At 45.0% G+C, this 72,089-nt stretch overlaps 1 protein-coding gene and 1 non-coding gene across 3 annotated transcripts; both read right to left on the bottom strand.

Annotated features, from left to right (window-relative positions):
* Window positions 1-19,531: 19,531 nt before the first annotated feature.
* Window positions 19,532-53,806, bottom strand: LOC144496964 (E3 ubiquitin-protein ligase RING2-A-like). 2 transcript variants are annotated; one of them, XM_078217620.1, is made up of 7 exons: window positions 53,638-53,806; window positions 42,802-42,950; window positions 33,888-34,048; window positions 32,168-32,383; window positions 29,644-29,934; window positions 23,676-23,847; window positions 19,532-21,303 (listed from the first exon to the last, which is right to left on the bottom strand). In XM_078217620.1, the coding sequence occupies exons 2-7, from the start codon at window positions 42,877-42,879 to the stop codon at window positions 21,202-21,204; spliced, it is 1,020 nt and encodes a 339-aa protein (XP_078073746.1). In that variant the 5' UTR covers window positions 42,880-42,950; window positions 53,638-53,806; the 3' UTR covers window positions 19,532-21,201. The 2 variants fall into 2 exon arrangements, with proteins under 2 accessions (XP_078073746.1, XP_078073745.1); XM_078217619.1 differs by having other exon boundaries at window positions 42,751-42,950; window positions 53,638-53,790.
* A 5,990-nt stretch (window positions 53,807-59,796) lies between these two features.
* Window positions 59,797-59,868, bottom strand: trnat-cgu (transfer RNA threonine (anticodon CGU)). The gene has a single exon. It is a non-coding gene; the product is annotated as a tRNA-Thr (tRNA).
* Window positions 59,869-72,089: the final 12,221 nt, after the last annotated feature.

Here is a 72,089-nt window from a genome sequence, read left to right as displayed (position 1 = left end):
TTGCATTTGTGGCCGGATTCTCCAGTATTAATTCTACCCTCCAATTTCATATCATTTGCATTCTTTGCAAATTGTACTTCTGAGTTAAAATCATTTATGTAATGTACTCTGACATGTTTTATGAAGGATTAATAGGATACTAGTTTAGTTATGATTATAGTGGCCTGGTAGTGTAGAATTTGAGTAATGCTGGAAAAAGACACATGCTGTTGGTTCCTTTTGTTTTGCACAGATCAGGTCAATTCGTGAGAATACCAAATTGAAAAAGGAACAATTTATCCTGCATGAGAAGAGAATACTTTCTTCAAATTCAAACGAGGATGGTTGACCCTGATTGGTTAAGGCATTGTCATGGTGAATGAACCAGGGAATGGCTGTCACCTATTTTTTTTTAGATTAAACAGGCGCAGTATGTGTTCTTGTTCTTTCTGTCTGCAAATGAAAGGGTCCTGTTTTTTATTACATGTAATTTTATGTCCTTGCATAGTGCCCTGATGGGTGGAAGAGGAAAAGCTTCATCAACATGTGCATTTTTCAGCAATACTTTAGTTATACATTTCATTTTGCTTTTCTCTTGGTGTACATTTTCACTTCGAACATTGGCCTCCTCATCTGGCTTGCACATCTGTCTACACCTGGTAGATGAGCTTAAACAAAGGAGGGCTGATATTGTGTCTCTTGAGGATGATGCGCACCGGATAAAACCAAGATTGTGGGTTAGTCAGCTTTGTTCCAGTCAAAACAGCTGCACAATTTGGCCTGATGAATCGAGAAATTTTGGGAGACCTATGTTAGCTGAAGGCTCTCTCCTGTATGCATGTAATAAAGATTTCCTTCTTTCAGCCTACCCCAGACTCTGAGTGTCTTTTGTCCACAACAGACTCCAAAATCCAGCAACCACAACAACCTCCAACACAATCAAACATATGTTGGAAATCTTGCTATTACTAGAAGGTGAATGTTTGAACTGCAGAATAGAATCATAGAATATCACTGCACAGAAGGAGGCCAGCTGGCCAATTGGACAAGTATTACACTTTGATAAAGTTATCCCACTGCCCTACTCCTCTGAGTAAGGGTCAAGAAAATATAATTCCAAACTTCCATGTCTAGGAGCAAAAGCAACAGAAACATCGAGTCTGCTTCAGCATTCAATGGGATAATGGCTGATCTTCAGCATTAACTTCCCTTTGCTGCCCACTCCCCATATCCCATTGACTCCCTGAGAGGTATAACAACGATGGACTTCATTCTTAAATATATTCAACAACAGAGCATCCACAAGACTCCACAAACACTGAAACAATTGTTGATTCGGTTGGACGCAACCTTGAAGTACCTGGAGAACAGGAGGATTATATTAGACATTGGGGTGGATGCAATGCAGGTTAACCAGAAAGGCACAGTGGCGTTGGGGGAGGGGTGGGAGGGGAATGAGGGAGGTAACATTAATTTCCTGGAGCATACTGAGGGGTGATTTGACCAAACTGTGTATAATGTAAAGTGATTCAGGAGTGTTCACATTCCACTTGCTGGAGGTTGGGATGGGCTGTTGGGGGTGGGGTGATAATATGAATCAAATATGGGGCAAATAATTTTAAAATTTGCTTGGTATTACATAGAATCCCTACAGTGCAGGAGGCCATTTGGCCCATTGAGTCTGCACCGACCACAATCCCACCCAGGCCTATTCCCATAACCCCACATATTTACTCTGCTAATCCCCTTGTCAGTAGGGTCAATTTAGCATGGCCAATCAACCTAACCTGCACATCTTTGGACTGTCTTAAGAAACAAGAGCACCCAGAGGAAACCCACACAAACACGGGGAGAATGTGCAAACTCTACACAGACAGTGACCCGAGGCCAGAATTGAACCTAGTTCCCTTGTACTGTGAGGCAGCAGTGCTAACCACTGTGCCACCATGCCACACCATTACAGTTCTTGAATGCTGCGGAAAAGAGAGACATTTTATGGAAGTTTTCCATCTTGCACTCATCTGGACAAATGCAAGAATGCCAAATTTCAAATGATCACAACAGTTTGTACGACAGGAGGACAGAGTACTGATTGATTTTCAAATCGAATCTGATTGGCCACGGCGTTTCCATGGAGAAAAGAAAGGTGAGTTGGAGGCTTCCCTCGTTCCCAACTAAAAAAATGATTTTTCATTGGCTACATGTGGGCCGGGATTCTCGCAAAAAAAACTAAGCGCCCAACGTGCCGGTAAACGGGAATATTTCCTGCCGGTTTTTTGGGCATACTTACCAGAGTCAATCTCCGACACTCTTAGCATTGCAGATTGCCTCAGCGTGATTCCCTCTGGTAGGTGGGACATTGCGCATACACTGAACTGTCAGAGCGGAGATTGGTGCATGCACAATGTTCTCCCCCACCCCGCCATTGCCAGCCTCCTGGTCACTGGCCAGCCCTGCAACCCTCCCCCTCTCAATTGCTAGCCTCTTGGACCTCCCTGGGCCAGCCCTTATGTCCCCCAACCCCCCCAGCCAGATGCAATCTCCCTGATCCCACGCCCCCGGCCAACCCTGACCCCCACAGGACAGCCCCAACCCCACCCCGATGACCAACCCCGACATCCCCCCAGACAACCACGACCATCCCCCTCCCAACCTGATGGCCAGCCCCAATCACCTCCTCCCTCCCTCTGCCAGTGATCTCGATTGCAGAGAGGGCAGCAGTTCCCCCTGGTCGCCCCAAACAGGCCCTGCCCCAGCATGCCCCGCCTCCTCTGGCCTGCCCACTTGGCACTGCCTGATGCCTGATGAGCAGTGCAAAGGTGCCCAGTAGGCAGTGCCAGCTTACCCCTTGGGTGGTGCCAGTGTGCCAGGCTGGCACTGCCAAGTTGGCATTGTCCAAGGGGCATGCCCCTTATTCCTGAACACTCCTGAGGGCCTCAATGGCCTCTTCCCTCCAGCAGGGTCAGGGCACCTATTCCTCATTAGTGAGGAGCAGTCGTAAATGCCACTGGAGGGAAACATGCCCAGCAGGGGCGAGGGGTTGGGGGTGGAGATGCTATTGGGCCTGGAGAATACCATCCTGGGCCCTCTAATCATATTGAAATTCAAATTTCAAATATCACTTTAGGGACACTAAAAAATTGGACATGCAAGTCTGTTGTTCACCAGTTTATTTAGTCTGCGATCTCATTTCTATATTCGGAGCCCCATCACATATTATAGGATCCCTACAGTGCAGGAGGAGGCCCCGTTCAGCCCATTGAGCCTGCACTAACAACAATCCCACACAGGCTCCAGCCCCATCATCCCATGCATTTACCGTGCTAATCCTCCTGAAACTAAGGGGCAATTTAGCATGGTCAATCTACCTAACCCACATATCCTTGAACACTAAAGGGTAATTTTGCATGGGCAATCACCTAATCTGTGCATCTTTGGAGTGGGGGAGGAAACCGGAGCACCCAGAGGAAATTCACACAGACACGGGGAGAACGTGCAAAGTCCACACAGACAGTCCCCCAAGTCAGGAATCGAACTCGGATCGGTGGCGCTGTGAGGCAGCAGTGCTAATACTGTGCCACCGTGCCACCCCATTTGGTAATTTTAGAAATACACTTACATAAGAACTTCACACTTTTTATGGATTCACAAACTTTAATATCAAAATTAAGATTCCACTTTTCTCTATGTATGACAGTGAAGGTCAGTGAAGCATTTGCAACCTAAGTTTTATTTTTATTGCAACAGCCCTTTGTAAAATGCCAGATTTCTAGTTATTCTTGAAACAAGGCCAGAGTTCTCTCACCTTACCCTGTGGCTGGGATTCTCTGGTCCCACTGCAGTGAATGGAATTTTGGCTGAGTGCCAAATTCTCCATTCTCGCTGGCAGCCGTAGTGAGGCATCCGAGATTGGAGAATTCCAGCCAAAGTCTCTAACAGAATCAGAAACATTTGACTCTAGGAAAATGTAAAGCTGGCCATTTGTGAAAACATAGGGTTTAAAGTGAAAGGTACTAATAAATTTACAGAATAGATGTGCATTTAGCAAATTAGCTTTGGTGTCAAGAGTGCGGGATGGTGTATTTTGGTAGGAAGAATAAGAATGCCAAACCTTGCAAACTAAAATCAGTAAGGGGTGCGCAAGGAGATAGGAGACAACACATGTGTGAAATGAAGACTGTGCGAGTAGGTTCACGTGAGAATTCAATGAATGGATAAAATGAAGTGCGGTATACACATAGGAATTATTCTAAGTGAATTAAGAAAGTAATTAACTTGAGTAACTAAATCACAAAAGTAACAATGGCATAATAGGTGTTATGTTGCAGTTGTGAAATGTGGGGGATTTTGGACACCAAGGTGATCCAGGACAAACACATCTGCAGAATTTGTTAACATCTAAAGGATTTATGGATCAGATTTGTTAATCTGGAAGCCAATGTGCAGACACTGAGCAACATAAGCGAGTGGGAGAAATGCCTGGGCGCTTTGTTCCAAAAGAAAGTCACACCTCATCAGTTTTGGTCAGTGGTGAGAGACAGGGGGATGTGACCATGAGTGATGCAGATAAAAGGACCGAGCATACAAGTAAAATTCAAAGTAAAGTTTATTTATTAGTCATAAATAAGGCTTACATTAATACTGCAATGAAGTGACTGTGAAATTCCCCTAGTCGCCACACTCTGGCACCTGTTTGGGTCAATGCACCTAACCAGCATGTCTTTCAGACTGTGGGAGGAAAGCAGAGCACACAGAGAAAACCCACGCAGATACAAGGAGAACATGCAAACTCCACACATACATTGACCTAAGCTGGGAATCGAATCAGGGTCCTTGGCACTATGAGGCAGCAATGTTAACCACTGTGCCACCATGCTGTCAACACGTAGTGGAGGAGTCTCATTCTTTGCACTTGTCACATAGGTTTAGAGGTGCTCACAAACTATGTGAACAAAAGTGAGATCTGTAAATGGGTGAGCAAGTTGGCCGTGGCACTATTACAGGAAGCAACTCAAACAGAGGGAGCAAAAAGAAATGCGGTGGTAGTCGGGAACAGTACAATGAAAAGGAATGACATTGTTATCATTTTCCCAGGTATTGCCTGCCTGTTGTCAGGATTGGGGATATCTGCTCAGGGCTGGAGAGGATCGTGAAGTGGGAGGAAGATGATCTAATTGTCATGAACCACCTGGGTACCAATGATAAAAACAGGAAAAGGCAAAAGGATCTGCCCAGCCAGTATGAGGAGTTAGGTACCAGACTTAAAAAAACAGATTACCTCTGGATTATTACCTGAGCCATGTGCAAATGGGCATAGGGTAAATAAGATTAGAGAGGTGAATGCATAGCTCAAAGACTGGCATGGGAGAAGTATGTTTCAGTTTATGGGGTACTGGTATCAGGATTGGAGAAAGTGGGTGCTGCACAGTTCGACAGTCTACACCTGAACTGTATTGGGATACGTGTTCTTGAGAATGCATAAAGAGGGAAATGGAAAATGTATTAAGCTAAATAGTGAGGGGCGGGGGGAATGTGATATATAAAAGAGTAGAGACAAAGTAAGAGAGGATTGCATCAATGTGGGAATTGCTAAAACAGACCATGAGAGGAAGGGACAGTGTCCTAGTCTAAGAGTAAACCAACAGATAAGGCTAAATGTTACAAAAATAATAAAAGGGCAAAAATTAAGGCTCTGCATCTGAATGAATGTAGCATTTGACATAAAACAGATGAATTGATAGATCATATTTATTTAGCTCCATTTGTGCAGCCATCTCGGTTGCAAGGTGGCATAGATTGGGACCTGAATATTGAAGCTTGTGTGATTTTTAGGAAGGATAAGGAGTTAGATAATGCAGAGGGGTGGCACTGTGAATTAAAAACAACATTAGCACAAAGAGAGGGATGACTAATGTTCAGGAAACCAGGGTATAGAAATGGTTTAGGTATTGATGAGGAGACAGGAGAGCACACCTGTGTGAAACAAAGGCTGAGTGAGTAGTTAGTAGGTTCACATGAGAATTCAGTGCATGGGTGAAATGAGGCGTGGTATACACATAGGAATTATTCTAAGTCAATTAAGAAAATTTAAAAAAATTAACTTAAGTTAACTAAATCACATAATAAAGGTAAAAGGATGCTTGTGGGAGTGGTGTACAGTCTTGTAACAGTAGCCACATGGTAGGACTGGGGTATCAAAGAAGTAATGGTGGTAGCTTATCAGAAAGATACAGTGATTATCATGGTGGGTTTTAACCTATATATACAGTAGAACAATCAGATGGAATAAGATCAGCATAGATTAATAACTCCTGATCTATTATCTGTCACGACACAGCTTTATACTGTAAAAACATTTTGTGGCACATCTATTTTCTCCAATTGAGCTACCCGCAAGCAAAATCCTTTTATCTCTGAAACCTCCTAAAAACACGTCAGCCCACCATTTCATTCAATTTTCATTACTTTAAAATGTTTACAATGAAAGCCTTATCACCATTTGCATGCAATATTTTTTATTGAAAATGTATACAATTTAAAATTTTCAATTGTTTTCCTTTTTTTTAAGTCGGCATAAATTAAGGAAATACTGTGAGCAGCATCTTACTGGCACCATCAGTGTGACACCTGGGTCTGCCTCTGTACCCAGGAGGAGCTGATGGAAACATGTCTCTCTCACTGACAGATGCTCCTTCCTTTTGTTGTTTTTACATCAGCCAGTGTTGAGAATGCCAGCTCGCACATGGGGGTTGTGGGAAACTGTAAGAGCACCTTTATAGCATAATCTGAAATAGATGGATATTCCTGTCCTGAAAGCAACCAAAGTGTGTCCAGAGGCATCTCTGCAAACCTCACTTCCAGTGTACGATCCATCCAGAACTCGGTGAGTTCCTCTTCTTCTTTTAATGACAACTTATTTGATGATTCAAGGGAAAGTAAACAAGGGCTACCATGGTGGCACAGTGGCTCGCACTGCTGCCTCACATCAGGGACCCAGGTTCAATTCCGGCCTCGGGTCACTGTCTGTGTGGAGTCTGCAAGTTCTCCCTGTGTCTGCGTGGGTTTCCTCCGAGTGCTCCGGTTTCCTCCCGCAGTCCAAACATGTGCAGGTTAGGTTGATTGGCCATGCTAAAATTGACCCTAGTGACAAGGGGATTAGCAGGGTAAATGTGTGGGGTTATGCGAAAAAGGGTGGGATTGTGGTCAGTACAGACTCGATGGGCCCAATGGCCTCCTTCTGTACTATGGGGATTCTATGATGGATCATGTACCCAGTCAAAGTCCTCCATGCTTGTGTAGAGGAAGTAACATTTGAATTTCTTGTAGTGTTTTAAGATTTGTGGAGATGAGGTTGAATATCATTTTGCCAGTTAATCCATCTAGTCTACACCATCTTGGGACACAAAAGAGAAATTTAGCATGGCAAATCCACCTAATCTGCACATTTGAAAAAAATGCCATAAAGCTGTTTGTCCAACAACGGTTGACTTCTCCAGAATCCAGCCTCTGATTGGATGAGCTGGAGACAGCATGAAACGAATTCTTCACATTTCCAGAGCAGCAGAGTCAAAAGATCTACAGGTTAGATGAATTGTCGGAGCAAAATTACCTCTTAGTCTCCCAGGATGTGTAGGCTAAGGGGATTAGCAGGGTGAATATGTGCGGGTTACGTCGATAGGGCCCAGGTGGGATGCTCTGTTGGAGGGTTGTAGCAGACTTGATGGGAAAAATGGCCTCCTTCTTCTGCACTGTAGGATTCTATGAGCGATGGGGAGAGTGGGCGGGAAGGCAGCCATCATCAGGTGGGAGTGAGAGCATGGCAAGGGGGAAATGGGAGAGGGTTGTTATGACAGGCATGAAGGACCATCAGTAGATCTCCCCATGGACTTTGTGGAGTATGAACCCCCTTACTGAGTGAGTGGAGGCTTACCCAACCCCGTTGCGTCAACCTGGACCATTGTTATAGGTCCACAGGTGATGGGCCTTGGCAGAATTATTACATTGGTGATAAGGAGTTAAAAACATATTTTTTCTTTCTCCAGAACACACCCCTCCCATAAACCCCCATAAATCAATAATAAGCAACTATTTCTGGTGAGGAAAAGCATTTATGCCTCTTTTCAGGAAACCTGAACCCTATGATACAAGTGGCGAATGCTAAGTCCAACATACAGTGTATGCATTACTTCTTCCATGCTAATAACATTGAAAACAGACAGAAAACAAAAAGTAATTTTGTTGATGGCATCTGGGGCTCTGACATTGAGTGAGATAAAAATTCTGACCTACCCAGCTGCCCATGACTCAAAAACTTTTAATGAGCTAGTGGACTTGGTGAAAAATTGTTATGACCCAAAGCCCTTTGTTATAGTCCAGAGACATTGCTTCAACATGGCTGAGAGAACCCCTGGGGAAACCGTCACAGAGATTTTGGCCAGTTTTTTGAAGGGGTAACCAAGAAGGTAGATGTGGGCAGTGCAGTTGATGTCGTCTACGTGGACTTTAGTAAGGCCTTTGACAAGGTGGTAGGTTATTGCATAAAGTTAAATCTCACGGAATCCAGGGTGAGGTAGCTAAATAATACAAAATTGGCTTGATGACAGAAGCCAGAGGGTGGTTGTTGAGGGTTGTTTTTCAAACTGGAGACCTGTGACCAGCGGTGTGCCTCAGGGATCGGTTCTGGGTCCACTGTTATTTGTCTCTCATCATATTATATAATCATATTAATGATTTGGATGAGAATATAGGAGGCAAGATTAGTAAGTTTTCAGATGACACCAAGATTGGTGGCATAGTGGACAGTGGACAGTGAAAAAGGTTATCTCAGATTGCAATGGGATCTTGATCAATTAGGCCAGTGGGCTGATGAATGGCAGATGGAGTTTAATTTAAATAAATGCGAGGTGATGCATTTTGGTAGATTGAACCAGGGCAGGACTTACTCAGTTAATGGTAGGGCATTGGGGAGAGTTACAAAACAAAGAGTCCTAGGGGTACAGGTTCATAGCTCCTTGAAAGTGGAGTCACAGGTGGACAGAGTGGTGAAGAAGGCATTCAGCATGCTTGGTTTCATTGGTCAGAACATTGAATACAGGAATTGGGACGGCTTATTGAAGTTGTACAAGACATTGGTAAGGCCACACTTGGAATACTGCGTACAGTTCTGGTCACCCTATTATAGAAAGGATATTATTAAACTAGAAAGAGTGCAGAAAAGATTTATTAGGATGCTACCGGGACTTGATGGCTTGAGTTATAAGGAGAGGCTGGACAGACTGGGACTTTTTTCTCTGGAGCGTAGAAGGCTGAGGGGTGATCTTATAGAGGTCTGTAAAATAATGAGAGGCACAGATCAGCTAGATAGTCAATATATTTTCCCAAAGGTAGGGGAGTCTAAAATTAGAGGGCATAGATTTAAGGTGAGAGGGGAGAGATACAAAAGGGTCCATAGGGGCAATTTTTTCAAGCAGAGGATGGTGAGTGTCTGGAACAAGCTGCCAGAGGTAGTAGTAGAGACGGGTACAATTTTGTCTTTTAAAAAGCATTTAGACAGTTACACGGGTAAGATGGGTATCGAGGGATATGGGCCAAATGCGAGCAATTGAGACTAGCTTAGGGGTTTAAAAAAAAAGGGCGGCATGGACAAGGTAGGCCGAAGGGCCTGTTTCCATGCTGTAAACCTCTATGACTCTATGTTACAACAATAAGCAGAATTTGGATTGCCTTTAAACAAAATGTTGAGAGACAGATTAGTATGCAGGGTGAATAACCTAACTACCCGAAATAAGCTGTTGACAAAACTCAACCTGGATTGAAGAAAAGCCATTAATTTAGTTTTATCACTGGAAAATGCAGAAAAGGGGGCTCTGAAGCTGCAATGGGCATCAGGCAGCAATGTCCTCCAGATAGGGGGAGGAGCCTCGTGTTATCAGTCCTCAGTGGAAAGTACTTGTTTAAACAAGATGTTCGAGAGCCCTTTATGATACTGTCGATCTAACATCTCTGTCTAGTCTATCAAGGCTCTTTCATAATCTTGAAGACCACATTAAGTGACACCCCTCTACGTTCTCTTTTCTAGAGAAAAGTATCCAAATCTGTTTAAGATTTCCTGCTAATTAAAATCACTCAATTCGGTGGCCACAACTTGTAAACCTTTTTCCAGTTTCTCTATCTTATATCTTATAACATGGAAATCAAAATTGCTCACAGTGCTCAAAGTGCGGTCTAACCAAGGTTTGATACAAGCTTAAGATAACTTCCCTGCTTTTAATTCTATCCCTCTAAAAATAAACACATAAGACAGCTTTATGAACCTCCATCACTTCTAGTGATTTGTACATCTGTATCTATAAAATCGTTGTTGTCTTCAATCCGGTTTACCCCTCGTTTCCAAAGAGCACTTGGCCTTCTATTTATTCTCTTCCCAAATTTCTTGCTTCAAATATCTCCATATCGAAATTAATCTGCCAATTACATATTGATTCTGCATGTCTTGCTGTATTTTGTCCCTTTTTCCCTCAATATTAAATATCCTCCCCCAATTGGAAACCGTTGACAGGTTCTTATACCAATTTCTCAATTATTTATGTAAAAACTGAACAGCGGTCCTCACCATCATCCCCTCGAAATGTTCTTTTGCTGTCTTTGACTCGTATTTTTAACTTAAATAAGGGAAACTATGTGAGCATGAAAGTTACACTAGCTGAAATGAACTGGAGTACTAGGCTAGGGGATAGATCAATAGAGAAGCAGTGGCAGAGATTTAAGGGAATATTTCAGAATACTCAGAATAAGCATATTCCTGTTGTAAAGAAAAATTCTAAACTGAGGAACCACCATTCATGGTTAATTAAAGAAGTTAAGAAAAGCATCAAACTTCAGGAAAACAATCATACAAGTGTGGAAATGTGAGGGGAAGGTCAGGTCATTAGTGAAAATATAAAGAACAGCAGTGAGTGACTAAAAGGTTAATCGGGTGAATGAAATTAGAGTATGAAAGGAAGTTAACTGGAAATGTGAAAACATGTATTTAAAAAGGAAATTAGTAAGTGGAGTATTGGCTCTCAGGAGGGTGAGAATGTGGAGTTAATAATAGATAATAGGTGGCTGAATGAACAAATATTTTGCTTCTGTTTTCACTAAGAGGATGCTAAAACATTCCGCTAATAGCTGTAAATGAGGAGGAGAGGAGAAAGCAACTTGGTGGAATTACAATCACTAGGGAATCAACACTGAGCAAATTGATGGAGCTGTGGGCTGACAAGTCTCTGGTTCCTGATGGACTTCATCCCAGGGTCTTGCAAAAGATGGCTAATGAGATAATAGATACGTTAATTCATTAGATTCTGGAAAAGTTCTATCGGACTGAAAAGCAGTAATTACAACCCCTCTATTCAAGAAGGGGGGAGGCAGAAAACTGCAAATTGTAGGCCAGTCGGCTTGACATCTGTCATGGGGAAGGTGTTAGAATCAATCATTAGCGATGATATAGCTGAGCACTTCGACAAACTCAACATAGTTGGGAAAAATCAATATGGCTATATGAAAGGAAAACCATGTTTAACCAATTTACTCGAGTTCTTTGAAAGAGTAACATGTGCTGTGGATAAAGTGGAGCCTCTCGATGGACTGTACTTGGATTTCCAGAAAGCATTTGACAAGGTGCCACATCAAAGCTCACTGTGAAAAATAAAAGCTCATGGTGTAGGGATGATGTAGGGGGGCTAATTAGGCTAATAAAAACATATAAAAACACTAACACAATACTGACTTTAGAGTGAATGATCTTGGACTATGGGAACATAAGCCAGGGTTGTTGCCATAGAAGACAGCTCTATATGATTAACAAGTATTTCTCATTTAAAACAGGTATTTTGAATTTATAAGATGGATGTGTTTTGCTTTTAGAGACATTTTGTGAAACTTCAGTCAATGACCAAATACAGCAGACCCTGGTGGAAGAGGTAAGAAACAATAGATTCACTGTAGAGCAGTTATGTTATCAGCAGTGGTTGGGAACAAGATGGCTACCAATGCCAGCTTTATGAACAGTCATACAACTTCAAGTTGATAACGCAGGTGGTGAGTAGACATAATTAATGCACAGGGTCAGACGAGAGTCACGTGGGTTCAATTCGGTGGGAATCATTCCCCCATTTCACTGCCCAGCGTCCCATGTTGCTGGGCAACAGAAGGGAGGTAACGTCTGTAATTAATAACAAATGAAATCCTATGAGGTCAGAATGTTTATTGTTATTGGCTGGAGTTAATGACAGAATGATTGACTGATTTGTATTAAATTTTACAGGACAATGCCCACCGGAAAGGTGGGCAATATGATTTTGGGAATGTGTAATTGCCTTCACGGGGGCCTTGTTCTTCAGAGTGACATTGGGCTGCCGCATTCTATACCTTGAGTGCAGGGTTTCTTCGTATCATTCTCCCATTCGATCGTTTGGTTAAATAAAGTCACATCTTAAAAATCAGTACACTGCATTCCATGAGTCTCTGTAATAGCTTAACATCAGCAATACATGGCCTCGAGAGGAAAACTCCTTTCTATAGAGGGTAACATGTTAACATCCATTGAAGATTGGCTGGCTGGCCGGAAACAGAGCATGTATAAATGGATCTTTGTCTGATTGGCAGAATGTGATGAGTGGAGTCCCGCTGGGACTTCAACTTTTTACAATTTACATCAATGGCTTAGATAAGGGGAGCATAGACTCAGTAGCTAAACCTGTGGATGATACAAAGTTAGGTAGGTAAATATGTTGTGAAGATGACATAAGGAGTTTGCAGATGGATCATAGATAAGTTGATTGGGCAAAAAACTGGCAGATGACGTATAATGTGGGAAAATGTGAAATTGTTCACTTTGGCAGGAAGAATAAAGAAGCAGAGAATTACTTAAATGGAGAATGACTGCAGAATTCCGAGTTGCAAAGGGATCTCGATGTTCTGGCGCATGAGTCACAAAATGTTAGCAAGTAGTCACAAAGGCTAATGGAATGCTATCCTTTATTATGAGCGATTGAACATAAAATAAGGATGTTATGATGAGACCACATCTTGAAAACTGTGTGCAGTTTTGATCTCCTTATTTAAGGACGGATGTCAATGTTTCGGAGATAGTTCAGTGGTTTGCGAGATTGATACCCAAAATGAGTGGGTTGTCTTATGTGGAAAGGTTGGACAGAGCTTGTTTCCACCGGAGTTTGGAAGAGTGAGGGGGGACTTGATTGAAGTATATACGATCCTCCTGAATGATCTCTACAAGGTGGATGTGGAAATGTTTCCTCTTGTGGGTGAGTCCAGAACTAGGGTTGCCCTTTAAGGACAAATGAGTCTTTTTTCCCTCTGAGTGTTATACAATTTTGGAACTCTCTGCCTCAGGAGGTGAGGGCAGGGTCACTGAATATTTTTAAGGCTGAGGTAGATAGATTCTTGTTAGGCAAGGGGATCAAAGGTTATCGGGGGTTAATGGGAATGCAGAACTCAACACAAACTGGTCAGCCACGATCTTTTTGAATGTCAGAGCAGACTCGAGCTGCCGAATGGCCTACTCCTATTTCGTAATTTATTAGTTGATCATGCAAGTTTGAGAGGACCTGATTCATGCACAAAAGAATGTCGTTTTCCTTTGCTGTCACCCGACACGACAGAAGGTTAGACTCCAAAAGAGCGGCACGGTGGCAGAGTGGTTACCACTACTACCTCTCAGCGCCAGGGACCTGGATTCGAATCCCAGCTTCCTCCCACAGTCCAAAGATTTGTGGGTTAGGTGGATTGGCTATGCTAAATTGCCCCTTAGTGTCATGGGGACTAGCTTGGGTGAATGCATGGGGTTATGGAGATATGGCCTGGGTGGGATTGTGGTTGGCGCAGATGGGCTGAATGGCCTTCTTCTGCACTGTAGGATTCTATGATTCTATGAAAATGGTACAAGAAGTCTATATTCAATGATGCAGCAGGCTCAAGGGGCTGAATGGCCAACTTGTGACCCTTGGTGCGCAACCAAGGGAAGAGAATGCTACGCTACGCTACGCTGAACAAGAACACAGCAAGAGAGAGTGCCCCAATCATCTGGGGAGTCCAGAGCTGGTGTTCGTAAGGATGTGTTAAAGTTACTTCCTTGCTCAGTGCCATTTTATTGTACTATTCGTGATTCAACTCAATGTAAACTTATGACTGCTCATACAGAATGCCTCATATCCAGAGTGGTCAGTGGCTCATAGGTACTAGAGGTCCTATACATTGACTCAAACTTACAACCACCCGACTGACTCCAGCCTCTGACTACCCCGCCTCCCCCCCCACCTCCCCAAAGCACACAACCTCACTCAATCACCCATGCATCCTTTCACTCATCCACACTCAAAGACTGAAACCCTTTAAAAACTCATCTAAATATGGCAGCTGTTGTCATTTTCCCCTTACCCCTATTCTCCTCCACCCACCAGTCTTCCCTGTTTAAACACTTTGCTGATCTGTTTCTGCTTCTGGCAGGATCTCTCAGAGATGCACTGCCCTCTTTTTAGGTCAAACCAAACCAAGTAAACAAACTCAGATTAAATCAGGACAAAGTAAAAGGGGCAGCTCCCCAAAAAGGAGGGGGAACAGCCCGAACAGAAATCAAAGTACAAAGGAAACTTAAAAACATCAAATTAAAATGTGATTATTGGGGTCAATGATGCACCCCAACCCCTGCGGTGCCCAGCGGGCGCGGAAAGCGTCAACCTCGCCCGTGGACACCGCATGCTCCCTCTCCAGGGACACCTGGCCGCGAACGTAGCCGCGGTAGAGGGGAAGACAGTCAGGATGGACGGCCCCCTCGATCGCCCGCAGCCTGGACCGGTAAATGGCGCGTTTCGCCAGGCCCAGGAGCAGGTTCACGAGGAGGTCGCCATCCTGACCCTCCCCTCTCCGCACCGGGTGTCCGTAGATCAGGAGCGTGGGACTGAAGTGCAGACAAAACATCAACAAAAGGTTCTTCAGGAAAACATAAAGGGAGTGCAGCCTAAGACACACAACAAAGACGTGGTCCACGGACTCCACAAGGCCGCAGAAAGGGCAGTCTTCGGAGCCCGTGAACCAGTGAACCCTACGGTTGTGCGGAACTGCTCCATGCATCACCCTCCACCCCAGGTCCCCGACGTAATTGCCTCAAAGGAGCAATGAGGAGAAAGGTCACTGTCTAAGACCTTTCAGCCATAGTGCACTGAGGGGAGGGGAATTGTATAGGGTCCCTCAGGCTCTGACTCGCCTTGAATTGATGAATATTACATACACCACAATTGTATTGAAGCACCTCAGAATGCAACAATTTAAATATTTCTGTATTGGGCATTTTTGAAAGGTTTGTAATATTCTTTCAGATATTTTATGAAGTAAGTATATTTTTGCAACTAAAAAAAGATGAGATCAGGAAACTGGGTAGCATGGTCGAGTCAGAGAAAATATGGCAGGCAATGCATCCAAGCATTGACTGTCCAGAAGGTCTAAGATGCCAACCTCACTTCATAGAGTCCCTACAGTGCAGGGGGTCATTCAACACATCGAGTCTGCACCAACTCTCTGACAGAGTATCTTACTCAGGCCCCCTCCCCTAGGCCTATCCCAGAACACCACATCTTTGTGAGGAAATTGAAGAACCCAGGGAAATCCATGCAGACACTGGAGAACGTGCAAACTCCACAGTCACCCAAGGTGGGAATTGAATTGGGGTCCCTGGTGCTGTGAGGCAGCAGTGCTAACCACTGTGCATCATGCCGCACCACCTCTTTGCTATCTGGACAGAATGTAGACGCCCACCAGGACTTTGAAGCCGACTAGCTTAGAAGAAAGAAACAAATGAAATAATATTTATACAGTACCTTTCAGGAAATCCGATGGAGGGATGGAGAGAGGAATGGATGAAATGCATCTCTGACTCCCTTTTACCGTCAGTTCTAACCTATGAGATATTTTAACGAAGGAATATTACATACAAACAACATTCAGCATGATGTGGGGATCCAGTCAAAAGTGCTACAACGGTTGTTTTAAACATGGCCACACAACCCTTTGCTTTGACCCGTAACTCTCACTGCATCCAGCAGTGGGAGCTGTTGCATTAATTGCTTCATGGTCGCAGCAGCAACATGTTGACTCGCTCATTCCCTGCACAAAGTCAGAAAAGTAAATCTCAGCCCCAGATTGACAGGTATATTCAAAGCACTGTTAATAACCAAGGAGGTATTCCTTTGGAAAGTTTGTCAATGGAGGGACATTCTCTTCTCCATTAACACTCAAACTATGAAAGAATGAGAGGTCTCCAACTTGTGAAGATTGAACAGTGAGGGGCTGAGCTATGTTTGTATCAGTGATGAAGTGTAGCAGTGAAATCTCTGCATTCTCTTCCCCTTTTGCTTTGATTTTCTATTCCTTTACCTTTTCTATTTCGGCATCTTCTACAATAAACACCAATACAAAATACTTGTTCAGTTTCTGCTATTTACTTGTTTTGACAATATAGAATTATATAATCTTTATAGTGCAAAAGGAGGCCATTTGGCTCACTGAGTCTACACCAACTCAACAGAGCATCTTACACAGGACCTATCCGTTACCCCATGTAATTCCCTCTAACCTACACATTTTGGGGCACTAAGGGACAATTTAGCATGATCAATCCGACTAACTTGCACATCTTTGGAGTGTGGGAGGAAATCAGAGCACCCGGAGGAAACCCACACAGACACGAGGAGAATATGCAAACTCCATGCAGTCACCCAAGGTCGGAATTTAACCCAGCTCCCTGGCGCTGTGAAGTTGCGGTGGTAACCACTGCGCTACCATGCAAATCCCCAGTTTCATGCTCTTATGGGACCCATGTTTACTTGAGCTACTCTCTTCCTTTTTATATAGTAAGAAGTCTCACAACACCAGGTTAAAGTCCAACAGGTTTATTTGGCAGCACAAACTTTCAGAGTCTCGCTCCTTTTTCAGATGAGTGAGGAGTTGTGTTCACAAACAGGGCATATACAGACACAAACTCAATTTACAAGATAATGGTTGGAATGCGAGTCTTTACAGGTAATCAAGTCTTAAAGGTACAGACAATGTGAGTGGAGAGAGGGTTAAGCACAGGTTAAAGAGGTGTGTATTGTCTCCAGCCAGGACAGTCAGTGAGATTTTGCAAGCCCAGGCAAGTCGTGGGGGTTACAGATAGTGTGACATGAACCCAAGATCCTAGTTGAGGCTGTTCTCGTGTGCGGAACTTGGCTATCAGTTTCTGCTCAGCTATTCTGCATTGAGGCCGTCCTCACATGAGGACCGCCTCAACCAGGATCTTGGGTTCATGTCACACTATCTGTAACCCCCCCACGACTTGCCTGAGCTTGCAAAATCTCACTAGCTGTCCTGGCTGGAGACAATACACACCTCTTTAACCTGTGCTTAACCCTCTCCACTCACATTGTCCGTAGCTTTAAGACTTGATTACCTGTAAAGACTCGCATTCCAACCATTATCTTGTAAATTGAGTTTGTGTCTGTATATGTCCTGTTTATGAACACAAGTCCTCACTCACCTGAAGGAGCGAGAGTTTGCACTGCCAAATAAACCTGTTGGATTTTAACCTGGTGTTGTGACTTTTTACTGTGCTTACCCCAGTCCAACAACGGCATCTCCACATCATGGCTACCTTTTTATATACTCACAGAAGCAAAGACTATTTTATAATTCTTGCTTGTTTCCCCTCATTCATATATCTCTCTCTATGTTGTTGGTTTAGTCAGCCTTTGCTCGTTCCAAAAAAATGTTCCCAATCTTCTGCCCAACCACTACTATTCACAGCATTGCACACCTTGGCCAAGAATCTCCCAAAAACATTCGAAATCCCCAATGTGTGTGAAAATGGGAGTAACTCCGACTGGTTTTTTAAGTGGGATCTTCAGATTGTATCTTCCACACTCTGAGCACTGCAGAGCATCCTCGCAAGATTCCCTCTTAAAATCAGGGGGCAAAGCCTATTCCCACCAAAGAGGCTGGCAGCATAGCACTGTGGGCCACTGCGCATGCGTCAATTGTCAGCGCCGAGATCGGCGCATGCAGTGGCCCCGCACTGCCTGCCTCCTGATCGCTCGCCAGCCCCGCAAACTCCCATCGCTGGCCTACCGATTACTCCACCCCCCCCCCCCCCCCCCCGATCGCAGGCCTCCCCGGTCCAGCCCCAATGCCCCTTCGCCCTCCACACAGCCCCAACCACCTCCCCCCCGCCCTTCCCAGATAGCAAGTCCCGATTGCTGTCCATGCTCCCTCTGCCACCGATCCCAAATGCAGATCAGCAGCAGGACCACCCACCCCCACCAATTTCCCCTGCAATAGGCCCTGTCCCTTCAATAGAGCATCCCCAGCCCTGTCAGATGCCCTGCTGGCACCACCAGTTGGCAGGTATCTGCCTCTTGGGCCATGCCAGGGGAGGGGCAGGCACTGTCCAGGAGGCAGTACCGACCTCCTGGGGTGGCCTCAATGGTCTGTTCCCTCCAGCGGGGTTGGCCGCCTGTTCCCAGTTAGTGGGGAGCAGTTGTAAACCCCAGTGGAGTGAACCACTCCTGGTGAGGAGTGAAGACGACAGTAGCTAACACTGCCTCAACGCCATGACCTGGGTTCAATTCCCAGCTTGGGTCACTGTCTGTGCAGTGTACACTTTCTCCCCATGTTTGCGTGGATTCCTCCCACATTCCAAAAGACGTGCTGGTTAGGTGAATTGGCTATGCTAAATTCCCCCTCAGTGTACCCGATCAGGCGCAGGAGTGTGGCGATTAGGGGATTCGCACAGTAACTTCATTGCAGTGTTAATTGTGACACACAAACTTTAAAAGACCCCAGTGAGCCTGGAGACTTCAGTCCAGGCCCGCTAATCATATTGAAATGTTAATTTAAGTATTGAAATCAACTCCGCGTCGATTTCTGGCATGGAGCTGATAACGTTCAAACTCTTGGAGCCGGAGACGTGCAGAGGTCGTGGCACCCAGTAGGAACCCCGCGAAGCAGCCTCAGCTGATTTCTCCCAGCAGCAGGCTCGGAGAATTGCCCCCCCCCCCTCCCACCCCACCCCCCCCCCATCTGTCAATTTGCTACCATCCTTAACTTCCCTAGCCTCATATCCTTAAGAGATTTTATTTTGCAATGGACTATACGTTTGTTGAGTTACAAAATGTCTTCCACTGTTTATCTACTTTTAACCTATTTTCCCAGTCCACTGTTGTTTCAAGTTGCCAGTGCAAAGTCCTCACTCGCTAACGTCCTGCATTATGCCTCTTATTCAGTCAATTAATGCCTGATAATTGTGTGTACTTAGTATACTTCTGAAAAGTATGTGGCAATATGCAACTTCTCTCAAACTGTCAGCCTTAAAAATCATAGTGCTGCTTCATTTCATCCAAAAACAATCCACTCCAACCCACTGCACATCGCACCTGTATTTCAAATAAGGATAGCAACTTGTGTTGTGAAGCAGGGTGATATCACAGCAATGCACAAAACAAAGACAACCTCTCAGTCCAGATCAATTGTAGCAAGTTTATTCAGTAACAAAGCCAGACTCAATCTTTGTGCTCTCTGGCCTATCAAATCTGTGCCGAGAACACAGCGATGAGTCTGTGATTGGTCACAGTGGCCTTGGGTTAGGGAAAAGGCAGAATTGGCATGGGATCCTGCTCTTGACCGCTATCCCCTGCTGAGTCTGAACAAGAATGGAGGAGTTTGGGTCAACTGTGATGCTGGTGCAGTCAAATAGTCTGCCAATACCGATGGTCACAGCACGCACACATACACACACAGATAGACGGACACAGACAGACAGACACGCACAGACAGACAGATAGACAGACACACAGTTAAACAATTGGGGTGAGACATTGGAAGATACTGTAAAGAGGCATTGTCTTCAGAGGGGGAAGGAGAAGAAAGAAAAGAAATGCAGCATAATGAACATTCTAAGTGTATGTTTTTTCGCTATTAACAACTCACCCGACAAACTTTATCCTCTGGATATTAAAACATTTCTCCCATCACATATTATGAAACTTGTGCAACACAGTTAGCTGGATCCAACAGTCACACCTCCCCCCACTAACCAACAGAATGGCAGAAAGTTCACGACCAAGCTTTTCCATTCCAGTGTAATGGGTAAATACGAAATGGGTACAATGTCTTAAATGAATCCGAGGCCAAACCAAGGGATTTCACAAAAACCGTCGCAATTCAGTCCCAAATCGCAAAACATGTCACCAAACGTCTGCTCTCCAACACACTCCCCCCTCCAAGTACAGCAACAACCTAGAGACAAGCGTGTAATGGGAGTCCAACGTTTAAGCCGAGTGGCACAGGAACTTTATTCAAACTCTCAAAGTGCAGGTGTTCGTCTCACTGATCAGGTGCTCGAAAAACTGGGGCAAAAACGTTTAAGACAATGCTGAGAAGAAGCTGATAAGTTAAACTTGGGGTCATGAATGCGTTTTTTTTTAAATTTACATAAATGAAAACCCAAGGAGTATAAAACCCTTGCAGATCAGGGACAGGCAGAGCTGGGGATTTACATAGGAAAACACGCTGAAGGTTATATGGGTAAGCCTGTTACAAAGACACAAAGGAAGAAAATGCAGGAAAAGAAATGAAAAAGTGTTAAGACTAGAAAGGAAAAAGAAATGAGCAGCAAATTCCAGCATGAAAATTATTTTTGGGATTGTAAATGTTAGTTGGTTAAAATAATCTGGTTCCTTGTTCCCCCCATTAACCCTCTCATCAGATGCTGCAAGTGTATGCACATTGTCAGTACTGTGCAGCCTCCATATTTAGCTTCAGTTACTCGATCATGCTAACCATATGTGTGTGAAGTATGAGCAGCTCTCTAACTGAGGGAACGAGCATGAGACACACGAGGCTCTGTCAACACCCACTCATTAACACTCGCAGCCAGCACTAGAGGACACAGGAGCAATGGTATGTAACAGTTCAAATTTATTCTATTCCCCCAACCCAGCTGAAAGAATGTCCTCTCATTGGCCTCACGACAAGATCCAAACAATTTCCAGCCAGTCCTTCTCTCACAGGATTCAGCACAGTCCCTTCCACACTCTCCAAAGCCAAAAAGCTGTGGCAGTCTTATCATGGCGAATAGATGGAAGGAGTAAGCAAGCAGATAGCAATTTCTGTTCGGTCCTTTTCCCTCCTTCACTATTTCTGTTCCTTGGTGGGGGCGTAGTACAGCTCAAGAGGCTTGCTGACTTTCCAATATTTCTCATTCACCAGTTCCAGAGTCAGTGACCCATTCAATGTCTGCACAAAAATTCAAAGGTAGAATTAAACAGAAACGTCTTACCATTGAACCCAACAGTGCAGAAATGTCCCTCAAGACAGATCATTTTACCCAGGCCCTATCCCCATAACCCCACATATTTAGCCAGTTAATTACCCTGACCTACACTTCGAGACAATAAGGGGCAATTTACAATGGCCAATCAACCTAACCTGTACATTTTTGGACTGTGGGAGGAAACCAGAGCATCCGGAGGAAATCCACGCAGACACAGGGAGAATGCACAAACTCCACACAGTCACCAGAGGTCGAAATTGAACCTAGGTCCCTGGCCCAGAGAAACTCTCCCCGGGAACAACATGGGATTTTGTTTAAACAGACTGCCGATGGCGGCAGTGAATCAAAACAGCTCAGGAAGGCCCCAGATTCATTCTCTGCTGCATTAGCCATGTCGGTACAATCTATCTCAGGCAGGGAGCTGGGGTAAGGGAATGGGGTCATTGTGCCAATTCCCGACCCACAGCTATGGGCCTTTCAGCACATTGCTGGCCTTTGGCCAAGATCAGGATATGCCTTAGTTCTGAAACTGCAACAACTTGCTTTACCATAGCATCTTAAATGCAAAAAATGTCATCCACTATGACTGTGACACCAAATTCCCTTTCAAATCAATTTTCAAGTTTGCTGATGACACCACCATAGTGGGCTGGATCCCAAACAATGATGAGGTGGAGTACAGGAAAGGGATAGAGACTCTGGTGAGCTGGTGCGACAACAATAATCTCTCCCTCAATGTCAACAAAATGAAGGAGATAGTCATCGACTTCAGGAAGCGTAGTGGAGGACATTCCCCTGTCTGCAACAACAGGGACGAAGTGGAAACGGTCGAGAAGTTCAGATTTCTAGGTGTCCAGATCACCAACAACCTGTCCTGATCCCTTCATGCCGACGCTATAGTTGAGAAAGCCCAGCAACGCCTCTACTTTGTCAGGAGGCTAAGGAAAGGTGGCACGTCCTCTACAACTCTACCCAACTTTTACAGATGCACAATAGAAAGCATTCTTTCTGGTTGGATCACAGCTTGGGATGGCTCCTGCTTTGTCCAAGACTGCAAGAAAGTACAAAGGGTCGTGAACAAAACCCAGTCTATCACGCAAACCAGCCTGCCACTCATTGACTTGGTCTACACTTCGGAAAGCAGCCCGCATAATCAAAGACCCCATACACCCTGGGCATACTCTCTTCCACTGTCTTCCGTCAGGAAAAGGATACAAAAGTCTGAGGTCATGTACCAACCGACTCAAGAACAGCTTCTTCCCTGCTGCCGTCAGACTTTTGACTGAATCTACCTCGTATTAAGTTGATCTTTCTCAACATCCTAGCTATGGTTGTACACTACATTCTGCACCCTCTCCTTTCCTTCTGTATGGACGGGATGCTTTGTCTGTATAGCGAACAAGGAACAATGTTTTTCACTGTATGCTAATACACGTGACAATAATAAATCAAATCAAAAAATCAAATCATCCCAGGGCACTTTAAGGGAGCATGAATAATTATTGAAACCAAACCGTAAAAAGGAGACATTGGGGCAGGAGACAAAAAGCAGGCATAATTGAGTATCTTAGAACAGGAGAAAGGGGCAGAGAAGCAGAAAGGTTTAGGGCAAGAATTCAAATTCAAAACCCAAAGGCCGAGACCACTACTGGTGGAGCAATGAAAATTAGGGACTCAGAGACCTGACTGGGAGGAAGGCACTGAGCTCACAGCACACAATTGAAGAATGACCACTTGGGTAAAGTAACAGAAAAGTTATCAAAATCTTTTGAAGGGAGAAGGGAGCAGAGAGAGAGGCGCAGCTGTCAACACATGTTATAACCCTGTCACTATTGAGGATGCTTCCTCTTACCACACATATACATGTGCGGCTCCATGTCAAATATGCTGCTATTCCCAGGATGGGCTGTTGGTGCTGACAACCGTGTGAATGCAGTAACCTCACTCCCACTGGAGGGGCAGAATATATTTCATCTTAGCAGATCCCGCTTTCACTTTATTTTTGGGAAACTTTCGAGAAAAGAAAGGCTGAGGCCACAAGTCCAGGGCATCCTCAAAGAAGAGAGAGAGAGAGAGAAGGGAAGATAAACAAACTATAGGTGACATGGTGAAGCAAAGACCTGAGGAGCAGCAATTTCTAAGGTGAGAGAACGGACAAGTTGGAGCCAGACACAGCATGATGCAATTCTATTTCTATACAGCAGGGATACAGGGAGGAAAGACACATAGATGGAGAGAGTGGAAACTAAGAGGAACAGAGACATCAGAGTAAGATGAAAGAGTCTTGCAATCGAGCTGCATACAACACGTCAAAACATAGACTGTGTACACCTACCGTAAACTGGCCCCCAGAGGTGGTGATGTAGATTGTGTACTGCTTCTCACTGACTTCCTCCAGACTAACGGGATTGTTCCCAATACTCTTCTGCTGCTCCTCCAAGGCAATCCTTAATGCCAGATACTTGGACAAATGGTCCACAGTGGCATTTGCTGTGGTCTTCACATATCTGAGCCGTCAGCACGCAAATGGTTTCAGAATTAGAAAGGAAGAGGGAAGCGGGGAAAAAGATAAACACACAAGTAAATTTCATAAGCCATTTTCTTCAAAGGTAGAAATTGAGTAAACTCATCACTCATCTAATACATGGCATAGGAACATGGGAATTAGGAGCAGAAGTAGGCAAGTTCAGCCCTTTGAACCTGCTCAGGCATTTGATCAGATCATGGCTGATCTCTCCCTGGTCTCCAATCCCCCCCCCCCCCCCCCCCCCCCCCCCCCGCCTTAGAAATATGTCTCCCTCCCTTCTACAAAGAATAATATAGCGCAGGAACAGGCCCTTCGAACCCTCCAAGCCTGTGCCAATCATGTTGTCCTATCTAGGCCAATCGCTTAAATCCCTCTATTCCCCATTTGTTCATATGCCTATCAAGATAAGTCTTAAATATGGCTAACGTAACTGCCTCAACCATCTCACTTGGCAATGCATTCCAGGCCCCCACCACCCTCTAAGAAAACTTCCCCCGCACATCTCCACTGAACCTTTGCCCCTTATCTTGCCCTTGTGCCCCATTGTAATTGTCATTTCTGCTCTGGGAAAAAGGTTCCAACTATTCACCCTATCTATACTCATAATTTTCATAGAATCCTACAGTGCAGAAAGAGGCCATTCGGCCCATCGAGTCTGCACCAAACACAATCCCACCCAGGCCCTATCCACATATCCCTACATATTTACCCACTAACCCCTCTAACCTATGCATCCCGGGACACTAAGGGGCAATTTAGAATGGCCAATCAACCTAGCACGCACATCTTCGGACTGTGGGAGGAAACCGGAGCACCAGGAGGAAACCCACACAGACACAGGGAGAACGTGCAAACTCCACACAGACAGCGACCCGAGCCGGGATTCGAACCCAGGTCCCTGGAGCTGTGAAGCAGCAGTGCTACCGTGCCGCTCCTATAAAACGGCCCGTTTTATAAACTTCTATCAGGTCACCCCTCAGCCTCCGTCTTTTCAGGGAAAACAATCCCTGTTTATTCAATCTCTCCTCATAGCTAATACCGTCCATACCAGGCAACATCCTGGTAAATCTTTTCTGTACTCTCTCCAAAGCCTCCCCATCCTTCTGGTAGTGTGGTGACCAGAATTGGACATAGTATTCCTTTGTGGCCACCCAACCAACATTTTATACAACCGTAACATAATTTGCCAACTTTTCTACTCGATGCCGCGTCCAATGAAGACAAGCATGACATATGCTTTCTTCACCACATTTCCATCTGTGCTGCCACTTTTAAGGATCTGTAGACCTGTAATCATCATAGAAATCATAGAAACCCTACAGTACAGAAAGAGGCCATTCGGCCCATCGAGTCTGCACCGACCACAATTCCACCCAGGCCCTACCCCCATATCCCTACATATTTACCCACTAATCCCTCTAACCTACGCATCTCAGGACACTAAGGGCAATTTTTAGCATGGTCAATCAACCTAACCCGCACATCTTTGGACTGTGGGAGGAAACAGGAGCACCCGGAGGAAACCCACGCAGACACGAGGACAATGTGCAAACTCCACACAGACAGTGACCCAAGCCGGGAATCGAACCCAGGTCCCTGGAGCTGTGAAGCAACAGTGCTAACCACTGTGCTACCGTGCCGTGTACTCTCAGGTCTCTGTGCGTCTATGCTCCTGATGGTTCTGCCATTTATTTCATAGCTCCCACCTGAATAGGATCTACCAAAATGCATCACTTCGCATTTATCCGGATTAAATTCCATCTGCCGTTTCTCCGCCCATTTTTCCAGCGATCGATATCCTGCTGTATTCTCTGACAATCTTCAATCACTTTCTGCAACTCTGCCAATCGTATCATCCACAAACTTGCTAATCAAACCAGCTACGTCTTCTTGCTTCTCTTGAAACTATTCAACGATTCAGACTTCACCAGACTATGGGACAGCAAGTTCCACAAATTCACCACCCTCTGCAAGTAGTAGTTCCTCCTCATCTGTTTTAAATTTATCACCTCGCAACCTATACCTGTGAGCACTTGTTCGAGATTGCCCCACAAGAGCCCCATTTAATCTACATTTACTTTATCAATCCCTTTTAAAACGTCATACATCCCAATCAGATCCCCTCTCATCCTTCTAAACTCCAGCAAGCATCAGCCCAATCTGTTTAATCTCTCCTCTTACATCATACCTTTCATCCCCGGAATCGTGAACTTCCTCTGAACTGCCTCCAATGCCACCACATCATTCCGCTAGTGAGACGATAACTGGACAGAATACTCCAGATGTGGTCTCACCAACTGTCTATACAATTGCAACAACATGTCTCTGCTTTTATACTCCAGTTCTTTTGCAATAAATGCCAACATCCCATTTGCCTTTTTTATTACGTGCTGCATTTGCATACTGACTTTTTCGGATTCATGAACGTAGACACTCAGATCCCTCTGCCCAGACGTATTTTGAAGCTGCTTTCCATTTAGGTAATAATTTGCCTTTTTATTTTTTTGCCAAAATGGATAACCTTTAACTTATCTGCATTAAATTCCATTTGCCAAATTTTGTCCCATTCTCCTAGCCTCTCTCTATCCATCTGTGGAAACTGTATATCCTCTTCATGGCCTGCTTTCCCACTTATTTTATCTGCAAATTTTGCTACGTTACACTCTGTCCCTGCTTGCAGTTCATTTCTATAGATTGAACAGTTGAGTTTGAGGACTGACCGCTGTGGCACCCTACTAGTTACGTTTCGCCAGCCAGACAAGGCCCATTTATCGTGACCTTCTGCTTTCTGCCAGTCAGCCAATCCTCAATCCAATCTAGTACTTTGCCCCAATCCCCTGTGATCTCACCTTCTGGATCAGTCTTTTATGCGGCACCTTGTCAAGCGCCTTCTGGAAGTCTAGACATACCACATCCATAGGCTCCCCCTTATCCACCTTGCTGGTTACATCCTCAAGAAGTCTGTCAAGCATGACTTTCCCTTCATAAAAAAATGCTGACAATAGTGCTTTGTCTTTCCAAATGCTTAGTCATCTCCTCAATGATTGAGGTCTTTTTCTAATTGGAGGTCGGTCACCAGTGGTGTGCCCCAGGGATCTGTTCTGGGACCCTTGCTATTTGTCATTTTCATAAATGACCTGGATGAGGAAGTGGAGGGATGGGTTGGTAAGTTTGCCGATGACACGAAGGTTGGTGGGGTTGTCAATAGTCTGGAGGGATGTCAGAAGTTACAGAGGGACATAGATAGGATGCAAGACTGGGCGGAGAAGTGGCAGATGGACTTCAACCCAGATAAATGCGTAGTGGTCCATTTTGGCAGCTCAAATGGGATGAAGGAGTACAATATAAAGGGAAAGACTCCTAGTACGGTAGAGGATCAGAAGGACCTTGGGGTCCGGGTCCATAGGACTCAAAAATCGGCCCCAAAAATCGGCCCCGCAGGTGGAGGAGGTGGTTAAGAAGGCGTATGGTGTGCTGGCCTTTATCAATCGAGGGATTGAGTTTAGGAGTCCGGGGATAATGATGCAGCTATATAAGACCCTCGTCAGACCCCACTTGGAGTACTGTGCTCAGTTCTGGTCGCCTCATTACATGAAGCATGTGGAAAAGATTGAAAGGGTGCAGAGGAGATTTACAAGGATGTTGCCTGGATTGAGTGGCATGCCTTATGAGGATAGGCTGAGGGAGCTCGGTCTTTTCTCCTTGGAGAGACGTAGGATGAGAGGAGACCTAATAGAGGTATATAAGATGTTGAGAGGCATAGATCGGGTGGACTCTCAGAGGCTTTTTCCCAGGGTGGAAATGGCTGCTACGAGAGGACACAGGTTTATGGTGCTGGGGGGTAGGTACAGGGGAAATGTTAGGGGGAAGTTTTTCACACAGAGGGTGGTAAGAGACTCCTGGATGAGTACATGGGACTTAATAGGATGGAGGGTTATAGGTAGGCCTAAAAGGTAGGGATATGTTCGGCACAACTTGTGAGGCCGAAGGGCCTGTTTTGTGCTGTAGTTTTCTGTGTTTCTACGTTTCAATGACAAAGGTCAAGCTAACAGGCCTATAGTTTCCTATTTTTGCCTCTCTTCCTTTTTGAATAGGAGGATCACATTAGCGTTGTGATGCTAGTGTACCTTTAAGAAATCTTTTTTCTAAATCATGTTCTCTGCAGTCATGCAGCTTTGGGGTTTTTTTTATTGTTGCCGAGCTGTCTGCTAGAAGTCCTTTTATTGCTGCTTCAATGGGGTTTTGTTTATTTTTAATCTGGCCTTAATTAACTGACTTGGAATTTACGACTGGGTGGTACAATATGTATTCTTTGTATAATATGTATTCTTTGTACAATATGACTGAAACGCAGTTTCAGTCATATTATACAAAGAATACTGAGGTGCTAGAGAAGGCACAAAAAGAATTTTCAAGGATGATCCCAAACTGCAAGGATCATACCCATCAGGAAATGAGGAACGGGCTAGGCTTCTATTCTCTTGAAAATAGAAGCTGAGGGCTGACCTAATAGACATCTTTAAAATTCATGAAAGATTTAGATAGAGTGGGTACAGAAAGAATGATTCCACTTGTGAGCAAGAAGAAAACCACAGTCACCAAAAAATCCAATGCTGAATCCAGAGGAAACTTCTTTACCCAGAGAGCATCGAGAATGTGGAAGGTGCTACCGCAAGGAGGAGTTGATGGATAAAATATGGGTGCATCGAAGGAAAATGTCAAAAAAGCACAAAGGACAGGGAATAAAGGGAGCTGCTAACAGACTTGGATAAGGAAGGATGAGCAGAGCATGAATGCTGCCAAGCATGGGCTGGTTGAGCCAAATTTCCTGTTTCTGTGCTGTAAATTCTACATGAAGGTCTTCAAAAAAGCTTGTAAAGTGCTTTAGGATTTCCTGTGGTTGTGAAAAGTGAGATAAAAATGTAAGTTTTTCTTTCAAACTGCCATTTTGAAGGGGCACATACCCCGAGGGGGATGGTGCAGGCCTCTATCCGAAAAGGAGCTCACAGTAAAAGCAACAGTGGTTGGTGGGGGAGATCTGCTCACTTTGATCATAGTGTGAATCCTGATAACCAATACACAAATATTATGTCCAATATTAGTCTTTTACTACACTTTATTTCAAACACTTGCATAGGTAGGGGTAATAAAACCATTATACCTTCGATACAAAGACGGAAATGAGCCAGTTCACTTTTTAATTTTTTTTATATTCCTTGCCTCTTAACTGCTCCCACATTATTCCTCTCTGGGAATGACCATCTCCTCCTGACTTTGCCAACATTTCCCACCTACCTGCAGTCAGCGAATAACAAACGGATTAACTGGGCATTAATTTCAATGCTGTGGAACCTTGCCTCACACAAATTATCTGGCACATTTGCTATGTAACAGATGGCTCTGAAGCACATTGGGATATCTTCAGGGTGGGAAGGGCACCATATGATTCAAGTCCTTTCTCTTATATCTCGTTCACAGCAAAGTTCCTCCCACTACAATGGCATTCATGCTTGTTCATCCCCCTCCATGTGGAAAAGAAGGATCCCAAGATCTTGTACAGTAACTTTGCCTGCAGTCAGGACAGGCATGCACAATTATCATTGTGGCCAATTATAACACAGCCACGTTGCAAACAGCAGCTTGCAACTGGGCCAGAACAGAAGCTATCACATTGACACATCAATCTGCTGAAGATTTCCATCACATTTTACAGACATGCACTGGAGCTTAACACTTGTAACTTGGACTTCTATCTGCACAGGCTGCATTCTCATACCTTGTTTGTGAATATTCATCTTTTTCCACCAGCACTGGGTGAGGTCTGAAGACCAGTTCAATTTCACTGCACGAGTCCACCCCAACATCTGGGCTCCCAGCCCCTTCCCGAGAGTTATCCAGATCGGGACAGGAGTCGTCGGAAGCTTTGGAGCGCTTGCGACTCGGACCGGCCTCCTGATTGCTGTGCATTGACACGTTGCTGACGTGAGAGCGGCTGTCGCAGTTGTCCTCACCTCCACTGAAAGTGGTGTTGTCTGATTCGTGCTGCGCCTTCCTTACTCGCTGAGCTCTACAAAGAGGAAATGGTGGCGGTAAGAGGGAAAAAAGGAAGTGGAGGGGGAGAATGGGAAGCATGTTTAAAATGTATGTGCTTCCAACTACATAAGAGGGTGAATGTAGTCATCTGACAAGAACAGTGCTCTAGAATCCTCAACAAAGCATCAAATTACCTGACAAAAAGTAACCTGGTGGTGACCCAAGATCTCTGCTAGTCCATTAGTCTATGCAGTTTAGAACTAAGTCATAGTCCAGAAACATTCCAGGTTTGGTCAGCGTACTGCATATTTTATCTCAGACAGAATAATGGGGAAACGAGAGGCTTCAGAGCCTCTCAGGTCCACATCTGATCAGAGGTCCTGAAAGGCAGTAAGAATCACCCATCTTCAAGAAATACAGGGAAATTAATACTGCAATCTCAAGGTCACAAAATGTCATCTTCACAAAGGCCCTACATTGTGCCCACCGAAAATACTATGGACGTGAAGTTACACAATGAGATACGAGCACAAATATTTAGTGTCAGAAATTCCCCTCTGTTTTTACAAATGTGTTCACGCTTTAAAATAACAATGCTTCAACTCAAATAGCAGACATGGGAATTCCAGAGCAATACACTTAAAATGCAATTACCCCCAAGATTACATTTCAAGAACTAAACAACAATAGAAAAATGAACGCTTGCTGCAACTGAATCTACAGGTAAGGCAGTAATTTGAATTTGGAGACATTTCCTGATAAAGTACATACTTTGACTCAGAATACTGACTAATAATGAGCAATGGGGTTCGGAATCTAACTTGTAAACTGAACTGTTTTCTGATTCTTTTCCTCATGACTACTTCCTTTAATGTGAATCAAATATTGGACCACGTACATTTTTCAATTCCACCTCAAGCCTTTCATATCTTCGTGAGCCTTTTTTCTCAACCCTTCCTGCAAGCTTCAGAATCTCCTGATTTTTATAAGCCTATATCAGAACAATTTTTGGCTTTTTCCTTTCACTCTTGAACTTCTTGGAATGCAGGACCCTTTGTTGAACCTTGCAAAGACAACTTGCATTCATGTAGCACCTGAACATATGAAAGCATCCTGAGCCCCTACACTGGTGTGCAATCGATATTAGAACAGGCTTAAAGGACGAGTGAGGTGGGAAGAATTCCAAACCTTGAGGCATACTTGGTTGAATCCATGACCATCTCTCGGGGGCAATGGAAACATAGGACGTGCAAGAGGCCAGAATTGGAGGAGCAGAGAAATCTTGGAGGGTTGCAAGGTCGGGGGGGGGCTGCAAATATATGAAAGGGCAAAGCCGTGAAGGGATTTGAACACAAGGTTGAGAACTTTAAATCTGAAGGGCTGCCGAAGTGAGAATCAATGCAGGCTGGTGTTCAGAGGTGCTGGGTGAATGGGTCTTTCTGAGAGATAGGCCAGAAGCATCAAAGCTTTGGATGAAAAGAAATTCATGGATGGTTGGGAGACCGCCCAGTTCAACACTGGAAAAGGAGAGTTCAGAGGAGCTCAGCAACGGACGGGCTGATGAATAAGGGGTTGAGACAGGCATGATTATGGAGGTGGAAAGAATATGGGGAAAGAACCTCATCATTAGTTGCTAAGGTTGCAAATTATCCAGTTCAGATTCAGACAGAGGGCAGGATGGTGGATGAAGTCAGAGGCTAGAAAACAGAGTTTGGGGCCACTCCCTTTGGCCTTCTAACATATTTAACTAGAGGAAATCTCTGCTCATCCAATAGTCGAAGTCGCACACAGCATGACAAACCATAGGCAGAGGGTTCAAGGGAGCTTATGGCATGAGGCAGAGCTGGGTGCCGTTCTAATATACACGTGGAACCTGACATGTGTTTTCAGATGATGTCACCAAGGGCCAGCACATCGGTGAGAAATGAGAAAAAACCAAGGATAGGTCCTTGGGGGTCAGGAGACAAAGGAGAAGCCATTCACAGGAGATTCGCTGACTACAACTGGACAGATAGGAACAGAACTAGCCAAGCTCAGTCGCACCCAGCTGGGCAATGGAATGAGAAGGCCTGGTCAATGTGTAAAAGGCTAAAGACAGGCCAACAGAAATGAAGAACGAAAGTTTACCAATCACATAAGACTTCATTTGTGACCTTAACATTGGCCATTTTAGTACTGCAGCAGAAGCAGAAACCTGACTGGAGGGATTCAATGGTGGAGCTGTGGGAATGATAAGCACCGCCTAGCATTCAAATCAAGCTCATTACCTGTGCATGGCCTGCATTTTCAGCCCTTCCTCAATGCTGCTGCTTAGGGCCTGCTGGTTATGCAGCCTGCTCAATCGTGCCAGGACACGGTCTTGGTGTGCCTCGTATTCATCCCTGCTGGGATAGATCTTACAGATCAGTGCATCAAAATTTGGATCTGGTCGGAGTGATCGTTTAGACACCAGCTTCTTTCGACACGTGGGACATTCTTTGTTCCTAAACAAAAGCAGCAAAAATATATTAGTTCAGCATACAAGGAGAAGTATATAAGCCAGCCTGGAACAGCAACACTTAGCTGCAGCATGAGATCCAGGACAAAGATAATTCCATAGAAAAAATGATAAAACAGAAAAAACAAACAACAATGATAATTAATCGCCTGCGCGCGCACACACACACACATGTATGCATTGGGTGCCTAATAAAGGAGAACATAAAATCAGGGAAGAGGTCACTTGTTAATAATGTAGACAGAGGAAAAATGAATGTTTAAAAAACATGAAGCTCAGAAAGCAAAACAATTGAGTGTGTTGGGTACTGACGTTTCACATGGGTGTTAATCCATACTAGAAAGGACTTCACAGGAATAAGTGTTGTCAAGTCTCAATTCTGGTTCCTTGTGAACAATGGGTCCACAGCATAAATCTGCCTCGTGCTGGCACATTGCTGGGCTAGAATAGGAGGTCATTTAGGCTACATTTTATCACCCTGATACATAAGTTGAGAGCACTAGATGCAGACACCACTCAAAGAATCAGACCTGGCTGTGATGCCTTTTTCCATCAAACAGTCTCACACTCACTGACAGGACTCACGTTGGTGGAACACTGACAAATGGCTGAGGTTCCACGAGTTATTGCGGTCAGGGAGAAAAAAATTTAAAGATGGAGCATGGAAAGTGATTCCTGAAGGACCGATAACCAGAGAACACAGATTTAAGTGCTTTGACACTTAAATGATACTTTACATGATAAGAAACACAAGAATGGGACCATAATGTCATATGATCAAATGCAGCAAGTTGCCCTACTGCCTTAGTTAACCACGATTCCCTCAGCAAAGAACAAAGCAGATTAGGTGGACATTTCAATCTCTCGGAACTTGCAATGCACAAAATAACTGCTGCAATTCCCTACGGAACAGTGATGATACTTCAAAAGAATCCAGGTATAAAGTGCTTTGAGATAGCTTTAGGATGTGAATAGCACCACAGTGCAGAATACAAGTTCTTCTTTCACATTCTGTCCCTCTTTCCATTTGTGAAAAGCAGTGATTGCTGCAATAACTGATCCCATCTCTGAGTGGTGCTGTAACTCCTGCTGAAGTATACTGAGTTGCAGTCTAAGTACCTGAGAGTGAACTGCTGCAGCATGACTGCACATTCTCAGTAAGTCTGATTAGAAACAGTCTTTAGTAATAAACCAGCAGGCTGCTTTAGGGCATAACCAGATACTGGATAGTCAAGGTCCCACTTCTAGGAGTGACCAGTGAGACAGAATCACAAGAGTGTTCAGATCTGAAATCTGAAAAATCACACTAGTAACAGCTCATTAATCCTTGCTCACGAAACATTTGGCATTTTAGTTAGTTAGCTTGACTCAAAGATCCTACAGATACTGGATGAAGGTGCATTTGATTGCCAAGCCACCAGAGAGGTTATACACACTAATCATGTGCACATACACAAATGCATGCACAACCACACACAACTGCCCCATACCCGCTGCGGAGGGCAGTGACGATACAGTCTGAGCAGAAGCGGTGTAGACACTCCTTTGTCGTCATGGTGTTCTTTAACATGTCCAGACAGATGGGGCACATCAGCTCGCTGTGTAAGCTGCGGGGTGATACTGCAATCTCTGTCCCATCCATAATTGCCTCCTGAAAGAAAAAGGGGAAGCGGTCAATGTAACAGGCCAATCTTCAGCTGCCATTATATCTGCAAACAAACAGATGAGAGGTGTTATCAGGTGAATTATTGTAACCTGGATCTACAGGATCTACATGGTTGTAATTTTGTCAGTGGAGTTTTGTCAAAGACTGCTGATCAACTGAAGCTGAGCAATAAATGCCCATGTATTTTTGAAATATGTTCCTGAGACTTGGACAAGATTAGCAAGGCTATTTATATCATGCATCCCTGGTTGCACTAAAAAGTACTTTTGTGGGCCTTCTTCAAAGCAACTGTTCATATAACAGTGATTTGCTGGCTCACCTCAAGAGGTTTACATGACAGCATGAACTAGCTACTTGTAGACCAAACCAGGTAGATGGTCCAGTTGAGTTTTTGGCAATTTCAGAGTCATTTTTCTGCAATCAAGAAATGAACCAAATTTATCGAATTCAATTTAATGACTTGCCATAATCTCAAGATTGCTTGCCCAATAGTTGCCACACTCCTGAAAAAAGTAGCGAGAATGGTGTCAAATTTAAACATGCTAACTTTTGTTAGCCACTACTCTCATCCACTTGGAAGTTTCTTAATCTTCATTCAGAAACTTGCCATTCTGGCTTTACAAAACAGCAAACGGGCTGAGATTTCAACAGGTACAGAACTCCTGTGAGAAAGTTACAACCTCAACCAAAAGTAAAAGCAGAAAGTGTGGACATGCACAGGTCAGCCAACTGCTCTGAGACAGAGAAAGCGCAAAAGATAGAGAGAAGAATTAATGCTTTGGGACAGGGATGACAAGGCCTACCCAGATCAGTAGCCTATCTTTCCTTTCAAATGCTGATCAATCTGCTGTGTAATTCCACCACTTTGTTTTTACTGAAGATTCTCAGCATTCAAATTTGCATGAACATTTTATGGGACACGGATTATATATCTAGTAAGAAGTTAAAATGTATACTAATGAGGGGGATGAGCTTGTAGATCATTAATAAACAATGATTACTATTGGGTCAAATGAATACTTCCAGTTAAGTAATTTTACTGCACAGGAGGAAACCATTGGAGATACCCAAGAAATTATCCACCAAGCCCCATTCCACTGTCCTTTCAAATCTTATTTAAATATTAACCCTTTGAAAATCAATTATAATTTCTGCTTCCACCGCTATTTCTGATAGGAACAGGATGTGTCACAACAACCCTGTGAGCAAACTTCTCCTAACCTTGCTTCTCTTCTTACTATGGACATACATTTATACCAGTCACTGACAGGCGGAAATAGCTTTCGCAATTTACCAAATCAAAATTCTTCATATCCTTTCCTGTTAAGTGTCCCTAATCTTATCTTGTAACGAAAGCTTTCCATCCCTAGCACTGTCTTAATATCTCTCCAGCACCTACTTGACGTCCTTGATATTTTTCCGAAGCTACAGTGCACAGAACAAGACACAACATAACCAACTATCAGTTCTACCCCTGATCGTCATCTTATGCTCTCATTTATAAAAACGATCCCAGAAATATTTTTATTTCAAACTTTATTAACAGCCGTCGTGTTCTTCAAAATTATTTTGAAGTTTTACCATTGGTACGTTTTCTTTCCTTATTCTTCCTTGCAAACTGATCAAACCATTTCGGCCCCCATCGAATCAGCCAGTCCCTATGTGTTCTCCTGAATTTTCTATTTGGCTGAAGGTTATCACCCTTCCTTTTTTCGTGCTCTAAGTTTTGATGTAATCCCACACCCCCCATCCCAATCACCCAGTTTAACTCACATTGAGCAATGGTCCTAATAATAACCCCCAAGGGTCAAATATGGTCAGCAGTCAAGTGGATCTGGTGGAATCCAAACTGAGCATTGATGAGCAGGATATTACCGAGTGTTTTAAACACTATCAATTGCATCATTTTGCTGATGACTGAGAGTACACTGAAGGAACGGTAATTGGCCAGGTTGGATTTGTCCTGCTCTTTGTGGATAGAACATACCTGGTCAATTATCCACATCATCAGGTAGATGCCAATATTGCAGCCATACTGGAACAGCTTGGCTAGGGTTGAAACTAGGCTTCAATGCTGTTGCTAGAATGTTGTCAGGGCAAACCGCTTCTGCAACATCCAGTGCCCTCAGCCATTTTCTGATACCACGTGAAGAGAGTCAAACAGGCTAAAGACTGGCATCTGTACTGCTGGGGCCCTCAGGAGGAAGCAGAGATGGATCACTCACTTGGAACTTATTGCCGAAGATGATTGCAAAGGCTTCAGCCTTATCTTTCGCGCTGATGTGGATCATTGAGGGTGGGGATATTTTTGGAGCCTCCTCCAGTTAGCTGTTTAATTCTCCACCACCATTCAAGACTGGATGTGGCAGGACTGCCAAGCTTTGATCTGATCTGCTGGTTGTGAGATCGCTTAGCTCTGTCTTTCACATGCTACTTCCGCTGTTTGGTACACAGTAGTCCTGTAGCTTCACTAGCATGACACGTCATTTTTAGGTATGCCCGATTGTCATGGATAGATCTATCTGCGACAAGTTGATTTGTGAGGACAAGTTCCAGGAAGTTTTTCAAGTGCTTCCTCCAAGTGGTCTTTAACATGAAGCACTGATTCATCAGCTGAGGTGGGGGCGGCACGGTAGCACAGTGGTTAGCACTGCTGCTTCACAGCTGAGGTGGGGGCGGCACGGTAGCACAGTGGTTAGCACTGCTGCTTCACAGCTCCAGGGTCCCGGGTTCGATTCCCGGCTCGGGTCACTGTCTGTGTGGAGTTTGCACATTCTCCTCGTGTCTGCGTGGGTTTCCTCCGGGTGCTCCGGTTTCCTCCCACAGTCCAAAGATGTGCGGGTTAGGTTGATTGGCCAGGTTAAAAATTGTCCCTGAGATGTGTAGTTAGAGGGATTAGCGGGTAAATATGTGGGGGTAGGGCCTGGGTGGGATTGTGGTCGGTGCAGACTCGATGGGCCGAATGGCCTCCTTCTGCACTGTAGGGTTTCTATGATTCTAATAATCAACAGGTTTCCTAGACCATTTTTGTCCTAACACTATGAGGCTTCATGGAATCTGGAATCAATATTGAGGACTCCCAGGGCAACATGACTGTACATCACTATGCTGCCACCTCTGCTGGGTCTGTCCGGAGGTAGGACAGGGCATACCTCAGGATGGGATATTGGTTGTAAGGTATGATTCTGTGAATATGACTGTGTCACACTGTTGCTTAACTTTACCAACAATTGGCAATAGTTCCATGGCACCATTCCTGGATGAAAGGCTTATCTTACGGGTGAAAGGTTGAACAAATTGGCCCAATACTCATTGGATTGGAGGATAGCTAATGTGGTCCCGTTATTTAAGAAGGGTAGGAAGGATAACCCAGGTAATTATAGGCCGATGAGCTTGACGTCCGTGGTGGGGAAGTTGTTGGAGAAGATTCTTAGAGATAGGATGTATGCGCATTTAGAAAGGAATAAACTCATTAACGATAGTCAGCATGGTTTTGTGAGAGGGAGGTCATGCCTCACTAACCTGGAGGAGTTTTTTGAAGAAGTGACCAAAATGGTTGACGAGGAAAGGGCCGTGGATGTCGTCTATATGGACTTCAGTAAAGCATTTGACAAAGTCTCTCATGGTAGGCTGGTGAAAAAGGTTGGATCTCATGGGATAAAGGGGGAGGTGGCTAGATGGGTGGAGAACTGGCTTGGTCATAGAAGACAGAGGGTGGTAGTGGAAGGGTCTTTTTCCGGCTGGAGGCCTGTGACTAGTGGTGTTCCGCAGGGCTCTGTATTGGGACCTCTGCTGTTTGTGATTTATATAAATGGTCTGGAAGAAGGTGTAACTGGGGTGATCAGTAAGTTTGCGGACGACACAAAATTGGCAGGACTTGCAGATAGTGAGGAGCATTGTCAGAAGCTACAGAAGGATATAGATAGGCTGGAAATTTGGGCAAAGAAATGGCAGATGGAGTTCAATCCTGATAAATGTGAAGTGATGCATTTTGGTAGAAATAATGTAGGGAGGAGCTATACGATAAATGGCAGAACCATAAAGGGTGTAGATACGCAGAGGGACCTGGGTGTGCAAGTCCACAGATCCTTGAAAGTGACGTCACAGGTGGAGAAGGTGGTGAAGAAGGCATATGGCATGCTTGCCTTTATAGGACGGGGCATAGAGTATAAAAGTTGGGGTCTGATGTTGCAGATGTACAGAACGTTGGTTCGGCCGCATTTGGAATACTGCGTCCAGTTTTGGTCGCCACACTACCAGAAGGACGTTGAGGCTTTGGAGAGAGTGCAGAGGCGGTTTACCAGGATGTTGCCTGGTATGGAGGGGCTTAGTTATGAGGAGAGATTGGGTAAACTGGGGTTGTTCTCCTTGGAAAGACGGAGGATGAGGGGAGACTTAATAGAGGTGTATAAAATTATGAAAGGCATAGATAGGGTGAACGGTGGGAAGCTTTTCCCCAGGTCGGTGGTGACGTTCACGAGGGGTCATAGGTTCAAGGTGAAGGGGGGGAGGTTTAACACAGATATCAGAAGGACATATTTTACACAGAGGGTGGTGGGGGCCTGGAATGCGCTGCCAGGCAAGGTGGTGGAGGCAGACACACTGGGAACGTTTAAGACTTATCTAGACAGCCATATGAACGGAGTGGGAATGGAGGGATACAAAAGAATGGTCTAGTTTGGACCAGGGAGCGGCGCGGGCTTGGAGGGCCGAAGGGCCTGTTCCTGTGCTGTATTGTTCTTTGTTCTTTTGTTCTTGGAGTTTAGAAGAATAAGTGATCTTATTGAAACACATAAGATCCTGAGGAGAATTCTTTTTTCTCAGAGGATTGCTATTATGTTCCAAGGAAGCAGTGGAGGCTAGATCATTGAATTTATTTAAAGCAATGATAGACAGATTTCTGATAGATAAGGGAGTCAGGGTTATGTGGGAAGACGGCAAAATAGAGTTGAGATCAGCCATGATCTTATTGAATGGCAGAGCAAGTTCGAAGGGCCAAATGGTCTACTCCTATGCACCCAGGGCATTAACTGGAGTCTCTGGATTACCACCAGATCATAAGGAGCTTAATCTTATCAAGATGTTTAATAGGCAGCAGCATCAAATGCCATCTGAAAATCCAATCGTCAATATTTCCTTTACCACCCAGTTAATCCCTCAAAAAACGGTATGACATTCAGCAGAGACCACTGGCCTTTTGCAACTCAATTCTGGCTGCTCATGATTTGCTCATCAGTTTCTGGTGATTTCTATCCACATTATGCTCTCTAGTTACCTCCAGGCAGACTGATCTATAGTTACCCAATAATCACTGCCACCCATCTTGAACACCAGTGCAACTGGCAATTTTCCAGTCCTTGGGTTCAACTTCCCTAATCCAAGGATGTTTGAAAGCTTGCAGTCAGAGCCTTGTCAAATTCTCCTGACATTCTACACTGCCTGCCAGCCATCGGGCTTAAGCGCCTGTACCACTCGAGTCCAACAGATTCTGCACCCTCGCCACTTCATTATCTGTAGTCACCTTCTTGATTTGCTCTGTTTCTTCCACTTGTCACTTTGAAAACTGAAGCGAGAAACTTAATTGAGAGGTTTTCAGCTCATGCTGCAGGAGAACCTCTCAGAAATGTTACCACCCCCTCCTTTTTATAAATCTATCAAATACTTTGTAATGAGAAATGTTTAGCTCCTAGCCCTACGCCAACTGTGTTGTTGTTAGAGAAATGATGACACCCCCTAGCATCCCACCCACTGCAATTTGTTTCTCTTATTTAGAATATACTTGTGCATTTACATCGAAGTAGCTTAAACCTGCCCATGTTTGGCTATTCTTTCTAATCCTTCTTTCCATTTGTCTCTCAGTCTGACTTACACCCCTTTTCAGTTTCTCTTTGCTTCCCCGGTCTATTTTTATTCTTTTCCCCCATCCCATCTCCCCACCCAATCCCAACCATATCAATTTACTCTCTTAACCAGGGCATTGCCTTGAGGTGGGGCCCGCGCGTACTACGCTAACATGACTAAAAGCGACTCTTCCCGTGAACACGCTCAGAACTACATACCCTCTAATATGCTTAACAGGAAGCACCCCCTCTCAACCCCCTACTTTCCAAGGTTACTTCTCCAGCTGCCTGGAAAGAAAAAAAATTTAAACTCCAGAATGGACTTCACACCCTCACACCAGCCAGCCTCATCAGTAAAAGAATTGGCAGTTCCTTTTTTGCTGGGTGCGCATCTTTTGTTTCTACAAGTAACAACTTAAATGTTACAGATCAATTTTGGCCTGGAATTTGATCTGTCCCTAAATTTCAAGGGTCATGGAACAAAAACAAGGTTAACAAAGAGAGGCTGTACAAGGAGAACTAACCAGCCTTCACGGTGATGAATAAAAATTCTCTTAGGGTGAGGTTTTCAATTACACAGCACAGCCACAAAAGCAGGGAATTTATGCTAAACCTTTAGAAATGACTGGTTAGGCCTCAGCTGAAGTAGTGTATCCAATTGAGGGCATCACATTTTCACAAGGATGAGCTGAGGAGACCTAACAGTGCAGAGAGAAGATTTACCAAGATGGGTACAGGAATGAGGAACCTCAGTTACAAGAGACTAGAGGAATTAGGGTTATTCAATCTGGAAGCGCAGATAGTTAAAGGGAGCTAACAGAATGTTCAAAATCATGACGGGTTTTGATAGATTTAATAAAAAGGTGCTTGCACTAGGAGATTTAGCGACCAGTTAAGGCAATCAGTCAAAGAGTCAGAGGGGGGTGAGAAGAGAGCTTTGTTTTTACACTGCAAGGTGCCACAAACTGGAACACAGTCTGTTATGAGTGGTGAAAACAGATTCAATGGTAACTTTTGAAAGGAAATTGGGTACATGCTTGAAAATTAAAAACTGACAGGACAATGGGGGAAGAGGGACAGACTGGGTCTAACTGGATAGCTTTTCAAAGAACCATCACAAGTGCGATGGACCAAATGGATTCCCTACGTGCCGTACAATCTTATAGGAAGTAATCTCCATCACCAAGGGCCTGGCAGCCTCAGCCTAAATGTAATTTTCCTTTGGGGAGGTAGCAAGACTTTCAGACATTATTTTGTAGTGCTCAAATCAGTTGCAGACACAGAAACCACAAGTACACATGCACAACTTGCATACACACATACTAACAGTGCACAGTATCAATTCTACAAATTGCAACCAGTCAGTTTAATTGATCGGGAGATAAATAGGTTGAGGCAAGGTAATAAAAAGGAGAAAAGCTGGAAATAATAGCAGTATTGGTCACACCCTGATCAATGGACAGCTAAGCAGACTGCTGCTTATAGTCAGTTTCTTCACTTTACACAGATGCCAACTGACCTCCGATGTATTTGCAACATTTTGTTTTTATTTTAAGACAGACTCCCCAAACAAAAACACAGAAGGAAATGGACCCGAGCCATGCAGGCTCAGGAAATGGCAGGGTGCAGGTTCACCTCATGTTAAGCACCATTACAGGAATCAGCAAACTTTTTAACTGAAGAGCCTTTAAAGAAAACATTTGGTTTTCGAGAAACTGGCAGGATCTGCAGGGTGAAAATTCAGTGTAACTAAACTAAATAAATGACAAATTGCCAATTGTCTCTGGAACAATGCATAATTTGCCTGTATAATAAAATGAATTTATTTATCGATAAAACTAAAGCAGGCCTATCTCCAAATAATCATGCCTTTTGACTGGTTTTGCATTTTGAAATTTTTTTCTTTGTATTCCCAGTAGGTGCAAATTCAGGTTTCATGGTTTACACTAAATGAGTATAGGCATGATCGAAAAGAAACGGTCAAAGCAACTTAATGGAAAAACAGCCATTTGAATAAAAACGCAATACAAAATTACACACATACTGAAAGAATGCTTTTTTGTCTGTTTTCATAACAGATCTTGCAACAAGTAGAATTTTCAGTATAATTATCAATAAAATCATCTTTAAAACCTGTTCCTCGAACCAAAGGCATCAATAACCATGGTTCTGGCACTCAAAATGGGTTTACTCACAGCACAATGATGTTTTCCAGTAAAATAACCATTTGAAACTGCAAATTGCAGCATAATGATTAACCTGTTATCTCCACAATAAAAACACAGTTCTTCCTTTTCTTGACTTAAATTTATTTTAGGGTCTTAACACAATCCAGCTGGAAAAGGTTGGCAGCCGTAAATGTAACGTTAAAGAGGCACATGTCGCTCTGGAGCCATAGACTCCGACCCCTGTTCTATCACAAACAAGTCATTAATACTGAGGTGAAATGACAAATGAGCAGGAGAGCAAGTCAGACCAGCTGACTGTCGCTAATCCCCCTGGTCAGGTAAGATGGCATCAAGAGGACTAGGATTGCAAAGTCCTTCCCTTCTCAAGCGAGGAGAGATGTGTTGGCGATCAAGAAAGAAGGAGTCATAAAACTGTGATAAAATGGAATAGAAAAATCGAACTGCTTAACTGCAATAAGTACTGAGCTGAGGACCATTGTATAAAAGTTTAGCTCCTTGTTGGAAGCTTACTGCTGTGCAAACATGTGCAATTTAAAAACATGCATTGTACAGCAACTAAAACATTGCAAAGGGCTTTCCTTTAAAAATAACTGTGCATATTTCTCATGCAGACATGCAAAATAGACACAAAGGGATATCCCCTCTGCTCCACACGTACCTGCGGGGTCCTGTGTAGTTCGTAGAGGCTGAGCTGCCCTGTTTTACTCACCTGTGGGGTCCGGTGCAGTTCATAGAGACTGAGCTCCCATGTTTTACTAGGGTTCTGAGTATTCACCGGCGCTGCCATACTGACTGCAGCTTTGTTTTTAAGTTTAATTTTAAAATGAACGAATGATGGCTTCTGCACTCTGTTCGGACCTGGGACAGAAAAAGGACATACAGAAAAAGATAGCATTTATCTAAGCAATTTTAAAAATCAATGACAACATACCCACATACCTGAACGATAAACAAGAGTGGGGAAAAAACATGGCAGTGTACTGGTCCTCCATGCTTCCCAAAGCCTATATTATAACAGGCACTGTCCAACACACCCAACTTTTTGACAGGTGAAAAGTACAAGGTAAACATCACCGAAAGAACATGATACACTCCTCATTGTTTGAGTATGTCAAAGCTGTGATCATCATCTTCTGTGGGGCCTCTCATGACCAAAGAGTCCAATGGGAGATTGGCATGAATGCCCTCAGAACTGGCATTTCATGTTTTGTTATTGGTGCTCGGGGGAACTTTCACAGCAAGGTCACCTCTTGTCTTCCCCCGGGTACAATGACTATTGCAAATTTGGTGTAGATAGTCAAAAAAAAAGCATGCAGCAAGTCTTTTCTCAATCACAGGAAAGATCCTCAAGGATCCTATTAAACTGTCTACTAGACAGCCACGTGGATGATGACCTCCCACAATCACTGTGATTTTAGAGGGCTAAACAGGGGACATTGGATATGTATTAAGACATCAACAGGAAAAGTGCAAAGAGTAATGTCAGGATCCATATATACTGTTTGTAGATCTAACTAAAGCTTATGACAGTATGAGTCAACTTGGTCTACGGCACTTGCTCTCCAAGCTAGGATGTCCGAACAAGTTTATTAAAATCCTGTTCCTACTGCATGATGGCACGGACCGACAGGCCTGTGGCAACATGTCTAATGCAGCGAAAAACAAGGACATGTTGTAGTTCTCCAACTCTTCAATCTCTTCTTTGCTGCAAAGCTGAAAGAAACCATCAGAGACATGCTGCAAGCATCAACGTTGGGTTCCAGTCAGGAAACTCAAAGTACAATACCCTGTCTCCAAAGGCAATGCTCAAAGTTTTCCACCAGCTCAATTTGCACATGCCTGCTGGTGAAATAAACCACAGAAAGAGGAAGATCCCAAATTCTCCCCCACTCCGCCATCCACTCTGCAAAAACTGGGTGGTCTTAACCAAAGTTCCTGTAGAAACTGTTAGAATTGGCCTCAGTGCCCCTGGTTATGGAGGGGCAAAATTAACCCTGATAAGTCAGCCAGTGATCCCTGCTACAGAAGTACCCAAGTGCAGGTGAACGTAGCTGATTGGGGCAGAATCCACTAATGTGCCTCCTCTGCAAGTAACCCCCCAGCCACCAACAGGAGCCCTAGTGACACTGTTTGGCCTCATTGGACACTTCAGGTGAAAGGAGAAAGACCAGCACTACCATGTCAGGAGCCCCCTTAAAAAAAATACATTTGAGTTTTAAAACTTACAATAGGCCACCACCATCCATGTCATTCAACTAACTTTCTCACGACAACACTTGTCAACAGATAAGTCAGTACAAAAAAGTCCATAGTCTGCTCTTAGAACATAAGAAATAGGAGCAGGAGTAGGCCATCTGGCCCTTCGAGCCTGCCCCGCCATTCAACAAGATCATGGCTGATCTGAAGCGAATCAGTTCCACTTACCCGCCTGCTCCCCATATCCCCTAATTCCCTTATCGATCAGAAAACTATCTACCCGTGATTTAAACATATTCAACGAGGAAGCCTCCACCACTTCAATGGGCAGAGAATTCCAGAGATTCACTACCCTCTGAGAGAAGAAGTTCCCCCTCAACTCTGTTCTGAACCGGCCCCCCCTTATTTTGAGGCTGAGCCCTCTAGTTCTGGTTTCCCTTCTAAGTGGAAAGAATCTCTCCACCTCTACCCTATCCAGCCCCTTCATTATCTTATATGTCTCTATAAGATCACCCCTCATCCTTCTAAACTCCAACGAGTACAGACCCAATCTGTTTAATCTCTCCTCATAAGCTACACCCCTCATCTCCGGTATCAACCTGGTGAACCTTCTCTGCACTCCCTCAAAGGCCAATATATCCTTTCGCAAATAAGGGGACCAAAACTGCACACAGTACTCCAGTTGCGGCCTCACCAGTGCCTTGTACAGTTGCAGCAAGACCTCCCTGCTTTTATATTCTATCCCCCTTGCGATAAAGGCCAACATTCCATTCGCCTTCTTGATCACCTGCTGCACCTGCAGACTGAGTTTTTGCGATTCGTGCATAAGGACCCCCAGGTCCCTCTGCACAGTCGCACGATGTAATTTTTCTCCATTTAAATAATATTCCAATTTACTATTCTTTCTTCCAAAGTGGCTCACCTCACATTTGCTAACGTTATATTCCATCTGCCAGATCCTCGCCCACTCGCTCAGCCTATCCAAATCTTAGTGACAAGGAACCAGTCTAATATTAGAATTCCACATCCACGACAATTCCCATGGCAGATAGGATCAGAAGATTTAGCCCCTCGCTCTCACCATCTCATTATCAACAATGCAACGCTCCTTCAATACTACACTAAAGCTCAGCCTAGTCTTTTTGTACTCAATTCTCTGGACTGGGACTTGAACTCAATTTTCTGATGCAGAAGCAACAGTGCTACCAACTGAGCCATGGCTGATGCACATATAGATCCTCTGCTCTATTCAGGGTTAACTGCTGCCTTTGTAGAATTGCAGTTGCTAATGACATGATCAGGCAAATAATCAGCAAGTGCCGATGCAATCTAGGAACCATCCAAGGGTTACCTTGTGCCAGTCACAGAATACCAATGAGAGTAGGGGACACTTGGTACCAAGTAAGGAAACTCTTAATCTGTGTGCTAATCATGGCTGCAGCCAATAACCCAGAGGAACAGGAATGATTGTGGCTGATGCACATACACAATTACTGGCCACACTACACCTGTGTATGCAATCAAAAGAGGGTCTCATTTGCAGCAGAACGGCAGTGTCACTGGTAATAATCAGGAACTGCAAACTGGATGAAGGCAATCTTGAGTTGAGTCCAAATCCAAGAGAAGCATTCAGATAGCATGAAAGGTTCAATATTAAGAAAGCTGACAGCATCAAGTAATTGCAGTGGAAATTGTGGTTCACATGGTACAGCAGCACATGCTGCTCATCCAATAAATCCTGCTCCATTAACACTCAAAAAGTTCAACACCATCCAGGACAAAGCAGCCCGCTTGATCTGCACTCCATCCACCAGCTTAAACACTCATTCCCTCCAACTCATGCGCACAGTAGATACCATCTACAAGATGTTCTGCAGCAACTCACCAAGGCTCCTTCGATGGCACCTTCCAAACCTATGACCTCTACTACCTAGAGCAACTGGTGCATGGGACATCACTACCTGCCATGTTTCCCTCTAAGCCATACATCATCCTGAACTGGAACTATAGCACTATTCCTTCACTTTCACTGGGTCAAAATCCTGGAATTTCCTAACACTACTGTGGGTGTACATGCCCCAGATGGACAAAAACAATTCAAGTTCACAGCCACATTCTCAGGAACTTGTGTTGTTGGCCTAGCTAGCAACAGTCACATCCCACGAACAGATAAACAAAAGCATAGATAGTGTGAGCCACGGTTCAAGATTAAAAAGGCCATCATCTCCGAATTCAGCGCGCTTAAAAGCTATAGGAATTTGCAATGTGAAATGGCACAGCTTTCAGCTCTGTGACCAACAAACTTAACTGAAAAGGGTCAGTAAGCTTCTATTCCTTGTTGTCAAACCAGGGCCAAAAAGGCCCATATTCAGTATAGTGAGGCCAAAAATTACCAAATAGGGTGGCACAGTGGCAAGCACTGCTGCCTCAGCGCCAGGGCCAATTACTGGCTTGGGTCACTGTCTGTGCGGAGTCTGCACGTTCTCCGTGTGTCTGCTCTGGTTTCCTCCCACAGTCCAAAAAACGTGCTGGTTAGGTGAATTGGCCATGCTAAATTCTCGCTCAGTGTACCCGAATAGGCGCCGGAGTGTGGCAACTAGGGGATTTTCACAGTAACTTAATTGCAATGTTAATGTGAGCCTACTTGTGACACTAATAAATAAACTTAAAATATTTATCAGGTTTAATCACTGTGCCATTATTTACCATCACTCTACTTCATTCACAGGCCAAGGCCACAAATAAGGCAGAGCTGGCTATTCCAATTGAAATCGCGGTGTCCCTGACAAGTGTGCATGCTTGATTTTAATGGATCTTTAACACTCACTGGCCTCTTTTTCTACTCCTCTTAGAGCAACCTTACAAGATTTTTCCCAAAGATTGCTCATTCCATCAAATTTTGTTCTTTGCCCCCTTCATCCCCTTCTCCCATATTCCTTGACATTTACTGGAGAAATTCCATTTTTTCTTAAAAGTGCCCTCTTTATGGAAACCTGACTTTGTTAAATATTTTCACTTCCCATAGAAGTTAGCTCTTCTATCATGTCTGACCTCAATGTGGTTTTTGAACAAATCCCTTCACATCAGATCACCCTATATTGCGTCTATTGATCTATCTGTAGTTCCTCTACACTTCCCCTGCCCTATACAATCTCGGTATTTCTTGTAGCTATCTCTACAACCATCACTTCACCAGAACTCTTGACACTCCAGTTAGCTCATTTCTGTCACAGCATTAACAGCTCCTTCTCAAATGTGTGTCTTGAAGATATAGATCCCTTCCTGTACCAACTGAGCTCCTTGTACTGATCCTGTTTTCTGATATCTATATTCCCTGTTGACATTCCTAATCTAACCGGTATTTCTAATCCACATACAATATCAATTCACTTCAAAAGAATGTCTTAAAATCACATTGTATTTCCACATATGCATTGATAGTTATGTACCAAATGGTAAAAACGAGAAGCAGGAGTAGGCCATCTAGCCCCTCGAGCCTGCTCCGCCATTCAATAAGATTATGGCTGATCTTTTTGTGGACTCAGCTCCACTTACCCGCTCGCTCACCATAACCCTCAATTCTTTTACTGTTCAAAACTTTATCTATCCTCGCCTTAAAAATATTCAGTGAAGTAGCCTCAACTGCTTCACTGGGCAGGGAATTCCATAGATTCACAACCCTTTGGGTGAAGAAGTCCCTCCTCAACTCAGTCGTAAATCTATTCCTGTGGAGGTTGAACAGCAACATTTAACGAAGAAACCACATAGGCTATTTGACTGGGTTAGCCAATGGCAGTGCTGTTTCCTTTAATTCCTTGCCCTTTTTAACATAGCCCTCAATATCTACCCCATTTAAAATTGCTCTGTTGGATTTTCACCCATGACATATTGGGCCTACACATTCTAAATTCACAACTCTGCACGTTAAATCAAGCATCTGCTACAAGACCCAAATAATATGCTTACATCTCCTATGATGTGGCAATGCCGGCTTTGGACTGGGGCAAGCACAGTAAGAAGTCTCACAACACCAGGTTAAAGTCCAATAGGTTTATTTGGCAGCACTAGCTTTTGGAGCCCCAAGCCCCTTCTTCAGGTGAGTGAGGACTCGTGTTCACAAACAGGGCATATAAAGACACAAACTCAATTTACAAGATAATGGGTGGAATGCGAGTCTTTACAGGCAATCAAGTCTTAAAGGTACAGACAATGTGAGTGGAGAGAGGGTTAAGCACAAGTTAAAAAGATGTGTATTGTCTCCAGACAGGACAGTTAGGGAGATTTTGCAAGCCCAGGCAAGTTGTGGGGGTTACAGATAGTGTGACATGAACCCAAGATCCCGGTTGAGGCCGTCCTCATGTGTAGGGAACTTGGCTATCAGTCTCTGCTCAGCGATTCTGCGCTGTCGTGTGTCGTGAAGGCCACCTTGGAGAATGCTTATCCGAAGATCAGAGGCTGAATGCCCGTGACTGCTGAAGTGTTCCCTGGTTGGAAGGGAACACTCCTGCCTGGTGATTGTTGAACAGTGTTCATTCATTCGTTGTCGTAGCATCTGCATGGTCTCACCACTGTACCATGCCTCGGGACATCCTTTCCTGCAGCGTATCAGGTAGACAACATTGGTCGAGTTGCAAGAGTATGTACCGTGTACCTGGTGGATGGTGTTCTCACGTGAGAACCTGTAAAGACTCGCATTCCACCCATTATTTTGTAAATTGAGTTTGTGTCTTTATATGCCCTGTTTGTGAACACGAGTCCTCACTCACCTGAAGGGGCTTGGGGCTCCGAAAGCTAGTGCTGCCAAATAAACTTGTTAGACTTTAACCTGGTGTTGTGAGACTTCTTACCGTACATCCTCTACAACAGAGACTCAGAACAAGACTGTCGATTTAAAAGAAACTGGACAGTTTTCAGCTATTGCTGATGACAGCAAGGCTTTGGAATCAACTGCCTAAATATTGTTCGTGCAAGGTCCCTTTACCAGGGAAGGTATCTGACCTCCCATCATTCTGGCCTAGACACGAGATCCAACCGATTTTGCCACAGTTCATTTTCAACCTTCTTCTGCCCAAGTTGGCTGTTGCTTGGTAAGAAATCCAACCTCATTCCTGCCCAAGTTCCACATTTGTAACATATTGTGATGTCACTAACATTTCAGCAGAACGGAAAATAGGAGAAATTTTCAGTCATACAGGCATTTTGAAAATATTCCTGGAAGGATTCTAGTTCAAGTACAATTTTTTTTTGGTGCAGAATCAAGATCACACAAACTGCAATGAACAACCAGCAATGCACCTGGAGCCATCATAAATACCACCAACAGAAGCTGCAGATGATTAAAGGCCTGTCAGTGATGAGATCAAATATCACATGAAACTGAAGCATCAACTATAAACTATACTTTCTCAATGCTCTAATTAAACACAGCCACAACTTATTTTATCTACATACTGCTTAGGTTGACTGGATCCTAACTGTAGTATCCAATCTTGCTGTATATTTCTTTCCAAATTTCTAGTGCTATCACACAGTATAAATCACCTACAGCGCCAGCATTTCCTTCTTTGAATCATATTTTAGTATTCAGCTGATTCCCCTGCCTCACAAACATTCCTTGAAGGCTTTCTATTCCTGCTCATGTTCTGTATTCTTGCATCTAGATTATGCACTGAGGTTATTGAATAACTCAGATTCAAACAGACACACAGATCTCCCGTAATTCTAAGTATTGCATTAAAAGTGATAACTTTTGATCCATCACAACACAGCAAATATCTGCACTTACATTAACATATGTATTGCCTCTATTGATCTTTCTGCAATTCCTACACATTTCCCTTGTGCTATAGAATCTCACCATTCTGACTTGGAAATATATTCCCTTGTGCTATATAAACACTCTCTCTGAGTTTTTGCTTTTTGGGAACTTTGGTCTTGAGCTCCAAGTCCCATTGGTAATGCGCATCGGTCTGACCAACGTCAGCGTAAAATGCGCTGACACATTTTACTCCATAAAGAACAAATGACAGATATTAATATCCTTGCTGTAGGAAGAGGAGGGCAAAAGTAGCTCTTAAGAACTCAGTTACGTTGATACCTCCTTGTAGGTATCTCAATATTCCTTACTCTAACCAATCTCTTTATACTCCATAGTTAGTTCATTTCTTTCACATAATTCAGTAATGGTCCCTTCTCAAATCTGTGTCCCGCAAATTAAGATTCACTTGCCTGGATGAGTGCAGCTGCAACAACACTCAAAGCTCAACAAATCCAGGTTAAAGCAGCCCACTTGATTGCTACCCCTTCCACAAACATTTATTCCTTCCACCAGCGATGCGGAGTGGCAGCTGGGTGCACCATCTACAACAGTGGTTCCCAACCTTTTATAAGTCATGGTACACTGCTATATACGAAAATAAATTGAGGCACACCTATTTTCTCTGTCTTCTTCCTTTACTGGGAACTTTGTTTTTAACTTCTCCCTCTCCTCTCGCCTGTTTTTTTTAAAAAACCTCTCCATTTCTCTTGTTTCTCCCACGCTTTTCTGCACCCTTTTTGAGTTTTTGCTTTTTGGGAACCTTGGTCTTGAGCTCCAAGTCCCATTGGTAATGCGCATCGGTCTGACCAACATAAAAATCTAAACCATGCATGTGCGGCTTTTCTCCAGTCAGAAGGCCTGAGGTTTGTCAGGTCTTCAAGATATCAACCACAGAGTTGAAGATGAAGATTAGTTTTAGTTTAATTACAAGAATTTTAAATAATTCTGAATCTTTCTTCATACAGGTTGAAAACCACTGATCTACAAGATGCACTCAGAACTTACCAAGGTCCCTTAGGTGGACCTTGGAAACCCAAGGCCACTACCATCTGGAAGGACAAGGGCAGCAGATACCTGGAACACCACCACCACAAGGAGGTTCCCCTCCAAATCACTCACTATTTTATTTACTTATTATTGTCACAAGTAGGCTTACATTAACACTGCAATGAAGCTACTGTGAAAATCACCATTCTGACTTGGAAATATATTCCATTACTGTTACAGGGTTAGAATCCTGGAACTCCCTACCTAACAGCACTGTGGGTGTACCTACACCTCAGGGACGGCAGATGTTTAGGAAGACATCCTCTCATGTACAACTTGGTATGGGTAATACATGCTGGGCCCAGCCAGCCACGCCAACATCACATAAAAGAATAGAAAATAAAATTCCTTCCTGTACCAGCTGAGTTCCTTGTGATCATTACCGAATGCGCTGACACATTTTACTCCATAAAGAACAAATGACAGATATTAATATCCTTGCTGTAGGAAGAGGAGGGCAAAAGTAGCTCTTGAAAACACAGTTACGTTGAACATTCCTCACCCCTTCAGTAAATACCTAGAAATTCACGGAATTACAGAGACGACCATTCAGCTTAACCAGACTATGTTGGCATTTAACACCCAGACAAGCCGATCTATTCTCACGTGCCAGCCTTTTCCTGTCTCTCTTTATCCCCCATCAACCACAAATCCATCATTTTCTTCCACATTGAAAGGGTCTTTGCGTCAATCACTAATTCTATTTCACACCCATCTTCTCTGTGAAATAACATTTCCATTGTTCTCTATGCCACAACACAATGTCCTCTCGTTAAAGACCGCCCCTACAGCAACCCAAGAACATCGAATTGAAAGTCTACCAGGCCTGCATCCTCTGCACACTCCTCTACAGTGGTGAGACTTGCTAGGCAGAAGAAAAGGTGGAAGGTTTTCCACTTTTGCTGTTTCAGATGTACTCCTGGCAGAACTCCCAAAGCATGCTAATTCAGAATACACTCATCACTAAGCCAGTGAACAGAAGTGCTGGGCTCTTCCACATTCATGTGATAGATAGCGGTCAAATGCCCAAAGGCCTTCCATACAGTAAACCAGCCACTGGGTCACAGCTTCCAGGTCACCCATTACCTCTGCCACAGGGATACCTGCAAGTGAGATATGAAGACAGCAAGCATGGACACTGACAACTGAGCGACAGTCACCGACAGCCATAACCTCTAGAGATTGACTGGAGGGGGATTAGAAGAGGCTGGCAGAAACAAAGTCCAGCCAGCCAAGCAGGCGGCTCAGAGAAAACAGATGCCAGAAAATCATGAGCCACTTTAGCCCACTGCCTTCTTCTGCTGCAACTAAGTGACAGGGACTGACCCTGCCCGCCCCCCAAAAACAAATGTAGGGCTCCTGAGCCACCCAGGCAATGTTCAGCAGAAAATAGGCCACTACAGTGCAAATCATACAGGCATGCAGAAAAACGATCTGGTCATCATTTTGCTGATTGCACGAGTTTCCTATGCGCAAATTGGTTGCTGTGTTTCCTACATTACACTTCAAAAAGTACTTCACGAGCTGTCAAATACTTGGGAGAGTTCCAATGATTAGTGGCAGCAGAGTGGTTAGCATGGCTGCCTCAAAACAGGATTTGTTTTGGGTTCGATTCCCAGCTTGGGTCATTGTCTGTGTGACGTCTGCACATTCTGTCCATGCCTGTGCGGGTTTCCTCCAGGTGCTCTGGTTTCCTCCCACAGTCCAAAAGACGTGTTGGTTCAGGTGCATTGTCCATGCTAAATTCTCCCTCAGTGTACCCAAACAGATGCCGGAGTGTGGCGACTAGGGGATTTTCACAGTAACTTCATTGCAGTGTTAATGTAAGCCTGCTTATAAACTTTTATGAAGGTACATGCAGATCGTCTCTCCTTCCACCCATGTTACTCTCACACCAGGAAGCTGCTTCACTGGGCCCCTGACTAGGAGGCACCCCTCCCACCACCTGCCCCTTGGCAGCATGGTGGCACAGTGGTTAAGCACTGCTACCTCACAGCATCGGGGACTCAGGTTCAACACCTGGCTCAGGACACTGACTGCGTGGAGTCTGCACGTCCTCTCCGTGTCTGCATGGGTTTCCCCCCCAGTCTGAAAGACTGACTGGTTAGATACATGGCCTATGCTAAATTATCCCTCAGTGTACCCGAACAGGCGCCGGAGTGTGGCGACGAGGGGATTTTCACAGCAACTTCGTTGCAGTGTTAATGTAAGCCTGCTTATAAACTAATAAACTTAAACTTGTGATGTTTCCACAGGTGTTCCCCGGGCACTGCGTGCCCCTCACCCACCACCCTTCCACCTCGCGCGCGCCCTGCGCATGCTCCCTGGCTGCAGCAGCGGCAGCCCGGCTCGAACAGCCGCTGAGCCTCCCCGCAGCTTCACTAGGCCCGGGCTCCAGGCCTTTCCCATCCTTTCTTCCGTTATACACATGACCCGGTGCAGTCGGGTCTATCGTTTATTATTACGTCCCGCCCACATCCTCACCTTCAGTTTATTTCTGCTTTGATCTTTCCCTTCCTCCGTTCCCTGTTATATTTTCTCTCTCTCTCGCGCAGCCACAACAACGGCAAATCGACCTCCCCCTTCTATCGGTGCCGACGTCACTTCCGATCTTCGCTGCTTCCCCCGCCCCGCTGCAGCGTCACTTCCTGTCTCTCCTGGCGCCCGCGGTACGGACACACGTCCTGTTCATGCGAGCGCCCTCTGAGTTAACGTCACTTCCTGTCACTGTTGCCCGTCGACGTCCTCCATCTTTACGCCACTTCCGTCTCCAAGCTCCGCTGCCAATCTTCGCGCGCAACTGCTGTCCACGCCTTAAAGCGGCAAGTGCTTGGCCTTGGGCGGTGACTTTACACTTTCTGTGGAAAACGATGATATTGCGTGGCTTCTGACTGTTTACAAGCTTGTTAGGTGTTTTTAGGGGAAGGGATCAACGGTTGTTAGATTTAATGGTGCACACCTTTAAATTTCCCCATTGCCAAATCAGTGTCAAAGAGTCAAGAGTATTTAGCTCCTCAATTTACTGTGGCATTTCGCCCCCTCCCCGCTGGGAGTGCACTTCATGAGAGTGTGAAACTGATTCCATAATGGCTTTCAAAAGGGAATTGGACAATTATCTCAGGAGCTAAGGTGTGCAAGTCTATGGTGAGGAGGGGGTGGTGAGTGGGGCTGTCTTATAGAATCATGAATCCCTACAGTGCAGAAGAAGGCCATTTGTCCCATTGAGTCTGCACTGACAACAATCCCAGTTAGGCCCTATCCCCGTAAGCCCACATATTTACTCCGCTAACTCCTCTAACCTACGTCTCCTGAGACACTAAGGGGCAATTTAGCATAGCCAATGCACCTAGCCCACACATCTTTGGACTGTGGGAGGAAACCGGAGCATCTGGAGGAAACCCATGCAGACATGGGCGAACATGCAAACTCCACACAGACAGTGACCCAAGCCAGGAATCAAGCCCAGGTCCTGAAGCTGTGAGGCAGCAGTACTAATCACTGTGCTGCCCTAATGGGCAAAATTACCATTCTGCTGTTCCTGATGCACTTCAGGACAGTAAATCCTGCATCACCAACTTGTGCTTTCCTAAACATTAAAGTTAATGTTTTGAGAGAAGCAAGCATGGTTGAAAACGTATTTTTAAATTTTCACTCTGTTCTTAAAGTTACAAAGCCAATGTGCAGAATGGAGCAAGCAAGCCTTTAATCCATCTCCTTGCTTGCTCCAAAAACCAAATTCAAATGTAATTCATAGTCTCCACAAGAGCAACATACAAGATCCAAGCTGACAAGAAAGGCATTACACCTGATCTTGATCTGATGCTTAATCTTAGCTAAAAGACGAGAAGCAATCCGAGTTGAAAATTTCCTTTATTTGTGCTCTAGGGCAGCTACCCTATGGTGTGTACTTTCCCTGCACATTATGCACTCTACACTAAAGGCCCAGTTAGTTAGCTTCTTTCTTCGCCTTTCTCAAATCTGTTTTGCCCTGTAAATTGCGTGAAGCGTGGGCTGATCACGACATGGTCAGGATGCCAGCGCATCTAAGAACTTGCTCAATAGGGGACCAAAAACATAGGCATATGATGCAATGCAATGCAAGGATTGGCAAATAGCTAAGGCAGGCAACATGGTGAATCCGAGTCGAATCAGGGACAGAGAGAAAAGACAAAAGTTTTGTTTTAATGAGAGAGAGTAAGAGACCGAAAGGAAATGTAAGAAAACAATTTAAAATTTAAAGTTTATTTTTGAATCATCAATAATGTGTTGACTGTAAGAATGAGACCCCATGCATTCAATTCATTCCTTTCTGGGCCAGAGAGGTTGGCTCAGTGGCTGTGCAGGAACATAAATCTCCACAAGAATGAGGTGAAACATTTTACCAGAAGGGCTCGGGATAGGTAAGAGAGACCAAGACTAAATAGCACCATTCTAAAGAGTGTGCAGGCACCGAGAGACCTTGGGGAGGGTCCACCTGCATCAATTTTTGAAGGTGACAGGACATATTGACAGAGTGGTTAGCAAACCGTCTGGGTTCTTGGGTCATAAGTAGAGGCATGGAGTACCAAAGCAGGGAATTTCTGCTGCACTTTTATATACCCCCAGTTAGCCCACATCTGGAGCTTTGCATCCAGTTCTAATCACGACACTTTAAAAAGGATATGAAAGTCATTATCTTATCAATTACATTGTTACCTTTTGTTAATGTCACTAACATTAAATGAAACAGGTCATGGTTTTTGAATGCATAAGCAGGAGATAGCTGGGACACTGAGTGTATTAGTTTAAGATTCCTTTAACCTTTTGTCTTTGGTTACAGTACTCCTTTAAGGGGTTGTTTCCCTGTTAATTATTTTATTTGATTTGCTGTTGTTTTAGAAGAGTGACACAAGGCAGATGTGTAAGAAATGCTGATACCAAACAAAGTCAATAAACCCTCTCAGCAAGGAAAGGCTCGATGTCTTAGTTTTGACTTCACCGACTTCCCTGGATCCTATTAACAGTGAAAGTCCTTGAGAAAGGTGCAGAGGAGATTTATCAGGATGGTTCACGGTGGCACAGTGTCTCATGGAGCCAGTGACCCAGGTTCGATTCCTGGCTTGGAATCTGCACGTTCTCCCAGTGTCTGGATGGGTTTCCTCCAGGTGCTCCAGTTTCCTCCCACAGACTGAAAGACATGCTGGTTAGGTGTATTGGCCATGCTACAATTCTCCTTCAGTGCACCCAAAAAGGTGCTGGAGTGAGGTGACTAGGGGATTTTCACAGTAACTTCATTGCAGTGTTAATGTAAGCCTACTTGTGACACTAATAAATAAACTATTCATTTGGAAGAGGGAACTAACTGTATTATCTCCAAATTTGCAGTTGATACAAAGTTGATGGGAGGGTGAGCTGTGAGGAGGATGCAGAGATGTTACAGTGTGATTTGGACAAGCTGAGTGAGTGGGCATATGCATGGCATATGCAGTATATTGTGGATAAATGTGAGATTATCCACTTTAGTAGCAATTATAGGAAGGCAGATCATTATTTGAATGGGTGTAAATTGAGAGAGGTGGATACTCAGCGAGACCTTGGTGTCTTCATGCATCAGTCACTAAAAGTAAGTGCGCAGGTACACCAGGCAGTAAAGAAGGCAAATGGTGTGTTGGCCTTCATAGCGAGAGGATTTGAGTATAAGAATAGAAATGTTTTACTACAATTATAGAGGGCGTTGGTGAGGCCAAACCTGGAGTATTGTGTGCAGATTTGGTATCCTTATCGGAGGAAGGATGTCCTTGCTATAGAGGGAGTACAGTGAAGGTTTACCAGTCTGATTCCTGGGATGGCAGGTCTGTCATATGAGGAGAGACTGAATCAGTTAGGGTTATATTCATTTGAATTTAGAAGAGTGAGAGGGAATCATATTGAAACTTATAAAACTCTAAGAGGATTAGACAGGGTGGATTCAGAAAGAATGTTATCAGTGGTGGGGAGTTCAGAACTAGGGGTCATAGTTTGAGAATAAGGGGTCAACCTTTAGAACTGAGATGAGGAGAAATTTCTTCACCCAGAGAGTAGTGAATCTGTGGAATTCTCTACCACAGAAAGTAATTGAGGCCAAAACATTGTGAGAGTTCAAGAAGAAATCCAATATAGCTCTTGGGACGAAAGAGATCAAGGGATATGGTGGGAAGGCGGGATCAGGATATTGAATTTGATGATCAGCCATGATCATAATGAATGGCAGAGCAGGCTGGAAGGGCCGAATGGCCTTCTCTTGCTTCTATTTTCTATGTTTCTATGAATGCAGTCACATATATACATAAGCTGGTGAGCTACAGAAGAAGATATTAGGGCAGAAGAGCAAAAGCTTAGTCAAAGAGGTAGGCTTTAAAGAGCATCTTAAAGGAGGCGAGAGGTACGGGGAGGGAATTCCAGAGTTTTTGATTTGATATATTGTCACGTATTAGTATACAGTGAAAAGTATTGTTTCTCGCATGCTATACAGACAAAGCATACCATTCAGAGAGAAGGAGAGAGTTATAGTGCCACAATCATAGCTAGGGTAGAGAAAGATCAACTTAGTGCAAGGTAGGTCCATTCAAAAGTCTGATGGCAGCAGGGAAGAAGCTGTTCTTGAGTCGGTTGATACGTGACCTCAGAGCTTTGTATCTTATACAAAAAGTTTATGGTCTCGGTAAGTGAAGGTGAGGCTGTTAATGACGGGGGGGCCGGGTGGTCGGGGTGAGTGGGCCAGGCGTAAGAGGCCATAATGTGGAACACACAGAATTCTTGGAGGTTTGCGAGGGCTTGAAGGAGGGAACAATTTTGGAGGAGTGATTTGGACACAAGGATAAGAATTTTAAAAATTTGAGCCGTTGGGTTGACAGGTAACATCTTGCACCGAGGGTTACTACAAAAAAGCACCACTCAAGCTCCAGTGAAGGCAAAGTGGAAGGAGAAATGTGACCAGAGAGCGAAAAGGAAGCAGAGAGGGAGAAGGACAAACAAAGGGGAGGGGTAGTGAAAACTAACGCAAGTGTTTCTCCTTGGGGGTTGTTCCATCCAGGTTTGGGCGTGAGGAGTCCCGTCAGATGAACTGAGTGTGAGGCAGAGGAGGAGACTGAGTATCCCAAGAGAAAAAACTGCGAGCGAGGGTGGACAGTCGCACTCCTCTGCTTTCCCCTGTGAATCTTTTAGTCTGTGAAGGGCTATGCCCCCGAGCACACAATGGGAGCGAAGGACCCAGCCAGGAGTCGGTTAAATGTTTTGCTTTTGGTCAGTGACCTTTCCCTCTTGGATGCTGAATGCAGCAGCTGTTGCCTTTTTCGGACTTTAGCCTGGATTTGTGGCCTCCTCGCGCCCGTCACAACGCCGAGACACCATCCCCTACCCTGGCTGTCCCCCTGAGTGATCAATCAATGTGATCGATTGCCCAGCACACGGCTGGGAGCCTCCGCGCCTCATTTCCCAGTGAATAGCCGGAGGGGAGGGGCTCGGAGAAGGAGGCGGGGATGACCAGGAACCTATTCTGTCCGGAGAAGAGAATTTGCTTTTCAGATGAAGCTGGGGGTCCATTAAACAGCGGGAGGGGAAGGGGGTGGCGGAGCTGGAACCAGAGAGTGGAGTTTGGGCGATGGGAAAATCCAAAGGCAAAAAAAAGGATTCACAAACTGAGACTGAATGGGTCAGAGTGACACACATGCACACACACGCTCTCTCTCACAGACACACACACTCACACACTCTCTCTCACACATACCCTCACACACACACACTCTGTCTCACTCACACACACAGATTCACACAGACACACACATACAGACACATACACAAACACACACACACACTCTGTCACACAAGCACATAGTCACACACACGGCACAGACATACAGATATGCACTCACACAGAAAGAGACAGGCATAAACACATGCACACAGGACACAAGCAGAACACAGACACACAGACACAGGACACACAGAAATACAAAGACATACACACAAACAACATAGACACAGGACATACACAGGCACGCACACACACACAGAACATAGACACACACACAGGGCACACACAGATGCAGGGCACTCATATGCACACAGATAGACACAAACACACAGACACATACACATGCCCCTGGCTGGTATCTAATAAAATAGATATTAAAGGGACAGTTTCACTGTTGACCAGGTTCTTAGAAATCTTAGAAACCCTACAGCACAGAAAGAGGCCATTCGGCCCATCGAGTCTGCACCGACCACAATCCCACCCAGGCCCTACCCCCATATCCACCCACTAATCCCTCTAACCTACGCATCCCAGAACACTAAGGGCAATTTTAGCATGGCCAATCAACCTAACCCGCACATCTTTGGACTGTGGGAGGAAACCGGAGCACCCGGAGGAAACCACGCAGTCACGAGGAGAATGTGCAAACTCCACACAGACAGTGACCCAAGCCGGGAATCAAACCCAGGTCCCTGGAGCTGTAAAGCAGCAATGCTAACCACTGTGCTACCGTGCCGCCCTAAATTTACCATTACGAATAACCCTCATTAGCACCCTAAAAAATCGTCTTAATTATGATAAACCTACTAGAAAAAGCAGCCCGCGCCACCTTCATTTGCTGAAATACAGGTCTGCACGTAACAGCAACATTTAGGCACGGACGGGGATTGAACCCATGCTCTTTGGTTTACGAGACCAACGCCTTTCCACTTGGCCACCGCGCCTTCGCGGTTGTAAGGACAAAGAGTGCTTCAGCTTCTTATAAACACGAGAGGTGATGACCAAAGGTGGCAGCATTGAAGGCCTGCCTCTCCAAAGCCCTTTTGATTTGTTTTCATTCTTTTTTCCCCTTCTTCCCTACATTCCTGTCAGGTCCTCTGATCTGCCAGGGGCCCCGAGGAGTCAGAGGGAAGCGTCTGACCCGCTCCCTGTGCTCCCGGTCGAGTGACTACACCCACCAATCAGGGACAGGGGTAGAACTGTCACTGACCGCTCCTGCGCAAAAGCAAGGGCGTAACTAACAATCGGGCCTTCCAGTCTGCTTTGCCGTTGAATAAGGCCATGGCTGATCTTTTACCTCAGGTACAGATGCAGCACGTAATAAAAAAGGCAAACGGGATGTTGGCATTTATTGCAATGGGACTGGAGTATAAAAGTTGTGGTTGCAATTGTATAGGTGTTGGTAAGACCACATCTGGAGTAGTGTAACCAGTTTTGGCCTCCAAAGGATACCAAAATGGAGACGGGAGAGGTTCCGGAGGATTGGAGGGTTGCGGGTGTTGTTCCTTTATTCAAGAAAGGGAGTAGAGATAGCCCTGGAAATTATAGACCAGTGAGTCTAACCTCAGTGGTTGGTAAGTTGATGGTGAAGATCCTGAGAGGCAGGATTTATGAACATTTGGAGAAGTATAATATGATTAAGAATAGTCAGCATGGCTTTGTCAAAGGCAGATCATGCCTTACGAGCCTGATTGAATTTTTTGAGGATGTGACTAAACACACTGATGAAGGGAGAGCAGTAGATGTAGTATATATGTACTTCAGCAAGGCATTTGATAAGATGCCCCATGCAAGGCTTATTGAGAAAGTGAGGGGGCATGGGATTCAAGGGGACATTGCTTTGTGGATCCAGAACTGGCTTGCCCACAGAAGGCAAAGAGTGGTTACAGATGGGTCATATTCTGCATGGAGGTCGGTCACCAGTGGAGTGCCCCAGGGATCTGTTCTGGGACCCTTACTCTTTGTGATTTTTATAAATGACCTGGATGAGGAAGTGGAGGGATGGGTCCGAAGTTTGCTGATGACACAAAGGTTGGAGGTGTTGTGGATAGTGTGGAGGGATGTCAGAGGTTGCAGCGAGACATTGATAGGATGCAAGACTGGGCGGAGAAGTGGCACATGGAGTTCAACCCAGATTAGCGTGAGGTGGTTCATTTTGGCAGGTCAAATAGGATGGCGGAATATAATATTAATGGTAGGACTCTTGACAGTGTGGAAGATCAGAAGGATCTGGGGGTCCGAGTTCATAGGACGCTCAAAGCAGCTGTGCAGGTTGAGGCTGTGGTTAAGAAGGCTTATGGTGTACTGGCCTTCCTCAATCGAGGAATTGAGTTTAGGAGTCGTGAGATAATGTTGCAGCTATATAGCACCCTGGTCAGACCCCACTTGGAGTACTGTGCTCAGTTCTGGTCGCCTCATTACAGGAAGGATGTGGAAGCCATAGAAAGGGTGCAGAGGAGATTTACAAGGATGTTGCCTGGGTTGGGGAGCATGCCTTATGAGGATAGGTTGAGTGAGCTCGGCCTTTTCTACTTGGAGAGACGAAGGATGAGGGGTGACCTGAGAGAGGTGTATAAGATGTTAAGAGGTATTGATTGAGTGGATAGTCAGAGGCTTTTTCCCAGGGCTGAAATGGTTGCCACAAGAGGACACAGGTTTAAGGTGCTGGGGAGTAGATACAGAGGAGATGTCAGGGGTAAGTTTTTCACTCAGAGGGTGGTGGGTGTGTGGAATGGGCTGCCAGCAACGGTGGTGGAGGCGGATTCGATAGGGTCTTTTAAGAGACTTTTAGATAAGTACATGGAACTTAGTAAGATAGAGGGTTATAGGTAAGCCTAGTAATCGCCACGGTAGGGACATGTTCAGCACAACTTTGTGGGCTGAAGGGCCTGTATTGTGCTGTAGTTTTTCTATGTTTTCTATGTTTCCTTATTTGAGGAAGGGTGTGGTGGCATTGCAGGCAGTTCAGAGGAGGTTCACCAGATTGATTCCAGGGATGAAAGGGTTGAGGCGAGATTAGCAGTTTGAGTTTATACTCGCTGGAGTTTAGAAGGATGAGAGGGGATCTGATCGAGGTGTATATATAATTTTAAAAGGGATTGATAAAGAAATGTAGAACAAATATTTCCCCTTATGGGACAATCTTGAGCAAAGGCGGCACAGTGGTTAGCACTGCTGCCTCACAGCACCAGGGACCTGGGTTCGATTTCTGGTTTGGGTCACTGTCTGTGCGGAGTTTGCACATTTTCCCCATGTCTGCGTGGGTTTCCTCCGGGTGCTGCGGCTTTCTCCCACAGTCTGAAAGACGTGCTGGTTAGGTGCATTGGCCATGCTAAATTCTCCCTCAGTGTACCCGAACAGGTGCAGGGCGTGGCGATTAGGGGATTTCACAGTAAGTTCATTGCAGTGTTAATGTAAGCCTACTTGTGACTAATAAATAAACTTTACGTTACTTTATGTATAGTTTGAGAGGTGGTAGATTTAAAACTGAGATGAGGAGGAACTACTTCTCGCAGAGGGTGGTGAATTTGTGGAACTCGCTGCCCCAGAGCGCAGTGGAGTCTGAATCGTCGAATGGTTTCAAGAAAAAGATAGTAATATTTCTAATATTAAAAAAAGGAACGGGGATATGGGGAACCAGGTGGGGAGGTGGATTTGAGACCAGGGAGAGATCAGCCATGACCTGATTGAATAACAGAGCAGGCTCGAAGGGCTGAATTTGCCTACTTATGCTCTTAATTCCTATGTACAATGGCGACTTGAGGATTTTCACAATGACTTCATTGCAGTGTTAATGTAAACCTACGTGTGACACTAATAAATAAACTTCAAAATGTACAGTAAAGGGCACAGGTTAGGATCTACCTCCATGCTGAGGTGTATAAAGGTCTGTGCTCCAAAAGCGCACTGACTCCCTGGGTCTGGGTCTCATGCTCTCTCATATCACTGGGTGGGCTGCACTGTACTCAGTCCCACATTAACCCTACATTTGCCAGACCCTTACACAACAGATTCCACGGCCAACAGTTTAAGAAGATGGCATAGTGGTTAGCACTGCTGCCTCATGGCGCCAGGGACCTGGGTTCAATTCTTGGCTTGGGTGACTGTCTGTGTGGAGTTTACACGTTCTCCCCGTGTCTGCATGGGTTTCTTCCGGGTGCTCGGTTTCCTCTCACAGTCTGAAAGACGTGCTGGTTAGGTGCATTGACCCAAACAGGCGCCGTAGTGTGGCAACTAGGGGAAATTTCACAGTAACTTCATTGCAGTGTTAATGTAAGCCTTACCTGTGATAATAAGTAAACTTTTCAAACTTTAAGAGCAAGGGATAAGCTCTGCCTGGTGTCCTGCGACTAATATGTAGCCCTCTCCCCACATCATTACGTAGAAAAATGATTTGGTCATTATTATAGTGCTGCTTGTGGGAGTTTGCCGTGCTGTGTTGCAAGTGACTACACGTCAAAAGCACTTATTTTGCTGTAGAGTGGGTTGGCAGCTGATGAGATTGTGAACAGCCCTATATAAATGCAAGTCTTTCCTTTCAATCTTCTTTGAAAGAAGAGATTCGACAGATGCAATTGTCACACAGATTATTGTTTTAATTCTTCCACAGGACGTGGGTGTCACTGGCTGTGCCCAGCATTTATTGCCTGTAATTAACTGCCCCTTGAGAAAGTGGTGGTGAGCCGCCTTCTTGAGCCGCTGCAGAACCTGTGGTGTAGGTACACCCAGAGTGCTGTCAGGGAGGGAGTTCCAGGACTTTGACCCAACGACAGTGGAGGAACGGCCAATATATTTCCAAGTCTGGGTGGTAAATAAGACAGTAAGAAGTTTAACAACACCATGTTAAAGTCCAACAGGTTTATTTGGTAGCAAAAGCCACACAAGCTTTCGGAGCTCCAAGCCCCTTCTTCAGGTGAGTGGGAATTCTGTTCACAAACAGGGCAGATAAAGACACAGACTCAATTTACATGAATGATGGTTGGAATATGAATACTTACAGCTAATCAAGTCTTTAAGATACAAACAACGTGAGTGGAGAGAGCATCAAGACAGGCTAAAAAGATGTGTACTGAATGAACACCGCTCGACAGTCACCAGGCAAGACTGTTCTCTTCCTGTTGGGGAACACTTCAGCGGTCACGGGCATTCGGCCTCTGATATTCGAGTAAGCGTTCTCCAAGGCAGCCTTCACAACACACGACGGCGCAGAGTCGCTGAGCAGAAACTGATAGCCAAGTTCCGCACACACGAGGACGGCCTCAACCGGGATATTGGGTTCATGTCACACTATTTGTAACCCCCACAGCCTGCCTGGACCTGCAGAGTTTCACTGGCTGTCTTGTCTGGAGACAATACACATCTTTTTAGCCTGTCTTGATGCTCTCTCCACTCACATTGTTTGTATCTTAAAGACTTGATTAGCTCTAAGTATTCGCATTCCAACCATTATTCATGTAAATTGAGTCTGTGTCTTTAAATGCTCTGTTTGTGAACAGAATTCCCACTCACCTGAAGAAGGTGCTTGGAGCTCCGAAAGCTTGTGTGGCTTTTGCTACCAAATAAACCTGTTGGACTTTAACCTGGTGTTGTTAAACTTCTTACTGTGTTCACCCCAGTCCAACGCCGGCATCTCCACATCATGGTAAATAAGACAGCAGAAGCCAGTGTCCTTTCACCAGATTCCCTTTTACTTACAAGCTCTATCATAGTTCCTAGGCTTCTATCAGTTCTGTGTCAGCATCCAGACTGCCAGCAGCCCTGACGCTCCCAGTTATAGATACAGAAATGACTCCCTGATTGGGCACACAATAAGAGCTCAATCAGGGACATCTTTTTGTGCCGAGCCAAATAAACAATATCAAATTAACTTAGGGACAACTCAAAAGGGGCAGCTCCCGAAAAGGAGGGGAACCGCCCGAAACAAAAGATAAAGTAGAAAGGAAATGTAAAACATCAAATTAAAATGTGATTATAGGGGTCAATAATACACCCCAGTCCCTGCAGTGCCCAGCGGGCATGGAAGGCATTAACAGTGCCCTCGGACACCGCATGCTCCCTCTCCAGGGACACCCGGCCGCAAATATAGCAGCAGTAGAGGGGCAGACAGTCAGGTTGAACGACCTCCTCAGCTGCCCACTGCCTGAACCTGGCATGCCTTGCCAGGCCCAGGGAGCTCAATCAGGGTCTTCATATTTCAATGGCCCCATTGAAGTCATTACTGGTAGTGAGAGAGTTGGAGGGGAACCTCCAAGTGGTGGTGTTCTCAGGTATCTTCTGCTCTTGTCCTTCTGGATGGTACTGGTCATGGATTTGGAAGGTGCTGGCTATGGAACAATGGTGAGTTGCTGCAGTGCATCTTGTAGGTGGTACCCACGGCTGCCACTGTACATCAATGATGGAGGGAGTGAAGTGCAGAAGGATGCCATTTGACTCAACAGGTTGCCATCAGGGTTTATATCCCACACAGCCTCCCGCCACCCTTCTTCATCTGTATGCATTTCTATTCCTTTCTCCGTGGGTGGCACAATGGTTAGCACTGCTGCCTCACAGCTCCAAGGACCTGGGTTCGATTCCTGTCTTGGGTCACCGTCTGCCTGAAGTCTGCATGTTCTCCCCGTGTCTGCCTGGGTTTCCGCCAGGTGTTCTGGTTTCCTCCCATACTCCAAAGATGTGCAGGTTAGGTGGATTGGCCATGCTAAATTGCCCCCTAGTGTCAGGGGGACTGGCAGGGTAAATACAAAGAACAAAGAAAACTACAGCACATGAACTGGTCATGGATCTAAGCCTGCACCGACCATGCTGCCGGTCACGGGCATTCAGCCTCTGATATTCGGGTAAGCGTTCTCCAAGGCGGCCTTCGCGACACACGACGGCGCAGAGTTGCTGAGCAGAAACTGATAGCCAAGTTGCGCACACACGAGGACGGCCTCAACCGGGATATTGGGTTCATGTCCCACTATTGGTAACCCCCACAGAGTTTCACTGGCTGTCTTGTCTGGAGACAATACACATCTTTTTAGCCTGTCTTGATGCTCTCTCCACTCATGCTGTTTTGTTTCTTAAAGACTTGATTAGTTGTAAGTATTCGCATTCCAACCATTATTCATGTAAATTGAGTTTGTGTCTTTATATGCTCTGTTTGTGAACAGAATTCCCACTCACCTGAAGAAGGGGCTTGCAGCTCCGAAAGCTTGTGTGGCTTTTGCTACCAAATAAACCTGTTGGACTTTAACCTGGTGTTGTTAAACTTCTTACCTTCTTTAACCGAGCCAGTTTTGTATCCACCTTGCCAGCTCACCTCTGATTCCAATATGTGGGGTGACAGGAATAGGGCCTGGGTGGGATTGTTGTCGGTGCAGGCTTGATGAGCTGAATGGCCTCCTTCTGCACTGTAGGGATTCTATGTACTTGTCTAGCATTTCCTTTGGTGTGCCCATGTTATTCACTTGACCTTCCCCGTGGTTGTAAGGTCCATATTCTGGACTTCCCCACAAGTGAAAAGATATCCTCTACAATTGCCCTATTTAATACATTCATAACTTTAAAACACTCAATCAGGTCACCATCTCAGTCTTCTCTTTTTGCGGGAAAAGTTCCTTAGCCTGTTCAATCCTTCCTGTTCAATCTTTTCGCTGCTTAGGCAGCACCTTCCAACCCCACGACCTCTACCATTGAGAAGGACAGCAGATACCTGTGAACACCACCACCTGGAGGTTCCCCTCCAAGCCACTCACCACCCCAACTTGGAAATGTAGCATCCGTCCCTTCACTGTCACTGGGTCAAAATCTTGGAACTCCCTGCCTAACAGCAAAGTCAATGTACCTACAGCTCAGGGACTGCAGCGGTTCAAGAAGGCAGTTCACCCAGCACCTTCCCAAGGGGAAATTAGGGATGGTCAATAAATACTGGGCTTAGGCAGCGACACCCATGCCCCTTGAATGATCAGTAAAGAAGATAACCTCTCAGGCCATGATTTTTCCTGTTCCTTCCACCACGAGACTAGAAATTCCTGCCCAAAGTTAACAGACCTTGACTGGTCTGTCAGATGTTTTTTGTCTCACCCGTGATGATTCCCACTGTGGGAGGGACCAGAAAATCTCTGCCTCAGTTGCAGCATCTTTCTCGTAAATTCTTCTTTGCGCCTTCGCCAGTCCCTCTGTATCCTTCTCACAATATGGGGACCAGAACTGTGCCCAGAGCTCCCAGTCAAATAAGAATATAAGAACTAGGAGCAGGGATAGGCCATCTGCCTCCTCGAGCCTGCCCCACCACATTCAATACGATTGTGTCTGATCTTTTCATGGACTCAGCTCTACTTACCCACCCGCTCACCATAACCCTTAATCCCTTTACTGTTCAAACATCTACCTATCTTTGCCTTAAAAATGCTCAAAGAAGTAGCTTCAACTGCTTCACTGGGCAGATTCACAATCGTCTGGGTGAAGAAGTTCCTCCTCAACTCAGTCCTAAATCTCTTCACTCTTATTTTGAGGCTATACCCCCTACTTTCAGTTTCACCCACCAGTAGAAACAACCTCCCTACTTCTATCTTATCTATTCCTTTCATAATCTTATATGTTTCTATAAGATCCCCCCCGCATTCTTCTGAATTCCAATGAGTATAGCCAGAGTCTACTCAGTCTCTCTTCATAAGCCAAATCTCTCAACTCCGGAATCAACCTAGTGAATCTCCTCTGCACCTCCTCCAGTGCCAGTATATCCTTTCTCAAGTAAGGAGATAGTAAGGGATAGTAAGTTGAACGCAGCTTCCCTGCTTTTTGTTTTTTGGGGGAAAATATTTCCATTGCTCTGGATGTGAATCCCAGAGTGTTATCAGTTTCATTTTTAATGCCCTTATTAACCTGCATCTCTACTTTAAATGATTTACAAAGCTGTAACTTCCACACCCTGCCTCGACCCCACTGATCTTCCAATGGACTGTGATCTTATTCTTCTGGCCAAAGCTCTGTCACATTACTCATCACAGCAAATGTATTTATCTCCCTTCACTAATCCTAATGTGAAGCTCAGACGCACAAAAAAAAAGAGACTGGCTCCCACGGCAGCCTGGGCCACTTTGACTCACGCCCTCCCCTGTTGTGAGGTGTCATCTAAGACATCGGTGCCCCCCCCCCCCCCCATCCCTCCCCCGCCCTCCCCTCTTTCAGGAAGGGCAGGGAGCCTCCTGTCAGTCGCAGCCCAGTCACAAAGTGTCCGTTCTTGCGAAAGGGTTGGAACTCTGTGTGACCCTCGCCCCCCACCCCCCTCCTCCCCGTCTCCCAACAGCCCTCTCCCCTTAGCAGACTGCGGTTCCTGGGAGTGAGGCTGAGGTCAGCTTTACATAGCTGTTGTCAGTGACCCATACTGCACATAACCCTGGCCTGCCGGCTCGTTACCTTCTCCCTCATTGTCCTACCCACCAACCCCCCTCCTCACCGGCTCAAGGGGCCATTTAGCAGTCGGGAGGGCAAGCAGAGAGGGGGGGAATGACCATGAAGGTGACCCTGGTCCCACGCCTCGACCAAGGCGGCATTTATTTGATTGCTGCACCACACCAGCGGAGTTTGCGTCCCTTCTTCTCCTTGGCTGTAGATGTCGAGGTATTTACTGAGGGGTGCACGGTTCCAAGGCCTGTGTGCACCTTGGAAGTTTGGTGGGTCAAGACTGAAGAACGAGTATTAAAGATTTCCTTTTATAATCGCACTTCCACAACCTCAGGACACCCCAAAGCATTTCACTGCCAAAAGAGTCATAGAGATTTACAGCACAGAAAGAGGCCCTTCAGCCCATCGTATCTGCACTGGCCATGATGCATCGATCTATTCTAATCCCATTTTCCCATATCTTGTACACTATGGCATTTCAAGTGCTCATCAAAATGCTTCTTAAACGTGGTGAGGGTTCCCCTCTCTACCACCTTTTCAGGCAGTGAGTTCCAGATTCTCACCACCCTCCAGTTTTTCCTCAAATCCTCTCTAAATCCCCTGCTCCGTAACTTAAATCTCTGACCCCTGGTTATTGTCCCTTCCACTAAAGGAGAAAGTTTCTTCCTATCCACCCTATCGATGTCCCTCATAATTTTGTACACCTCAATCAAATCCCTCCTCATGGTGGCACAGTGATTAGCACCACTGCCTCACAACGCCAGGGACCCAGGTTTGATTCCCAGCATGGGTCACTGTCTGTTTGGAGTTTGCACATTTTCCCCGTTGCTGCGTGGGTTTCTTCCAGGTTTATTATGAACAGCAAAGGTCCCAGCACTGATCCCTGAAGAACACCACTTGTCACAGCCCTCCATTTAGAAACACACCCTTCCACTGCTACCCTCTGTCTTCTATGACCGAGCCAGTTCTGTATCCACCTTGCCAGCTCACCTCTGATCCCATGCGACTTCACCTTCTGCACCAGCCTGCCATGAGGGACCTTGTCAAAGGCCCTACTGAAGTCCATGTAGACGACATCCACTGCCCTACGCTCATCATTCATCTTCGTCACTTCCTCAAAAAACTCGATCAAGTTAGTGAGACACGACCTCACCTTCACTAAACCATGTTGCCTCTCGCTATTACGTCCACTTATTTCCTGGCATGGCCAATCCACCTAACCTGCACATCTTTGGACTGTGGGAGGAAACCAGAGCACCCAGAAGAAACCCACGCAGATCAGGGATGGAACCTCGGGTAGAGACTTTACCTTGAAATCATTGCGGCTGCCTCAATATTGGCTCCAATGGGGCCACAAGGAGGGAGAACGTCAGTAGAATATGATACCCCAGTCTTTGTTTCAGCATCATTTACATTGCCAGCTGTGGCTCAGTGGGTAGCACTCTCGCTCCCCCCGAATCTAGGGGCACTTGGTTCAAGCCCCACTCCAGGGGCCTTGAGCACAAGAATCTAGGATGACATTCCAGCGCAGTATCGAAGGATTGGCTGCACTGTCAGAGGTGCTGTCACTCAGATGAGCTGTTAAACTAAGAGCTCTGTCCATCTTGCCTGCTCAGGTGGGTGTTGAAGACCCCGTTCCATTTCAAAGAAGAACAGGGGACTTGTGTCCTGTTCAAGGAGACAGTAGTGTATTGGTGAGGCCCAGGCTTTTGAAAAATCCATCCATGGGATGTGGGCATCGCTGGCTGGGCCAGAATTTATTGCCCATCCCTGAGGGCTTTAAGAGTCAACAATATTGCTGTGGGTCAGGAGTCACATGTAGGCCAGACTGGGTAAGGATGGCAGATTTCCCTCCCTAAAGTGATGGGGTTTTAAAACAATAAACAATGGTCATCATTGGACTTTTAATTCCAGATTTTGTTTACTGAATTCAAATTCCACCATCACCAATGCTGGGTCTTCAAACCTGTGTCCCCAGAACGTTAACCTGAGTCTCTAGATTGCTAGTCCAGCAGCAATACCACTACGTCACTGCCTCCTACAATATTCCTACAAAACCCGTCTCCAAACTCCGTGGCCTGGGACTTGGCTCTTCCCTCTGCGACTGGATCCTAGACTTTCTAACCCACAGACCTCAATCAGTAAGGGTAGGCAACTACATCTCCTCCACGATCATCCTCAACACTGGTGCCCCACAAGGCTGGGTCCTCAGCCTTTTTCTATACTTTTTACACACCCATGTCTGTGTGGCCAAATTCCCCTCCAACTTGATTTCCAAGTTTGCTGATGACACCATCATAGTGGGTCAGATCTCAAACAACGACGAGATGGAGTATAGAAAAGAAATGGAGAATCTGGTGAACATGCCCCTGTCTACCTCAATGGGGATGAAGTGGAAATGCTCGAGAGTTTCAGGTTTCTAGGTGTCCAGATCACCAAAAACCTGTCCTGGTCCCTCATTGCCGACGCTTTCGTTAAGAAAGCCCACTAATGCTTCTAATTCCTCAGGAGGCTAAGAAAATTTGGCATGACTGCTATGACTCTACCCAACTTTTACAGATGCACCATAGAAAGCATTCTTTCTGGTTGTATCACAGCTTGGTGTGGCTCTTGTTCTGCCCAAGACCGCAAGAAAATACAAAAGGTTGTGAATGAAACCCAGTCCATCACACAAATCAGCCTCCCATCCATTGACTCTGTCTACACTTCCCGCAGCCTTGGAAAAGCAGCCAGCATAATTAAAGACCCTGGACATACCCTCTTCCACCTTCTTGCGTTGGGAAAAAGATACAAGAGTTTGAGGTCACTTACCACCCAACTCAAGAACAGCTTCTTCCCTGCTGCCATCAGACATTTGAACAGATCTACCTCATACTAAGTTGATCTTTTTCTACACCCTAGCTGTGACTGTAACACTACATTCTGCACTCTTTTCTTTCTCTGTACAGTATGCTTTGTCTGTATAGTGCACAAGAAACAATACTTTTCACTGTATACTAATGCACATGGCAATAATAAATCAAATCAAATCCCCACACTGCTCTGGGGTTCAAATCCCATCAAGGCAGCTGGTAGAATTTAAATTTAATCTGGAATATAAAGCTGATCTAAGTAAAGGTAAAATCTAATTGGTTCGCTAATACCCCTTCAGGAAAGGAAAGCTGCCGTCCTAACCCGTCTGGCCTATATGTGTGACTGAACAACTTTTCTTTGTCTACCTTATCTAAGCCTATATGCTTCGATCAAATCTTCCCTCAACCTCCTTTGCTCCATGGAGAACAACCCCAGCTTCTCCAACAAGGTTGTCCTTAAAGTCCTCCATCTTTGGAACATAGACATAGAAACATAGAATAGCACTCATATTAGTGATCGCAATGGGCAGTGGGTTTTGCAAGGATGTTGCCAGGGATGGAGATTTTTTTTTCCCTCAGAGGGCCGTGAGTCTTTGGAACTTCCTTCCTGAAAAGGTGTTGGAAGCAGAGTCATTGAATATTGGGGCGGCATGTTGGCACAGTGGTTAGCACTGCTGACTCACAGCACCAGGGACCTGGGTTCAATTCCTGGCTTGGGTCAGTATGTGCGGAGTCTGCATGTTCTCCCCGTGTCTGTGTGGGGTTCCTCTGGGTGCTCCGGTTTCCTCTCACAGTCCGAAAGACGTGCTAGTCAGGTGAATTGGCCATGCTTAATTCTCCCTCAGTGTACCGGAACAGGCGCCAGAGTGTGGCGACTAGGGGATTTTCACTGTAACTTCATTGCAGCGTTCATGTAAGTCTACTTGTGA

The sequence above is a fragment of the Mustelus asterias genome, chromosome 8 (genome assembly GCF_964213995.1).
Source record: "Mustelus asterias chromosome 8, sMusAst1.hap1.1, whole genome shotgun sequence".
In the NCBI taxonomy this organism is placed as follows: Eukaryota; Metazoa; Chordata; class Chondrichthyes; order Carcharhiniformes; family Triakidae; genus Mustelus; species Mustelus asterias.
This window is presented reverse-complemented; position numbering and strand designations above follow the sequence as displayed.

Excerpts from the sequence above, each read along its gene's own strand:
- LOC144496964 (XM_078217619.1), bottom strand. The coding sequence starts at position 42,879 with ATGGCAGCGCCGGTGAATACTCAGAACCCTAGTAAAACATGGGAGCTC. Across the intron at positions 23,848-29,643 it reads GATGAATATTCACAAACAAG|ATATGTGAAGACCACAGCAA; the intron begins GTATGAGAATGC and ends CTGACGGCTCAG. Across the intron at positions 21,304-23,675 it reads CCTCTGGGGGCCAGTTTACG|ACATTGAATGGGTCACTGAC; the intron begins GTAGGTGTACAC and ends ATTTTTGTGCAG.